The following is a 69,073-nucleotide window of genomic DNA, read 5'->3' on the forward strand; positions in this document are numbered from 1 at the left end:
AACCACCCAGCATTCGCAGACGCCAAGTTGCCGATCCACGTAAGGTATGGGAAGGATGAACACCTTTCGGACCGCTCTTGGTAGAAACATTTTTGTAAATATCACGCATTAGATTTTTCGCGCTGATGAAAATCACCCTGACCTTCCTCCGCTCGAATGGCCTCACCTTTGGTGAAACACAGGGGATTAATGCGACCACATAGGCAAAGTAATTAATTGACGACATCCGTTAATTCATCTGGAAGTGTCGCGCATCGGTCCGAACTAGTCAGCCGTAAACTTCGGGGGTGCGAGGAGCGTGTCGGACGTAGGACAACCAAAGCTACATGCAGAACCAGAAACAGGTTACGAATTGCATGGTCTCCTTCAAGGGTCCCTTTTTTGGAGAGACCGTGTATCGTGGTTTCTCCGTCCGCGCTACGGGAAAACACGATTTCATGATAATTGCCCCAAACTTGGCGATCCAAGTTCTATCGCTGTCGTACACTAATTAACAGACCACCTACCTTAAGTTGATGTACCCAATCCCTGAGAAGGTTTAGTCGCAAACATGTATCTAACCAAGGGGGGCCATGTGTTGACTGGTTCGCTTATCGGCTATGCTTTTCATGGAGAAAAAGAAGACAGACGGCGAGGTAGTCACATCAGGGAGAATGGTCTATCTGGCTCGCTGACGTCGAGTGGTTTTACTTTTCTTACTCGAGGCTGAGGTACCTACACAGGAAAGTCGATGGCCTTAATCCATGAGTGCCACTGGCCACGCAACTTGACGGCGCCTATCGGTGACATCAAGCGTTGTTATGTCCCTTTCCAATGTCCTCATCCAGGAACTCGGTTTTCAAACCAAGATTCTTAATGCAGTCACTTTTACCTTTTATGTACCTTTTCATGGGTGCACGAAAAGGCTCCTCAAGGAAGACGGTCCACTCACATAAAGTCCTCATGAGTTCTTACCCAGCCTGACCTACACACTATGGCCAGATAGTTTCTCCTGGAATTCGTACAAAGTACCAACACGATCGCTTCGTGGCTGCCACCTTTACATGGTGATGGGGCTTGAGTGCTGCAATCAGCTCACGAGCTACACTGGCTGGAACTTCGTTCCACGAGGTGCAGCCATGCCAGAAAGACCCAGGGCGAGGAACCAGACCAAGAGTAACGAGACCCCGTACCACGAGTAACCGTGTTACGCAGCGCTCTGGGGGGCAGATTTATACTGTCCTCTGCAGTGGGAGTATGATGCTGGTGAGTTGTTTCTCCCATGCGAGCAGCAAGTCCATATTTATGGAAGCGGCTATGATGCCTTCTGTCGAGGAATGAAAAGTAAGAAAACGTCGGTCCTAAAAACCGCACACTTCGATCGTTGCTCAACGGTTGACCGTGGCCGCAGGCGAGTTGTCCAATACGGTCGAAAAGCAACGAAATATTACCCTGAGGTCGGTGCGGCTCCAATGCATCTACCTTGTGCGGCAGCTTTAGAAGTAAGACAACCATACCTTACGCCTTGATACCTCGGGTTGGGCCAACCCTCTGCAGCCGAGCAGGTCAGACTAGCGATCCAAAGATCCATGGTGGGATACCTCTACCATACACTATAGTAGCGGGAACCACATCAGTCATGCTTGTAGTGGCGATTTCTCTGATGCTTCACTGTCCATTGGTTCATGATGATGTGAAGAGATTTGGTAATATTCAATAGAGATTTCGTCTTGTCAGCGAAGCCAGTTTATGCTGAAAAGCCGTAAACCACTGTGTAGGTGTTTAATCCTTGTCGTAAATCATCAACAGTGTGAACCTCACGAAAGTCACGGTCAGTGTCCAGGAGTGGTCGATCAGTGGTGCGATTAGCTCTCACCTAGACAGGGCATGGTGGCACTCATCATTCAACAACGGAAATTACGTCACATGGTCAAGTACTGACTAGCTCCTCAGCAGATAGTTTCACACATCCAGTGAAATTACTCCTCTGAGCTGCTTGTTAGTTCATGGTAATGTGGGACTCGAGATAGCTCATCATTCACAAAAAATGGTCCAACTGTAGCACCCTTTCGGTCCCTAACGGTCATGCCACCAGAAGGAAGCACAAGGGCTGGGATACTGCCAGGTTGCCCAAGCCTAGACAGGGGAAGTCGAGAGGTAGAGGTAGCAGCTAGGCACCGAAAGGGTGCTACAGCTGGACGACTTCAACTTGTACTCTACAACAAGCTGCCCTTTTTCTCACATTGGTGTGTGCGGCGTATCTTTAATACGAATTCAGGGTTCAAACATAGTGGTTGAGCTAACTGCCCCAGCATTCTCCATTCTCTCCTAACTGCGCTCCTCTGCCTATCCAGATGCTGCTGCGGTAGGATGTGCAGGAGTGAGCGTCGTCCTAAACGAGCGGTCGGAAGGGTCTTCTCTTGCCTGGATGATCGTTGGTAGTCACCTGTGTGCATTTCAGCAACGTCAATGAAGAAGTCTCACAAGCGGGAATTTGACTGCTGTTTGTCAGCATGCGCCTCAACGTATTGTAGGTCTGACACAATCGAAGATAAGTCTTATGACGCCCTGTTGCGGCGTGATGGTTTCTGGAGATCTGAGTGCACAAGTAGACAGGTTTGGGTCTCTGAGGCTCAATTCGGTCGTGGACTTCGATTGGACTATGTACGTACGGACAATATCGAACAACTTCCTCAGCTGTACATTGACCACAGACCGTTATAATGCAGAGCTAACTTCCGAAGTAGTTAGTCGTGGCTGACGGGAACGTGCTTCCCTTCCTAGAGTAAAGATAACCCTCTGGTGTCTGATAAATTTACTGAAAGTCTTCATCATTATCCAATATCACCGGTAATCTGACTCTTAGCTTAGTCATGCACGGTTTGAAGAAATCTGAGTCCAGCAGGAGCGTGTGACGAAATGCTGTTCTCAGAACTTAATTGTTGTTGTCTGACATTCTGTTACTTTCTTGCGGGTAATCCCTGTGGAAGAAAGTCTGTTTAGCTGTTCACAGCACCTGTGTTTTTAGGGTGCTGCTGTAAGCAAATCGACATTTTTTTTAGCGTCGCGGCTATTTTGTGACCCAGCATCGTTTTTCAAAGAAATCCTAAGGACTCGATAACTGTTGACCGTCTTTTTGCATTTTCCTGCTGTTCGGTATACCAGGTTGGCGGCACAGACTGTTGGAGACGAAAAGCGTTTGAAAATGGAGTACCCCATCGATGTGGATTGTCCAATGGGTGACCACCCACCTGCTAGTTCGCAGGCTGGAGTTCCCGCTCCTATGCGGAACCATGTTAGCCCTTTCTTTCCAAATCTGGCAGTCCCCTCGAATACGGGTTTCTCTCATAGTCCAGTTACTGCTCATGCTCCTGGTGATGGAAATGAGGGACCTGTCTTTGGTGTCAGGAGCGAAGCAACTGTGAGCAAAACACGCCAACATCAAGCCACTGCTGTTCAAGTGGGTCTTTATTGTTCCAACTCTTTGGATTTGGGCTGTTCGACCTGATCTGAGATAGTAGTAAGTAAGAAAACGTCGGTCCTAAAAACCGCACACTTCGATCGTTGCTCAACGGTTGACCGTGGCCGCAGGCGAGTTGTCCAATACGATCGAAAAGCAACGAAACATTACCCTGAGGTCGGTGCGGCCCCAATGCATCTACCTTGTGCGGCAGCTTTAGAAGTAAGACAACCATACCTTACGCCTTGATACCTCGGGTTGGGCCAACCCTCTGCAGCCGAGCAGGTCAGACTAGCGATCCAAAGATCCATGGTGGGATACCTCTACCATACACTATAGTAGCGGGAACCACATCAGTCATACTTGTAGTGGCGATTTCTCTGATGCTTCACTGTCCATTGGTTCATGATGATGTGAAGAGATTTGGTAATATTCAATAGAGATTTCGTCTTGTCAGCGAAGCCAGTTTATGCTGAAAAGCCGTAAACCACTGTGTAGGTGTTTAATCCTTGTCGTAAATCATCGACAGTGTGAACCTCACGAAAGTCACGGTCAGTGTCCAGGAGTGGTCGATCAGTGGTGCGATTAGCTCTCACCTAGACAGGGCATGGTGGCACTCATCATTCAACAACGGAAATTACGTCACATGGTCAAGTACTGACTAGCTCCTCAGCAGATAGTTTCACACATCCAGTGAAATTACTCCTCTGAGCTGCTTGTTAGTTCATGGTAATGTGGGACTCGAGATAGCTCATCATTCACAAAAAATGGTCCAACTGTAGCACCCTTTCGGTCCCTAACTGCCATGCCACCAGAAGGAAGCACAAGGGCTGGGATACTGCCAGGTTGCCCAAGCCTAGACAGGGGAAGTCGAGAGGTAGAGGTAGCAGCTAGGCACCGAAAGGGTGCTACAGCTGGACGACTTCAACTTGTACTCTACAACAAGCTGCCCTTTTTCTCACATTGGTGTGTGCGGCGTATCTTTAATACGAATTCAGGGTTCAAACATAGTGGTTGAGCTAACTGCCCCAGCATTCTCCATTCTCTCCTAACTGCGCTCCTCTGCCTATCCAGATGCTGCTGCGGTAGGATGTGCAGGAGTGAGCGTCGTCCTAAACGAGCGGTCGGAAGGGTCTTCTGGTTAACCTGCGCAACGCGCTTCATATGGTGGTATCCGGCGTGTTTGAAAGTACGTTACGTGTTGGTTGAGTTGGTGAACTTCTTGGAAATAACTGCACTAATTTGATAGCTCACCTGTTCGTCCCACTGCTTGGCTGTCACTTGTAGTGCTTGAGTAGAACGTAACATCATCACCGCTCGGTGAGATGGCGGGCGAGATAGGAGTGGGCGTCGTCCTAAACGAGCGGTCGGAAGGGTCTTCTCTTGCCTGGATGATCGTTGGTAGTCACCTGTGTGCATTTCAGCAACGTCAATGAAGAAGTCTCACAAGCGGGAATTTGACTGCTGTTTGTTTGTCAGCATGCGCCTCAACGGATTGTAGGTCTGACACAATCGAAGATAAGTTTTATCTTTTTCTTTCACCGCTCGGTGTTTGGTTGAATTCAAGCTTGTCATCGTTCTACTCACTCAACTTTCCAAATTTTCACAAACGCATAAGCATCTACGTGGACAAACATGAGGTTGTTATGAAGACAGTCTGTTTTCCTTGTCTGGCGTATAGTTCTTCCTGCTAAGTGCCAAAGCAGGCTTCGAAAAAGTCCTATATTGCTCATTCACGTGTTCACCACGTGTAGGGGTGAGACGGCCCAGTGGTCGGAGCGCGAATATACTGAGCGGAAGGTCCGTGGTTCGAGCCCGACCTCTGCATTTTCTGTCTACACTTGGACAACCTGGAAGTACTTGAGCTAACTGCCCCAGCATTCTCCATTCTCTCCTAACTGCGCTCCTCTGCCTATCCAGATGCTGCTGCGGTAGGATGTGCAGGAGTGAGCGTCGTCCTAAACGAGCGGTCGGAAGGGTCTTCTCTTGCCTGGATGATCGTTGGTAGTCACCTGTGTGCATTTCAGCAACGTCAATGAAGAAGTCTCACAAGCGGGAATTTGACTGCTGTTTGTCAGCATGCGCCTCAACGTATTGTAGGTCTGACACAATCGAAGATAAGTCTTATGACGCCCTGTTGCGGCGTGATGGTTTCTGGAGATCTGAGTGCACAAGTAGACAGGTTTGGGTCTCTGAGGCTCAATTCGGTCGTGGACTTCGATTGGACTATGTACGTACGGACAATATCGAACAACTTCCTCAGCTGTACATTGACCACAGACCGTTATAATGCAGAGCTAACTTCCGAAGTAGTTAGTCGTGGCTGACGGGAACGTTGTGGGCTTCCTAGAGTAAAGATAACCCTCTGGTGTCTGATAAATTTACTGAAAGTCTTCATCATTATCCAATATCACCGGTAATCCGGTGTGACTCTTAGTCATGTTAGCCGCAAATCCGGTTGGCATCCATGTTCTGGTGACGTTTTAGATGGGTGCCTCGGATACTCGAATATCAACACATCCCCACTGGGGGTCTTTGTGGCAATAATGTCCGGGTTTTGCGGCATATACCGAGCTCGATTGACCTCACCCTCATGGTTGATTTTCATTGTAATTTCAAGTTTCCCGTGCGCAAAGTAGAAACCACCGTACTCTCCACGTTCACTATCATAAGCGCTTGCATCAAACTGAGCCTGGTCATTCGGCAAGTGAACCGTCACAATGAGTAAATGGTTTTGCTCGTCTGAAGTGTGCGTCCCAAGAATGAGACGATGAAGAGATACATCTTGATCTGTTCTGAAGGCAGTGAAATAGGTTAGGAAAATAGAACACGGGCCTACAGTTTGACATTGGGTAGCCACTGAGCGGTTAGGCTCGGCCATTCTAAACAGTGAGACATGAGCATATCGTACAAGAACGGCGCATTTCTTTTCCATATCTTGTATTCCTCGTTAATCACCCGTTCTTCCACAATATCTTCTGAGTCAGATTGATGAAGCTTTGGAAAGTTTGATCCGAAGTGCAAGAGTTAAAAACAACTTACCATCATCACGAACCTGTCGAAGTATTATCCAGCTCAATATGCGCTATATACAGTTAGTCAGAAGAAACAAAGTGCGAGAGAATTAGAGTAAATGGCACGTGAAAACGGGTATAGTTTCCATACGCAGAACTAAAACGATGAAATGATCAAACACTTGACACTCATTTGCTAACGAGTGACTAGAGATATTGGGTTAACGAATTTAGCTGGTTTTCTCATCCGAAAACTAGTTCCTGAGGATATGTCGCCGCCAGAAATGATGCGGATGCCCGCGACCGGGAGCGGCGATCAACTGCCATATCAAGACAAATCGCTCCAGTGAACGAATTCACAGACCACATGAAAACCGAGCTGTTTCGTGTCATTCTAGGGCGCAATCACCCATATTTGAAGTTATTCTACGGGGCGAATACAGAGCGGAAATATGTGATTGCTCATTTCGGCATCGACTCCGCGTATTAGATATCAAGACCATTGCGAACGTCGTCACTGGGATTGATAGTCATGAAAAAGTTTCCAGATCTCATCAGTGAACATCTGCACATAGCAAACTTTCCTATAAGCCTGAGACGCTAAAATTCACAAACCTCTAACGTTTGTATATACCCTGATCCCAGAGGTCAAGTTTAGCGGACATAAAAGAGGAGTGGACGGGTGGCTGGGTTAAAGACCCGGGTCATTGCGTTTAAACATTCACAGCAATACCCTCAAGTGAGAACACTGTCAATAGGTTTTTCTGTTTTATTGAACGGCGATCGGACTTCGCTTTATCACCAGAAGAATTACATGGCTAATGTTTGTTCGGTTTCAAATGCGGCTTACGAATTCGTTTCCACGTTCGTTCACTGAGCAGCGTTGCATCGGAGCCCGTAGAGCTGCGAACTGCCACTAAAGCAGCTCCAGCAACTTGTGAAAGGCTTGCTTGTTTCTGACCGGGCTTGATGTCAGATTCCTTTGGGACACTGGAGTTGGTTGCGTGTACACAGTTGCTTGAAGTAACAGGTGGCTGGCCAATCATAGCCGTGTGGTGCTTTAGGCTGAGTCTCTGCAACGTCATTTCAACATCCTGTTTTATGAAGCAGCCGGGCTCTGACGTCTGTATCTTGAGACGCCTGAAGACCGGATACACAATTGAGGTACTTGAACTGATTCTCAGTCTTTGAGCTCAGCTCGAAGCGCTCACAATCCCGATTGACAACACCAGTAAACGTCGTATATTAAGTGCATGTTGCGACAACATTCTGGAAATTCTGACGACTTCTGGATGCGCCATTGGCGACCGTCACTGCCATGATTGGCTGTTGAGTCCAGACTTTCGACCAATCAGAGCTTTCCTTGATGCCGGACATTCCTTGATGGGTCAGGGTTTTAAGGAAAGCCGACTTGTCAATCGAGTTGAATGCACCTTGGAAATCCGGAAATAGTAAAATTGTGAGTCAATTTTATGTATGGGATGTCAGAGTGTGAAGATTTGGTCAGTGCAGCCCCCTCTAGAACAGAATCGCGCTTGTTAGCCTTGAGTCAGTATTTGTCCTGCTACCATAAGGCGATGGAGAAGTAACACCAGGAGTCTCGTTACGTCAAGCTGATCCCTCTGTGATTACCGCACTCATTATGGGAGACTAGTTTTTGGAAATAAGCGATATCAATGATTCTCCCCAGCTTCCCAAATGGAGACAAACGGATCAGACAATCGCTGACTGCGGGATTCATTTATACCTTTGAATAGCAAGATAAAAGATACTAGTTCAGATGTAGCACCCTTTCGGTGCCTAGCCACCACGCCACCCGAAGGAAGCACGAGGGTTGGGATACTTCCAGGTTGTCCAAATCTAAATTGGAGAAGTCGAGATGTGGAGGTCGGGTTCGAACAACGGACTTTCCGGTCAGTAAGTTCGCGACCTAACCACTTGAGCCAACTCGCCCGTTGAAACGTGCACTTTCACCCTGATGATGTCATCATCCTCGTGAATGATACCCGTATGACCATGAGGGAAGAAAGTCAAGAAAACACAGTCTGTAGCGTCTAGATAGAGGGTACTTCATTCCAGTTTCTGAGAAGCAACACCAATCGATGGATTATTAGCTCAATGATCGATCTGCCTAAGAGTTCTCACTCTAAAGCCTGCAATAAAATCATTTAGGCGAAACGCAAACAGGAGGACGGTTAGGGTCCTCGATCGAAGCTTTTGAACCAAAAACTTGATCTCAAGACAGTTGTTGTCGATGCGTAGGGGCGAGATGGCTCAGTTGGTCGGAGCGCGAATATACTGAGCGGAAGGTCCGTGGTTCGAGCCCGACCTCTGCATTTTCTGTCTACCTTTGGACAACTGGAAATACCCTTCTTTCTTAGGACGGCAACACGAAGAGGGGAGGTACCAGTCAGGATATCAGCTTTACTTAAAGGAGATTGTGAGGAGTAATGCGCCACCGTTTCTCACTTCTTAGGACGGCAACACGAAGAGGGGAGGTACCAGTCAGGATATCAGCTTTACTTAAAGGAGATTGTGAGGAGTAATGCGTATCCCACCGTTTCGATCACATGGTCTCAGCGGTGGATTTGCTTTGACTATCTGATGAACAATTACATGAACTTAATTGGCGCTTTCCAGAGGTCTCCTTAGTAGCTAGCAAAGAGATTGGACACGTAAAATGAACTGTTGTGCTCCCAACATCGTGGTCATATGTTTTCATAGGATGTTGACCTCTACTCCAGGCGTTACGTTCACTTCTTAGGACGGCAACACGAAGAGGGAGGGTACCAGTAGGGGTATCAGATTTACTTGAAGGATATTGTGAGGAGCAATGCGTATCCCACCGTTTGTATCACGTGGTCTCAGCGATGGATTTGCTTTGACTATCTGATGAACAATTACATGAACTTAATTGGCGTTTTCCAGAGGTCTCCTTAGTAGCTAGCAAAGAGATTGGACACGTAAAATGAACTGTTGTGCTCCCAACCTCGTGGTCATATGTTTTCATATATGCCTTCGTAGGATGCTGACCTCTGCTCCAGGCGTTACGTAGTAACCGTATGCCAGTCGCCATGTTCTATTTCATATCTACTCACATTCATGTAAAACCTGCTTGTCTTGTTTGGCTGGGTGCACTATTTGGAACGCGGTGGATTGCTCTGTACACCGCGAAGTTAAGGAGCGAGTGCATCCTTGTATGGTGCTACTGAACCTGATGAGTAGGTATGCGTTCGTAGGATGCTGACCTCTGCTCCAGGCGTTACGTAGTAACCGTATGCCAGTCGCCATGTTCTAGTTCATATCTACTCACATGCATGTAAAACCTGCTTGTCTTGTTTGGTTGGGTGCACTATTTGAACACGCGGTGGATTGCTCTGAACACCACGAAGTTAGGGAGCGAGGGCATCCTTGTATGGTGCTACTGAATCTGATGAACTAAAGTGAAAATTTGTCACGTCCACGTGAGTAGGCATACAGAGCCTTCTTGAGGCACGGCCGATGGCTTGATGGTCAATCTGTGTTGTTATATTTTCACCATTACAGCCAAACCGTTTCTTAATGTGTTTTTGCGGAACTTGTTCTCTGTGTTCTTCGTCCACGGATTTTCCTGGCTTGGTTCCATCCAGTTCAACCCGCAATATCGTTTCAGCACTGAATGCCGATCTCTCTTTCAAGGTGATAAACTCAGGTGTTGGGTGCTTAAATACGGGTCGAAACAATAAATCCTGTCGAAGCCTACAATCCAACTCCACTACTTTCCGATTTTCATCTCTGTCTCTGATTTAATGTATTTTAGATTGTAAATTTTATGGTAAAAGTGATGAAAACACTGAAAAAAAAACTCGAAGCAACGCTTATTGTGAGTTCCCTTTTACACCCAAATCCGACGGAGGTGATGTAGAAAGGGCATACCGGGAAGATTCTGATGCCAAGCATGCTACAATTATCTTGGAAGTTGTATCACTTCTGACTGCAGTGTAACAGATAAGGTCAGTTCACAGATCTGCAAGACTCAGGTCGCGCTTGTTAATTTGAAACACTTATGGCGTCAGAGTGGTGTATCTCTGAATCTCAAGGGACGTGTGTATCAGGTCACAGTACGGGCTGTTTTGTTGTGTGGCTGTGAGACTTGCCTGGTCGAGCAGCTGAACTGAGACTTCTTCAGGTGTTCGACAATCGTTGTCTCAGAACCGTAGCTCGGGTGGGCTTGTGTCGGCGAATCCGCAACAAGGCAACTAGAAAGCGAATTTGCGATTGTGCAACGAGTACTTTCAGGAAGAATGTGTCTTGCACAATAAGCTGCGTTGATTGGGACATGTGTTGTGTATGCCGAATCATCGTTTGCCGAAGAGAGTGCTGTTTTCAGTGCCCAACTCAGGTGGAATCAGAGAGGTTGCTAACCCTTGAATTGGCAGAGGGTTATAAAGAAAACTTCGAAACTTTTGGGTGTTGTCGATGCTGCTTTCTTTCCAGGATGATACTGCGGGATCCCTGGAGACACCGCAGGATAAGGCTACCAACCCATGTCAGTGGCGCGTTCTTGTCAGTTTCTATCCAGATTGCCGGAATGAGTGTTTGGAGGTGTAGGCACCTCGGAATGATTGTCGTAAGCTAGGATTAAATCACCTCCCTGTCCACCTTTATTCTTTCCTTCACAATAAGGTTCTACAGCAGTAAACCATCGGTGTTGAACACTGATGTCATGCGCGCGAACTTACTGACCGGAAGATCCGTGGTTCGAATGCGACCTCTGCCACTCGACTTCCCCTGTCTAGGCTTGGGCAACCTGGCAGTATCCCAGCCCTCGTACTTCCTTCGGGTGGCATGGCAGCTAGGAACCAGGAGGGTGCTACAGCTGAACGCTTAGCGCATCTGGCTAGTTGTGATGCCCCCAAATGTGTTGACGTCTCATGACGAGATCGCTGAAATCGTCCACTAGCCTAATTTTTCGTAGGTTGAGAACCTGCCTATTAGATGATGTCGCACTTTAAACAAATCATAGTGTCGTTTGGCGGACGTCTGTGTTTAATCTTTCGCTTGTCAGCTTCAAAATAATTTTGATTATCTTCCCTTGTCATTCATCTGCAGCTTACTTTACTTGTATGTGCATGTATTCTCACCCCATTCTCACCGTCAGATGCTGGCCTGTTTATTGTTGGCTCGTCGATGAACGGTTTCGGCTCGGACGAGAGTGACATGGATATGTGCTTGACAGTGACGTCCCGTGACCTGACACAGAAGAAGGAAGCGTTTGCTGTACTTAGTCAGCTGTTACCTCCCCTCAGGAAATGCAGTGAGTTAGGTAGCGTTGGTTAAAGCTATTGTCATCCTGTTCATCTTTATTTGGTCGCCGACTTACTCGTTCAAAAGTTCGTCTTTGTTCCAAATCATAGGTGCGACGAACGAAACCGACTCCAACTCTTGTTTGCTGGTCTATTCGATTTAATCGGACACGCTCAGGTTACCGATTTGTTTGAACCCCAGCGGAAAATCCTGTTGTCATCGGATCTATCGATACCTTTCTTTAACACCTGCCATACAGAGCGCCTCTGCATCAGGCAGCTCAGCTTGTACGAGATTTCCCACACTTGGTTCACTTATTTTTCCATTATTGATTTGGAACCATACTTTTTTTCCACGTTTCACAGGTTTCATCCGAAATCTTCACCTGATCCGTGCCAAGGTCCCGATTCTCAAATTTCGAGATACTCTGGCCGGGGTCGATTGCGACCTAAATGTGAACAATGTGGTGGGTATATACAATACGCATCTGCTTGCCATGTACACACGAAGTGAGCCACCTATACCTGTGGGAGGTTTAGGTTCGGTTTTCTTTTGTTTCGTGAAATTCTTTGGGTTCCTGTACGTGTTTTTCGTTCGTTCGTTCCCTCCGATTCTTCGTTGAATTTCTGCTCACTATTTGGTTTATGTGGCTAGCGGTCTTCCAGGCAGACAGTGGCCGCTGCCACGATTGGCGTAGAAAATCGACGATGGAGATGTTCTTTTTCGAATATAGCACAATGACGGTGATTGCTATGGGGACTACGCCAACGGATGCGACACTGCGCCAAACTTTTCTGTCCACCTAATTAATTCATTTGACTAAAATGCATAGACATGTGACATGCTCAATTGCTCTTCTCTGTAGGACTTTGAGAGTCTGAAACCTGAGCTACACTAAATGCCGACTTCACCGCGATTAGTAGGGATGCACTGTCTATGTGACCCCCTTACTTGATTGTCTTTTCCCCTGACTGTAGTTGTTTTCTTGGTGTATCTCGTGCTCCACATCTGCTCTGTGAGGCATTGAAACTAGTGTTTTGGCTTTCGGGCTACAACAATATAGCGAGCCAGGCTGTGGTAGTATATGGGTCCTTCTACAGTCTTATACGTAGCATGTGATATTGCATTGCTGTTCTCTCTTCATTCATGATCATCATGACAGTCATTTTCGGTGATGTTTATGAAAAATTATGGATACGCTGTCGCCGAAGTGGATTGATAGAGCCCCGGGGGGTTGTGAATTCACGTAGAGATCTGGATTAACAGACCTGAGGAGGATGATTGAAACGAGAGGAAACGGGCTAGACTTTTTAGAAGATTGTTGGCAGGATTGGAACTGTTAGGCATCGCGACCGGCTTTACCTCAAATTCGACGTCGTCAGTAGTGATCCGTAGACAACCACGATTTGAAGTCATATGGCAGCCAAATCGTTCGAGTTACTTGGCTCACTTCCTTGCTTTCAGGGTTTTGGGACCCACTTATCACCTGACCACATTCCAGAACGGTTATTAGGATACGATTCGGCCGGCATTGATCACATTATCTGATATGAACTCAGCGTCACTCAATTCCGGCAACTAGTTGGGTTTTTGTGTGGTTGCTTCCCCATACTCCCTACCTTATATCACATTGATACTACGCTGCTCAAGACAGATACTTGGGCCAACGATGCTCCAAACTAAAGCTGGAACACCATACAGTCAGAAGTTAGACAGGTAGGCGAAGGCATTATGTTTTTTTCAGGCCTTCCTACAGCAATCACAATTCGACGTTATCAACATTCATGGTGCCACTAAATCCAGTGTTTGTGTGTGTGTGTGTGTGTGTGTGTGTGTGTGTGTGTGTGCGTGGTCCGACCTTGTTTCGGAGTGCACCTGAAGATAATGCTTCTCTATGTTTATTCTTATTCGTCTTCAATTTTCAGTTGACTGGCGTGTCCGACCTCTCGGGATGTTTGTGAAGTACTGGGCCCAACGAATGGACATTCACGATGGAAGTCGTGGACGGTTGTCTACTTACCCTCTCCTTTTGATGCTTATTCACTACTTGCAAGCTGGCTGCACACCGCCAATTCTACCCAATTTGCAAGCCAAATATCCGGTACGCCATCTAGCTGTTGCTGTTATTCCCTGGCATTGTGCTTATCAGGGGGGGAGGCTAGATGGACCAAGTGGTTAGAGCGCGAATCTACTGACCGGAAGGTCCGTGGTTCGAACTTGACCTCTGCCTCATCCTCTGTCTAGAATTGGGCAACCTGGCAGTATCCCAGCCCTCGTGCTTCTTTCGCGTGGCATGTCAGCCAGGCACCGAAAGGGTGCTACAGCTGAACGATTTTTTTTAAATTTTTTACTGCCAGGTTGCCCAAGCCTAGACAGGGGAAGTCGAGAGGCAGAGGTCGGGTTCGAACCACGGACCTTCCGGTCCGCTCTAACCACTTGGGCCATCCCGCCCCCATGTTGTTGAAATCGTATCACAGTTTGTTTTATTTCACGGGGGTGGGGGGCATTTCCGTGACTTCGCACCCTGTTTAACGTGTCTCGTCAGCGGCCGCTGTACAAACTGCTCCATATGCACAAGTAATTCCTCCATCTTCCATCATCATATGTTTAATCGATCTTTCCAACCAGGATACTGTGCGCTTTCTCGTCGTGCCGCACAATTGCATTCAAGGTCATTGTGCGGCTGGACATCTGACTGGTACGATGTAGAGCAAAATCTGTAGCCACTGGCATTATCAACCATGGACGCTGTATTACTTTATCGTGTGTGCAGCTGTTCAAACTGCTACTGAAACAAGTCGATGCGGGATGAGTGCACTAGCTATATGTCATAGATCGATGGTCACACATGCGTCATTGAACAGATGCTCATGCAAACATCCAACCTTTGAAAGGCAACATTCGGGACGGTTGATTTTTTGTCAGGGTACTCTACCCCCATCGACTCGACTCATCAGTGTACCTAGACAGGTTACCCAGGTATCTGAGCTGAGCCTCTAGCATTGATAAATCAATATGATGTCCATTCTCGGCAACGCAGGTGAGTAGAGTCTGCTTTACGCCTTATATTTTAATGTCAGCTAGGTGGTGCGGGGGCAGGAAGGTTGGTTTGTTTGGAACGACCATTCAATGCATCTGATAGATATGGTTTGCTGTACTTCAAGCCCCGGTATTTGGAGGTACAAGGTGCCCGACGGGACTGGGTATATGGGTGCGAGATGGCTCAAGTGGCTAGAGCGGGAATTTACTGACCGGAAGGTCCGTGGTTCGAAGCCGACCTCTACCTCTTGACTTCCCTGTCTAGGCTTGGGCAACCTGGCAGTATCCCAGTCTTCATTCTTCCTTAGGGTGGTATAACAGCTAGGCACCGGAAGGATGTTACAGCTGAACGGTTTATTATTTTTTTTTATGTACTAGATATATGTTGGAGTTCTCGCGGAAACGTGCAGCTCATTTTGATGTGCATACAGCTGGTGAACCAATGTATTCATTTTCTGGCGAATAATGTCTACTCTATGATCCCGGGCATCCAGTATTACTTGTTGTGGTTTTGTACATTCTCTGTTACTTCAGAAGGTATTCAACTACGCCCGACCGTTGTGTGAACTGGACATGCGTTTGGAACTCCCGTGGGGTGAACTACGCTCAAACAACCCGGCCAGTCTCGCTGAACTGTTTGTGGGTTTCATTCAGTACTACACCAATGAGTTTGATTTCACTCGTTGGGCTGTGTCCGTCCGACACGGGGCACCGTTGCCTATTGATGTCGCCATTCGTCGTCTACCTCCACATGAACAGGCGCATACGGCTCGAAGCTTCAAGGTTTTTGTCGAGGGTGAGTTTATAGCTTGCTGCTGCACAAATTCTACGATTCCTTAGGGATTCGTATGTTTGAGCTGCTTTGCGTGGCGAGTGTTCCTATGTGGTCCAGAGGATAAAGCAGGAGCTTCTGGCCTTGAGGCCCGTGGTTTAAATCCTATTTTGGTTTTGTGTTTACCCCTGTTTGGGTTTCGGTGGTATCTAAGTTCTCATTCTTTTGATTTGCAAATCGCCCAGCTCAGCGAACAAACCAATGACCCATTGTCTTACAAAAGAATAACACAGTTGAAGAATCCTTCATTCCGAATTAGTCCATAGGGACTAAAGTTAGTGCGAATTAAATGGTATTAACGAATAGCTTACTTCTGTGGCCAGTTTCGTGGATCCCTCAACCTCATAAGGTGCATGAAGAATTTGCGATTGCGTAGCATCCCCTATAGAGGAGGAGAATGTCAGTAGCTCAGGTAAAGTAGATGGTCGTTGGTTTTTTCCCTAAGCTAGCAATTTGATTTGCAAATCGCCCAGCTCAGCGAACAAACCAATGACCCAAAATTTAACCCAAAAACCAAATCAGTTTGCAAATGAGTGTATATTCGTGAATTTCGTGCAATATGGTTTCAAGTAGAACATAAGGTTGACGGAAACTCGGGGACTACGCCTACCTGATGAGCGCCAAAAAAGGCGAAACCGGTCGTAGGCCGTCGACGAATTTTCAGCAACCTCATGAGTAATACATTACAAACCAATGACCCTTAATCTGTCGGTGCATGTACGTTTGCAAAACAAAGTTCGAACAAAGCGGGCGTCCTGAGTTTTCTCTTCCTTGCTCCATATTTCAAGCTGATACGTTGGTCCTTGTCTAGGACGCGGTTAGACGCGGTCGCTCTAGGATGGATGGTCCGTACAGAAAGAGTAGCCAAATCTGCTCATATTTTAACGCTGAATCACTGCTTGTAGTGTGTTGCACTCATACTAATTTATCAAGTGTCCTATTAATCCCCTGTTTGGTTTCGCTATTAAGACTCAAATTCCCTAGACCTTAGAAAGGTCATGAATTTGTACCCATTTTTGTTAGCTTGAACAACACGTCGGTATTCGGGGCTTCATACTCAGTTTATTCAGCTCCAGAGGCTCCGTGTGTTTGTTGCCACTAACCTTGTATATTAACAACTTTTCGTGGAAACAAGCCACCGGTCTTTCAGACAACTTGTTTTACTATACTGTTCGGTCTTAGCTTGTCGGATTTAATTCAGGGAGATCGAACAATGAATTGACAGCGAAGTGTGAAAGCCATTACCAGCAAACTCAGCTGCGCTGGTCATTGCCGCCGTCTCCATGGATGGGGACCCCGCGCCGAGCCGGGCCACACCAATGGCTCGAGACATTGTCAGACATGGTCCAGTCGAGATTTTTTGTTGGCGATCGTGCATCCAACCCATTGCCCTTAATCTATAGCTCCATTCCCAATACTCCCACTTAAAAATCCACTGACAGACCTGTATTTATCAGCTCCCGTCTCCAATTCTCCGCTTCTTCCCCCAAACCATCGATGGACGAAATTGTGGCGGCTACAACCGCTGCACGACAAGTGCCTGGTTCTTACAGCTGATTCGTCGGTTTGGTTTTTATGGTGCCTAAAACATTCAGCAATCAATCAGTTTTGTCCTGGATATTCTCACACAATCCATCCAGCAAACGAACTGCTTCTCTTCCATTTCCCGGTTTCAATTCACCCCATCAAGGTCTGGCATTTTCTCCAGCGACTTCGGATAGTCTGTCAAAGAGGACAACTGTAGTTTACGTGTTCACCGCAAAACTGTCTCTTCTTCAATTGTTTTTTTCATTACAGAACCGTTTTGTCAAAGTAATGCTGCACGGTCATTGCACGGTGACGATGTACTCAACCGCATACGACAGGCGTTCGTCAAAACCCATCAAGCTGTTCGATCCCAACGCCCGCTCGAGTCCATTTGGGTTAATCCTTCGACCGAAGGAAGCTGATCTCACGTCCACGTGACGTGATTTGGATACGAAAATGTGGTTGTCATACGATATATGATTCCTTTCTGTCTTTCCATGTACAGCATTTTTCCTTAGTCTCTCTCCCCGTAACACAAAAGTGACCCGAAAACCGACCAAAAGAAGTGTTAGTTTTACCGCTGTATGCCTACAAGTCGATACTAGTTAATCTTAACCCTTGCCTGTTTTTATCGCCGCCACTCCCTTCCCTTTTTCCTAACGTATCAGCGCGCGTCAGTTGCCTTCTACAGGTAGGCGCATTTGTTATTTTCGAGGCATCTATTTTCGTGCATAACTTTATTCTCTGATCCACTTGCTTCAGCCTAGTCTCGTATTATTCTCGCGACCTTGTTCTTGGTTTTCTAATATCCCTTGTTTGTCATCATCACACAGCATCTTTGTTGTTTTCTTTTGTTGAACACTTGATTCCGCGTAGTCTGGTCACAGACTACACCCCTTAATTCGTCTTTTTGCCCGAAGGCCATCCATTCCCCTCGCTCAAGCAGCTGTTGTTGAAAAAAATTCACTAACTATTCACCTCAGCTCTTCCCTTTATCAGAGTTACCATCCTTTCCAGCCAACTTTCTTGTGCTTTTTTCCAGCTCAGGTCTAATTTTGTTAAGTGCAACTCGCTAATCGAGTTCTGAGACAAAAAAAACAGATCCACTCTCAGATGTCGAATCGGACGGTCCTATTCAGACTAGCACGTGTATTTACTTGTGTCTCGTCACACACACACACACACACACAAACAAGCACACTGTACATCTCTGTCCTTCATATATTTCGCCTCACTCAGTGGTTCTCGGTAGGCTAATCCACTCGGATGCCAACATCTCTTCCATTCGAAACATGCCGTTTTTTCGTTTCACACCACCGTTCACTACGTGCTCGTTTTCGCACCTGGTTTTTCGGTTGTATGGTGAACTAAATTCCATACCCTCATGTTTTCACACTTATTACAGCAATATCAATTTGGATTGAATCGGACTTCAGGGGTTCTCGTGTCCTATATGGAACGGGGCATGGTAAACTTTGAGGGAGGTGTTAGGGGATCCGTTTTCTGGACGCTGGCCTTTCAGTGGTTTGTATAGTAGGTTGCTACGCGCTAAACTAGAGTATAACGTAACACTACTCATAACGTTGCTGCAAACTCTTCCAGGACTTCCTTGGGGCTCCCAATTTTTGTCCATAATGCTTCTCTGTGGCGACCAGTACACGAGGTATTCGGGAAGCTGTCTTCGAATTTAGCTGCTTGTCGGGCAGCGAAATGACGACCATATAGAAGCCACCATTCCGTATCATTTTGGTGCGCGCATCGCCTTAAATCATGGCGACAGTGTGGGACACTGGTATTTTGTTAACACGCCACATGTCTGGTTGCTTAGCTAACGGCATGTGGTGAAAAACGGAGCAAAAGGTAGGCGACACCCTTAAGTCGGGTTCACGACTCCCTGAGTTCATCCGTACACTAATGGAATTAGCCAGTAGGAAGTTCACCAAATGTATTCAATGCTAACTAGGGTAGGACTGTCCCCTCTTAGAGGCGTGGTTTATTGGATGGGGAACTAAACTTAGCCACATGTGGGAGTTCATCTGCTTGGGATTACTTCGGTGCTTACGAGTGGCCGAAGTTTCATCCATTGATACGAGCTTGCAGATGAATTGAAATGGCCATCAAAACACATCAAGACCGTATTCAATGTCTGAACCACAAGCGTTTTCACAGGAAGTTTGTTTTTATAAAGACTTGGGAAAAACAGTAGAAGGGGTGTTGCCTTGTCGTAGCTTGTCCTTCATCAATTCTAATGGGACAAGAAGGTACGTTGACCCGCTGGATGCGTTAACTGAAAGTTGCCTGCTAAAGAGAGCGGCTGCTGTTGAGGGGTATTTGCCAATCGGATGGTGGATTTTAGGCGTCACACTGGCCTACAGTTGTTGTTTTTTAATTTGTGTCTGGACGTAACAAAACACTTCCTAACCTCGAAAACGTTTTGTTGAGGTGGCGGCTGGAGTGCTCGGGGTCGGGTACCGACCGACCGCCCGACCGAACTTAATTTGTATTCACTGCTCGTCTCTTCTGACACTGTCAGTTTCCTATACAGAAAGACAGTTCCATTTGGAAGGTGAGTGGAGGGTGGTCCAGAATCCACTGTTTGCTTTGTATTGTGATGGTACTGAACTGAACCTAGCTGGAATATAATAAATTGCGTGGAATTTGATGATATCCATATAGAGGTTTCCACGGCGTTTGACAGACAGAAATGGGCAGATGAATGCAACTGTTTCGAACTCAACACCTTATAGGGTTCGGGAAGTCGTTTCGATTATCTTGCTGTACCTCAGCCTGGAAGTAGATGCCACCGTTCATGGACGCATCATCTGATAGCCAGTGTGGCAATCGTGAGAACTGGTAATGTAAGCAACGTATGCATTATACCCAGAGGGTATATCCTAGGAATTTCTCCTGTGTAACATGTCACTACCGTGGAATAATGAAGAGAGAACGCCCAACTAAATAGGGTCTGGCTGTCTACACCTTCAAGCACCTATGAGTTAAATCTGAGTATCATTTTGGGGTAATATACCATCAGCTGGGTCGGCGTGACATCATTTGGGCACCTTAGCCAACACACGTCCGGTGCGCGATACCGACGTTACCTCGTCAGTCGGGCTAGCAGGCGACAGCATTGGGACAACTTGCCTGCTTTGCTCGGTTTGGTTTTCCAGCTGCGTACAAGGAGAATCACGTGAACACCCTTCGGAAAGGTATGAAGATACCAGTTTCGCAAAGCCATGTCGTTACCTGTCTCCTACGAACTTATTTATAATGAGGGTTTGGAATGCGAAGCGGTGGTTCGGCGTGGGTAGTACAACCGCCTTAACACGAAATTCTGTTTGCCTTTGTGACAACTCTGATTTCGCTTATGCATACTCGCTGTAGACATTCTACACCTGGTGATGATGCGTTCCAGGTGGAAGGAAGAAGGCCTTCGCTGCGGAGTTACTAACTAGAAATGCCAACTGAACAGGGAAGCAAAACTCTCATATGCATCTTGTTTACAAAAACTGAATATCCATCCTCTTTTTGAACGCTTTTTACCTGAACGTTTCTGGATATTCATTGACTGTTGCTCAAATCCAAGCAAGTGACACAAAGCGACTCCACAAATGCCGCAATAGATCTCACTTTTCAAGAGACGCAAAGCGGATTTACGAGAAACCATACTACTCGCATTCCCCCCATCAGTAGTATGACCGTTACACAGGTACTTAGGGGGGCTAATTTTCGCAACGCAAGCCATGACGCCCCTTGTAAATGCTATGCATACTCGGTTATTTGTCTCCAATGCCATTCGGTTCTGATGCCATAAATGAAGAAAGTCGGCCAGTATTGTCGCACTTTTGTAAAACATGCGTATACTACCAGTGTCACAGCATGGTTGCTTCTAATGCAGCTGCCGGTTCCGAGAATCAGTGCCTTCCATTGGAAGTCTGAAAATGGGAGGAAGGTGTTGAAAATCCGTCAACAAAACCGTTTTTTGAAGGTGAAAAGACACGTGATCAAACAGAAACCACTATCGAAATTCCATTTACCGTGGGTGGTGCAGACTGTCGCCCGTCGAATAACAAGTAAGCAAGGATGCAATTCACTTGAATTTCAGCAACTGTCATTATGATTTTTATGTTTGTATCCTCTTGTCCTTCATGACTGTATCAAAGAAGAAACTGAACAAAACGGCGGGTAGATCACATGTGAGTACCACTAGTTTTGGGACGGATTTTCTAAACTCTTCCGTAGAAAGAAGTTCTACAATATCGGACGTGAAGTCTACGCACATCCGCATATATTCAGAGTTGCAGAAGTACAGTCATTTAAAAATTAAGCGGGTGTTAACGGTGGACCCAGGTGAGGACCAGCAGAAATTCCTCAGTTTGTGTTATTCTTCAAATAAATGTGTTGTACAGAGGTCACCTCATGTTTCATTTGGGACGATATTCGAGATGTCGCAGGATAATTTCTTTTTGGATGCAATGCATTACTCATCTGGTTGCTGAAAACTTTTCGACGGTACACGACTTCAAAATACATTCACTCACATACCGAATCGGCGTTGGCGAGGGGACGGACTGAAGGATATCAAATACGAGGGGTTCACTTTAATCTCTTAATCGCTCTTATTTCGGCAATCAGCATTCAGCGGATACTCAAACGTGATTGGCTCGTTGGTCTACAATTTTGGCCAGTCGGAGATCGCCTTGATGCCGGAACGGCAAGTGACCTATAGTTCTGGCCAATCACGTGTGAATTAGGCTTGTTGGCAGCATTAGCGCTAAGCGGTAAAGCGGTTTCGATGCAGGATTCAGCCTAACACCAGGGTACCCTTTACCTCATAGAATGTCTTTTTCTCAGCCACGTTTTGAGCAGAATCGACTGACCTATCAACGGAGTATGAAGGCATCATCCAGCAATCGCAATTGGACTGACAACTGCAACCTCCATGGATCGGAACTCAGGATGCCACTGGCAGATAACACTCACGTGGTCGCTGGTGTCCCCGCATCAAAGCGGTCGCCTTCAATGCACAGTTTCCAAGTCTTCTTTCCATTCAAATAACTGTAATAATTTGTTATCTAGTAACTTTCCACACATTCAGTGCCTGTGTATATCCCCAGTTATCCCCGTTTCCGGTGACCGCTACCCTAGAAGCTGGAATCAGCTGGTGCATGATTAATAGCTGATAATCTAAAATGAACTTAGGATAATGGCAATCAAAGTATTACTTTTGGCTGGCTGTCGAAGGATTTTTATCAGCCGTCAGGGTTGTTATTCCATCTTCAGAATCTCTGGTTGGCGATAAAGACGCATTTGGTGTAATATGAGGACTTGATCACGCCCGCTCCTGGTCGAGTTCTGTCTCAGTCTCTTGGAATTACGTTTCATATACTGAGCTTAGGTGTGGCAACATTTGGGTTGCTAGCATCCGTAAGAGGTTATCGCCATGGGCGTCGGAACAACGAATGGATCAATTATTTGTATCAGCAATGGGTGGTCGCACACGCGACAACACACCAACGCCATCTGCTTGAAATTAATTATACACTACTTACTATTTCCACGTAGCTGAATCAGTACGACGAATATCCATCTTTCGCGTGCTGTTTTTCCGATAACAGTGGAGCATTTGCATTAAGGAAACTACTCACAAGGTTGCTGAAAACCATTCGATAGTCAACGACCGGTTTCCCCCTTCTTGGAGCTCATCAAGTAGGCGCAGTTTCCGAGTGTCCGTCAACCTTATGTTCCACTTGAACCCAAATTGGAGTGATTTTGAGAAATACACTCATTTGCAAATCCCTTTGAAGAATATAAACGAGAGATACATTTGAGTCTCTCATGGAAACCTGATTGATTTGCAACTGAGTGTATCTGTCGAAAGTGAAGCACTGAGTTGCATAGCGGTCCTTGGAGTACGAACAACTAAACTTGGAACTCGAGTATGGATGCGGTTGGAGGGTTTTTTGATTAGAGACGACTCTTTCAGCATGCTTATCGTTTCAATCTTTCGGTCCCAGATGCTGTTTTCGGTCCCGTGAATAACACTGCTCCCAAATTAGGTTGTAATCTCAGCAGTCATACTCAACTTCAATTGCTTTTGCTCTACTGCACTAAAAATTACCGGCATATCTCTTCCCTTTTATTTCTGAAGCTGCATTCACTCCAGAAACAACCTGCTATCATTCTTTTACTCTTCTGTACCTGTGTAAGTAGGAGAGCGCTTCGCCGCTTTGACAAACATCAACTAAGCACTTACAAACTATTGAACAGGAAAGTAAACGTCTCATATGTACAGAGTTTTCGTGAACTGAACATCCTCACACGTCTTATTAAAATTCCATGAATAGTCATTGACCATCACACAATTGTAATAGAACGGCGCAAGCAGTTCCACTAGTTCCGTGATAAACTTCGCCTTCCATTATACGTGGAAAGGAGCTTTGAGGAAGCTGAAGACTACTTGTATGTCTCATCAGTAGTATACACCGCTGCACCTGTATAAAGCCAAAAGCTTTGGACGCCCACAAAACACACTGACAGATACTATATGGGCGACGTTCTACTTAAATGCCTCTTTACACCGCTTCTTTTACATTAGTTAGTTTTCTGTTAGGCCGAGTTGGCAAACTGCTGCAGCACCCATATTTTCCATTTCGCCTTTTAAATCTTGCCCTCTGTTAGTGATCGCCAAAGAGCATATCGTTTCGAATTCTTTCTTCAATGTCATATTTGTACAAAACCCTCCGGTGTGAACGGAGAGTTGTGCAGCAAGCTGTTTATTTATTTTCAACTACTTTTCGCTCCACCAGTAGTATATCTCTATTTTCTCCATATTCACACATTCTCCATGGTACCATCAATGTCGTTTTTGATGAGGACATATTTTCAGGTTCTAGCTCACTCCGCGTAGTCTGGTAATATCTCCACCACATTTTTCACTTGTTCCATATTCAAACTTTTGCCCGGTCATACTTCGCTATTCAGGAACAGAAAATTGTGTAAAATATTTGCCTTTTATTGGCTATAGGGCCTAGTTTCGCCCCCTAGAAAAACCGTCTGTTCTGTTTCTTTAAAACTATCGTGCTTTTCTCCTAGCCCATATGGGGTTCAAAGTGCTATAAAAATTCACCTTAGAGACCCATGGTGCCTTTTTTGCAGCTTGACTTGATTTGTCGAACTGCTAACAGTTCCGCACCCCGTCCCTTCACATGGATGAACCCTGTTGAGCGACCAATACTAAAATGGTACCGTATACAACTACCAAGGTAAGCAGGAAGCAACTTCACCAAGCTTGAAACAGCCGAAACAGCACGTTTCCTATAATGCACAACCGGGCTGGCGTTAATTGGTGTTTGGATGGCGGAAAACTTGAGTCACTTGTGCAGAATGTTGTGCTTTTGAGACAAAAGAAAACGATCCCTTGGAGATAGAGAAGGCGTACTTCATAGGCCAAAATTTCCTAATTACTGTAGTCCCTGCAAAGTGGTAGACTTAAGTAGCATTTTTCTAGAAACTAATCTGCAATACGCAGTTTCGGCCCCGCAGCATTTCGAACTTCAGACGCTGACATGAAATAAAAGCATGTGTATTAGCACAGGCAAATCTGTTTGCGCTTCCAGTTTTCTGATAAGATTCACCCAAGGTCATGAACGACCCCGGAGTTGGCAACCCAACGTGAGCTAGTCCCAAGTGGCCCATAAAAGAAGGAGGAAGACCGCCGACAGAATTCGTGAGGCACAGTTGAGGACCCCTTAATTCTTCTAGGCATTTTTGGTCTCTTCCAACACGCATTATTCAAGTTCCGTAGGCAGATGACTCACTTAATAGGATAAAAATCACGGGAACGCGGTTTACTGATTAGCAATTTGAATAGAAAGACCACAAAAGCGCTGTAACACTGAAGTCCGCTTCAAAATGTCCGTGGCGTCAGGACATCCACATCAGGCAACCATGAGTAGTGCATTACAAAAATATATATGTATCGCGATATCTCGAATATGGTAGCTACTGAAACATGAGGCGGCCTGGTGCAGCACATTCAGTTGCCTGGAAACACAAAAACCGAGAGATTCAGCTGGGTTCCAGGTGAGTCTCGGGAAACACCAAATTAGTTTGCGAATGAGCGTATTTCGACAGTAATCATTATTCTGCAGATTGACGAACGAAAGATACATCGCTGTAAAAATGAACCGCTGAGTAGTAGTGGCTATCCTATTTCGCCCATCTCTTCTGGCAAATGTCAGGGCTCCAGAACAATTCCTCTGACCACAGGAAAATGCTGGGAGTCATATTCAGCCGGATACCAATGGCCTCTAAGTTAAATTGACCGAAGAGTCTGCTTAAGAGGTAAATGCTGATTACTGGATTCGATCCTCGATACAGTAGGACAATGAATTTGTTACGGCGGGATAAGATGGATGACTGGTAGGCTCTGAAAGGCACAAAGTATGAGTTCTACTTCGTTGACGTTTAGAGCCCAGTGGATTAAGATGCGTCTGGCGGTACTTTTAACAACGCAAACGTGTTTCATACAGTCGGAACTACAGTGTTGTGAGGTTTTTCGTTGCTTCTATTTAGACATCAACAGGAAAAAGCGGATACAAAAAATGTTGGTGCACTTAGCACCATCCTAGTACACCGTGGGCCTGACAACCAAGCGGAAATCTCTATACCCCAGCAGGGAATACATGTCGACACATTTGGCCGGTTTCCAGAAACGAGTGGACAGTATTCACGATGAGCAGGCCCTACTTTGGTCTGTCCCGTTGTTCTATTCAGAGGTCAGTGTGAACACGTTTCGCCTGTTCAGACGCGATAATTCAGATACGTCCAACGTGAGTTGGTGGAGTAGTGGTCACACGCTCGCCTCGCATGTCAGGATGTCTGGGGTTGAAATCCCGGTACGGCCATTAGATATGCACTGCTGATGAGCTCTAATAAGAGCGAAACTGGAGTCCAGTGCCTCCCGTTGGTGTGGACTCAGCGGAATAATTATGCCAGAACAGGAACACGGCCGTTCAGACGAGAGTGGTGTGGCTATGAACAAACGTGCCTGTCCCGCAAAACCCCTAAATTGCAATCACATTAGATAAATGGCAAAAATCGATTCGTCGCAACCAAGCGGTTTTTCAGGATTTATTCTATCCTTTGTCAACGACAGCAAGAAGTGCACTTAGGAAACTGCTTGTCAGTAGTCTATTAACAAAATGCGTGTGCAGTAAATATGAAGAGAGATTCGTGCGTGCAGTAGACTCGGCAGTGCACAAAAGAGAGCGTTACAGACCGGAGAGGGGAGAGACAATAAACATATGTGAATGACAAGTTGATAACTTAAGGCCTCGGCGTGGTGGTTGTTCGGATTGCGCTAGGCGTGGTTTGTGGACGCTTTGGCTGTTCGCTACCGATTCCTGGTAGATTTCTTGCAAGTGACTGACTTGGTGGGGTCAGATCTCCCGGTTTCCCAGTGAGAGAAAACAGTTTCTCGGTGGACGTAAACGGTGTTTTGGGTTTGGCAGTATGCACCCGCGCAGTTGTTTTCTGGGGCTGGCTGGTGCCGGCCGGCTCAGGTTGTTTGGTTTGGGTTGACTTGCCGGTGGTTTTCTTGACAGGTTTTGGAGTTGGAACTGGTTCCAAAACTGTCTCACGGCTAACACTTTCTGCGGGTTCGCTGGTGCTCAACGGAAATACCATATTGGCATTTGATGGTCGGATAAGGAGCTGCAAATTGAAGATATTGAAGAAATGGAGTATCAGACCCTCACTCTCACCATAGTTTGTTGCTTAGAAACAGCACTTGGTTTTACATGGCTATGATTCATCCCGTTTGTTAATAGTTCCTCGGCCTAACATGAATACTTACACAGCCCTGCCAGCAATACACCAAGAACTGGCGCTTGGAACGCCACCTTATTTTGTGTGATGGGTAGCCGCGTGTTAGGTGGACAACCCTAACCAAGAGTACGCCGGCCAGTTCAGTGAGAGAAGGCTCAGTAGTTGGGGTAAGAAGTTACTGACCAGAAGGTCTGTGGCTCGAGCCCGACCTCTGCCCCTCGATTTCTCCTGTCTAGGCTTGGGCAAGCTCTCGTGCTTCCCTCGGGTGGCACGGCGGCTAGGCACCGAAAGAGTGTTACAGCTGAAAGGGGTTCGGTTCGCTCTGATCAATCCGTATGCGTTAATCGAATTCTTTAATATGTGAAGGGCCGTGCATAGCGGGCAAAGAGGACAGTTCGTCTCAAGCTACCACGGAGGTATCTGGAAGTCTTGTGCAGCATTCCAGTGGGAGGTTCTTCAAGCAGTAAATCTAATTTAATCAAGACTGAACAGATGGAGCATACCATATAGGTATTCACAAGTTGTGAGCAAGTATCTGCATCGGAGACTGTGAACGTATGAGAAATTGTGTGTAGGTAACTGGAAATGGTATCGTGCTGATTAGGCAATTGTAAAGGGATGCAGCGTGTCGAAATCACGATGGATTAGGCCTGGGTTTTTGCAGATTTATACGTAAATGCACTCGAAAGAAGCTTTCATGCTGGTTTAAGCAACTCTATTGAGATGATGGGGATCGCAAATCTTCAGTAGGATTCTTACTCACAACCTCCTAGCTAACAGCTGAAGGCCAAACCATTCGGCCACGTGCCAACCGTTGGCACACACACACTTGAATATTGCATAGCGCCACTCATAATGCAATCAAGCAAATCACACCAAATAGTCACCCTGGCTCCTCGAATTACTTCTCAAACGGAAGGTTCAAAATTAGAGTGAATTATTCTTCCTTCTGAGCTACTTGTGTAACGGTGATGCTACTGATGGGGAGGCATGCGAGTAGTAGGTATTGTTCTTGGAATTTCGATTTGCGTCTATTGAAAAGGGGAGATTTGTTGTGGAATTTGTGGAGTAGCTTTGTAACATTTGCTTGGATTTGAGCAATGAATGATTAGAGTTAACCAATATTCAGGAAAGTTCAAGATGTGTTCAGGAGAAAATGGATGTTCAGTTTTTGTAAATAAGATGCAAGTGAGAGTTTTGCTTCCCTGCCCAATGGTCTGTAACCGGTCAGTTGGCGTTTTCTAATAAACAAATCCGCAGCAAAGGTCGTTCTATTTTCACTTGTACTTCGTACAACAAGAGGGGGAACAATTTACACATGTAATTCAATTCAATTCAAGGTAATTCAAGGTTTAATGGTCTAAAAAGCAGTTAACTTTACAACGACCATAGGGTGAACGTATATATACAAAGGGACGCAAAAATATGCGTAATGTTTGCTGAGTATCACATGGAGTTAAACAGTTCCAGATTCGGTTTGGACATAAGATATGCATCTAAATTGTTCTTGAAAATGGTTAAACTCGGCGAATGTACAACATTGGGAGGTAGGGAGTTCCAAATGAAACATACACGGACCGCAAAAAAGTTCCGTCGACAGTTCACCCTCGAGTGAGGTACCGCGAGCGAAAAGTCATGCCTCCTGCCCGTTCGTGGTCGACGTCGGACAAAAAGATTTTCCAGCGGATGATTAGGTGTCTTCAGTATATTATATGTTAGAATTAGGTCTCCCCTGATGCGCCGATAGTAGAAGTCAAATAGGTTGAGACTGGCAATCCTGTCTTCGTATGGTTTATTATGCAATCCAATTACCAGCTTCGTGGCTCGATGATATATTCGCTGTAGATGAATTATGTCTTTTTGAAGCCATGGTGACCAAGCTTGTATAGCGTACTCCATGGTTGGTCGGATGTAGGTCTTGCTTACTCGGGGCAGTGCCGGTCGAGTGAAACGACCAAAAATCCGGTTTAGGAGCGACAGGACTTGTGAGGTCCTCTTGTAGACGGCTGTGCATTGCAAGGAGTTTTTTAAACAGCTGCTGACCCACACGCCAAGATCTTTTTCTTCACTAGTCCAAGAAAGTGGTTGTGGACCCAGCGTATAGTTATATGCAAAGGGCTTTTGGAGGTTAAACGTTAGTCTGTTTTTCAGTGACCAGTCATAAAGTGTACCGAGATCTTTTTGTAATCGGTGACTGTCTTCAGTGGTGAGCAGCGTTTCATCTGAGAAGTCGTTACTCAAGTAGTCCGTCAACCTCACTTTCTTAGTTTTAGCATGAGTTGTACCATGCACTAACTATGAACGATTTCATCAGATTTCAGAGCAGCTGCTGTTCAACCACTAGCCGGTAGGTCGCGAGTTCGAAACCCCCCACTGAGATTTCGTAAAATACACACTGATTCACAGTGAGGAAAAACAGCTGTTCAGTGCTTCTCAGCTTTTCATGATAGACTGATTTCACACAATAGCTTTACTAAACTAAAGTTGAATACATTGGTCAAACAGACCATAAACATTGTCTAGAGAATGACTTTACTCACCAAAAGGCTTATGTAGGCCCCAATACTCACGGCCTCATCCCAAATACGTATCATTGTTTCCGTGTACGGTTTGTGAGAAAGTTCTACCGTGATAAACGTCCAAAACGGGGTGTTCAGAAACCTGAAAGTCGAACAGACTGAGTGTTAGTTCCATTGGAGATGGTTCGTCTATTCGATGTGAGGCATTCGTCAAAGGTAATAGAGTACAAAAGTTTTCACCTAACTTTCCATGGACTACCTCCTTGCTTTCGCATGTGGCACTGTGCTTTTCCTGACCCACTGGTGCGGTTTTCCACACATACTACTATTTTTATGACTGACAGCAGTATGAAAAGCCACGCAAATTCAATTCATTATTATGAGTTTGAAATTTGTGATCCTCTGATGCCCCCATAATCCGCATACTTGTTTTCAGGAATGATGATTTGAAAAATACAAGTTAAGATACTACTGCTAAGGTCGATTAAAACTCTGGCCAACCCACTTCTACTCCCAAAGCCTCTCAAGTATGCTTAGTTCCCTAGTCTTTAGTTAATCTTCCATAATCAACCGGAAAGTCGAATTTTGCGTATACATTGACACTCATTTGCAAATTGAGTCGGCATATCCGACAAGTCTTGAAAAATCCAAACTCTTCGCTTCTCATGTATGAGAGGGAGGGAGAGTGAATGAATTCTGTAGACAGTTTGAGAGCAGTATGGTTGCTATCCAGTTGTCTTCAGCGTATCTCAAGTTGTCTCAAGTTGTCAAGTTGGACAAATTTTGGCATCGTGTGTTCCATCACCTATCAATCATCTGAATATGCTTTTTGTTGAGGAACAACCGAACGTTGATTCTATCTTACGGCCGTCAGCGTTGAGTTTTGCTGTAAGATGAGGCTAAAGTAAGTTGAGAGTAGCGAATATACACTCATTTGCAAACTAATTTGGTTTTTCGAGAGACTCACCTGGAACCCAGCTGAATCCCCCGTTTGTGATGTGAGAGTAATGCTGAATGTGGACTTTATTTGGTAACATCTACAAACTACTTGTAAGTAGCACTTCTCAAGGAAACTCACCAAGCAGAGTAGAACGCACCAAGCCGAATGAAGAACAAACGCTTTTCGGTCCAGTGGACTATGGTGTAACTGGTGCTTAGCCAGAACCCGATTGCGGCCATGATTTGTAGGGCGACAAAAACGTAGGCTGGTGGCGAGTGGTACCGTGACAAAATGTCCCCGCGATCTTGAACCTGAAATGTTGGAAATGGTAACGGCCTTTTCAGGTAGTTGCGTGTAGTTCACAGAGCTGCTGGTCCCTGTGAGTACTGATTCAGTAGACAGGAAGAAGGCTGAATATTCGTGTGAAGATTGCTTTGTTTGAGGACTAGACGTTCGAAATTTCTTGCCCCTTGGATCCACCTCTTTTTTCGAAAATCTCATCTGAAATGTGTTCACTGGCCCTATTGTACTCACAAGTAGGCACGCTGGGGTGTCTGTTGGCTGCAGTTATTCATCCTTCATCAACTCACTTCTTACTTTCTAGAGGGTCAAGCAAGGACCGTTTGAACGAAATTAGGTCAACCAAGGAAAACATATAAGGACTAGAGCCTTCGTTGACTCCTACATACATCAGCTGTTTTTATACATTATCACGTACATCAAGTAGAGGGAGGAAGGATTTACGGAAGAGGGCCAACCTTTGTAACTCCTAACCAAGCTTCCTGGCAATGATGCATGTAGGATTCTGACGTTGAAAAAAGGATGTACCGCTTTGCGTGATTCCCATATCCAATAATTGATTTTCCACTCAGTAAGGATGAGAAGTGGATAAGAGACTCATATTTAACCGGAATCGAGGGCGTATGGAATAAGCCAGATGAAACTGCATAATTCAATCTTCCGGTTGCCCAATGGCTGCAGTTTCCTACTCAGTACCAAAAGGAACCGACCTTGGATCCAGCCAGATTCTATTGGTTGCACCCAATCTGTTGTTTTGGTATGAGACAGTGAACGCTAGTTTTCGTCAGGAGCCTGGCCTCAATGTGAAACAATTCTTTTCAACTCAGCTCAGAAGGTCTTAAAATACCTTTGTGTTTGATGCGTAGTAGTCACAGCAACTGTCCTCCCAAAATCTTTGAGTAGTCGAACGACTGTCAAGCAGGGACATTGATATCCGTAGAAGAACATCTCTGATTTGCCAAACCATAAATACTTGGGCATATCAGCAATGAAAGCTAGAACGGTGTCATCAAATAACCGTTAACAATATACCAAAAGTTACACTAGAATATACTCCTAAGTGATGTTATAGCCAAAATACAACAAGAATACCAAGTCACGCACGCACAATAAGACGTCGCACGAATCGGTTGATGATCATTACTGATCATTACCACACGAAGACTTAAGCAACAAACAGATTTTTCTGAATATCTTTGCAATGTACTACTCATAAGGTTGCTGAAAACCCGTCGATAGCCCACCACCAGATTTTTCTGAAGTTCAAGTTTTGAATAGAAAGAGGGGCCTTAGAAATGAGCAAGTAGGGTGAATCGCTTTCTGTGAAAGTGACACTTTTCTCGAGGGAAAATCAAAGGCCTTCCGTTTTCTTTTGCCTCCAAGTTTATGCGCAGTGTCTTTGAGCAATCACACTGGTCACCGTTTATAAAATGGACAGTAAAATGCTGGAGAATAGAAAGTCCCGTACAGTTCAGCCTTTTGCAAAGTTATTTTTCGAACAAGCATGTCGCTGATTACCTTGACGGCTCGCCCACAAATTGTGCCTTAGAGATACTAATGTTGATCAGTCCAATGCCACTCGGTATCCATGGCGCGTCACCATAGTGCTGATCTAAAAAAGCCCACGAATGGTTTGAAGGACGTGAAAATAAATGCTAATGAGGACCACAGATCCAACCATGGCAGACGACCCGACATCGAATCTTGTTCACACCACTGATCAGATATGTATACTGATGAATCATCATGCATGCGGAGCGGCATTCATTTTTCCTCGGTAACCTTGACTTGTCCCCAAAGGATTCAGTTGACTTGCCGAACCAGAATTGCAGACTGGAATTTATGCACTATATATGCGAATAAGATTTTACCGATGGTGAAAGCAGCAACCTGGAACCGAGGTAGTGAAGGGAGAACTAACCACAGCAAAGCTATGAACGCATTCTACCACTGAAAGGAAGAAGGTCTTCGCTGCGTAGTCGTTTATTAGGAAACGCCAGCTGACCAGTTACAGACTATTGAACAGGAAGCAAAACTCTCATTTGCATCCAAAAGCTAAACATCCATTTCTCTTGAACGCTTCTTCCCAAACTTTCATGGCTATTCATTGACTATTTCTCAAATCCAAGAAAACGCTACAAAGCGGCTCCACAAATTCCGCAATAGATCTCACTTTTCCAAGAGACGCAAAGTGAATTTACAAGAAAAAACCATACTACTCGCATTCTTCCCATCAGTAGTATCACCCTTACACCACTGTGTTTACTTATCACGCACTCATTTAGTCCTCTCTCTACTGTTCTATTGGCTCTCAGGTTGGAAAAGTTTGCTACCAAGAAGCAATAAACGTGAAGTCATTCAATGGATAACCATGACTTACCAGCTCAATGGCCACCTGACAACAGGCGTTGGTCAGGGTGTAACAGATGAGAAGCAGGAGAAGCACGATGGCCACGACTCTGGTGAACACGTGATGTACAACTGTGTATCCACTACTCAGAAGCAGCAGACTGGCAAACAGCGTACTCATCGAGGTGCTGTAAAGCAGTTGAGCTAAAGAGAGGGGAAGAGGTTTTGGGAGTGAAGAGATTTAACGGAAAATCAAAGGCTGTCAGCCCACGTCCGCCGGAATTTGTGGCGTCAATTCCCATCTATATTTAGTGTTTTTTTAAACCATTGTTTCATGGCTATGCCTTCGAAATATGTTATTTCTGCGGTATGGATGGTTCAATCAGCTGAAGTACTATTTCCAAACTAATTGTTCTTTGTGGAACTCCCAAGTGATCCCTTCTCAGGGGTGTAAAACACAAAAAAACTGGCAGAAGGAATAGAATCTATTTCGAACGTAACACTCAGTTGACTTACACCCAAAAATAGTTAACACAGACTTTGCTGAGGCTTACTCAACTCCAGTGGATTTTAGCTGCAATGGTACGCTTGCCCATGTGTGGTCATCTACTTCCTGATAACCCTTTTATGGGTTATCGGAACCAAACTGAGCTAGAAAGTCAGTCCGTTTAGACCAGGGCTTTTGATTTTTTCTTCCAAAAACATCAACACATGCGACGTTACCATTAATTCCGTGGAAAAAAGTCAGCAAGCTTGACTTTCAAGCGAAATGACTGTGGAACACTAAGAGAAACACTTCAATATCAGCTGACTGACGAGTGAACTCGTTCCCGTCCTCTAGCAGTACTTTAAAAAATCAGTCTGTCCAGATCTTTTGTAAGCGAATATCACCACAGATTTAGCCGCTGAAGTACACCATAGGTTTCGGAGTGTGACGCGTTCTTCCTCAGGTCCACACGTGATTGTGTATGGATGGCATCTGCTTGGAATGAGAAGCTGTTAGTGGTATTCAGCTGGTTAAGCAGGACATTTATAATGCTATAACGCTGGAATTGTACCTAAAAATCAGGGCTAGAAGCATGTTACAACCAAAAGTACACTGTGGATTACTTCTAAAGTGAGTCCAAAGTACCTGGAATAGCTCAGGTCACTTGTGTAAACGCTGATGGACAGCGATTAGACTAGTTGAAGCTGTCCAACGCGTCGACAGCTTCGACAGAGTGACCTTCAACACGATTGTTAAAATTATTGCGTTCGCTGTTGTTTTTGTGTGTTAGTCACGCCGAAATTGAAACCTAGTGGGATTTGCCCCCAACACCTCCACAAATTTGAAACAGAAGCGCAAAGTGGCGGTGCCGCATGAGTTAAGCCAAGTGCACACGCGTCAGCTGATTCTAGACGGAAGCTGAGACACAAGTGGACTGTGCTCACTGGACGTTTAGACCACAATGCAAGAGCGAAGCCGATGACGTACAAAAAACACAACCTGTTTCAAAATAAACGGAACTCAGTCAAAACGAGTGAGCAACACAAAAGTCATGGATAAGTTGCGTTAGATGGGCACCGAGCACTCCAAGTAGCACGCTGCTAACGTAGCAAGTCGAGGACGTGTAGCCACCCAGTCACCCACACAGTTAGCTGTTCAGCTCACTGGATCATCGGATATGTCTTTTTTCATACTCGCAAACGCGTCACATTAAGGTGACCCATCGGACATCAATTGGCGGTAGCAACTACGCATGTGCTGACGCGCCCACGTGCGCGCAAACGGACTTGTATATAGGGCAACCGAGCACAGTCAACACACACAGACTCGCGCGCGCGCAGGGAGCAAAGAGTAAGCCAAACACTCCAAGTCCACGGACAACTATGGAACACGTGTAGCAGCCAAACTGCGGAGAAAACACGTTCCCACCATCCGGTCTTTCACCAAGGCACTCTCACATTAGATAAATTGCCTTTTACTTGCTCCCCATTTCGCAACCCACCACTGCCATCCGGTCTTTCACCAAGGCACTCTCACATTAGATAAATTGCCTTTTGACTTGCTCCCATTTCGCAACCCACCACTGTCAACCATAGTAAAAACTTTTATTAGCGCACACACCTTCTGCTCTGTATTAAGGAAATCATCAACAGCAGTGCACTAATAGACTTAGATTGCGGAGGTAATATCAGAGCTTTTGACAACAAAGGATATCAAAGATCCAAAGTTCTTTAACGATTTTTCGAGATTTACTACCAAAAACTCGGCTTCGTGGCCAGATAGTTCACTCACAATTGCTGCTACACGTGACTTCAAGGATAACATCGTGTAGTGTTTTACCTGATGTATACCGGGAACGGCAACTCTGAATGCAGAGCAACAGTGTGTGGACAAGTCCCGGTGGTCTCCTTTCAGATTGATGGATCGAGCTAGAAATACTTACATATGACCGCCAAAGCTTGACTGTAGATGCCCGTGACCGCGAATTGAAAAGTACAGATCAGCCGGATTATTTGAGCAAAAGACCTTGATCCGATAGAGCAAAGCCACAGATAAACGGTTGGGTGTAGCCGATGAAGTCGAAAAAGATGATCTGTAGGGGAGAAGGGGAGCATTGTTTAATAGTTGAAGTAAGCAGGCATAGGGACACAGCACAGGTTTAGGTTTTCCAGAAATACACTCATTTGCAAATCAATTTGGTTTTTACGACAGGCGCAACTGAATATCTCGTTTATGATATTCTACAACTGAAACATGAGGCGGCCTGTGTGCAGCACCTTCGTGAACGAGGGATTCAGTTGAGTCTCTCGTGAAATCAAATTGATTTGCAAATTAGTGTATTTCTCGAAAGCAGTCCAATTTGGGTTCAAGTAGAACATACGGCTGACGGAAACTCGAGGATTGCGCCTACCTGATGAATCCCAAGAAGGAAGAAACCGGTAGTGGGCTGTCGAAGAGTTTTCAGCGACCATGTGAGTAGTTTCCTTTATGAAATTTAGATTTTATTCACCAGCGTCAAGTTTGCTATGCCGAGAAGATCGCAGTTTAAACCCACTAACAGTGCTGGCTTCTGTGCGTTACTATGAATAAAACTAGAAACGAGTATCAGCCGAGGCCTACCTGGTAACAGGCAGCCTCCTCTGTTCCTACCCGTTCCCCGACTGAAGTGAAAGATCAAACAGAAACTCTCTGAATAAGGGCCACCACACACTGTGCCAGCTTTTTACACGACAGAGAACAATGAACTTAGAAACATAATAAACGAGAAATTCAGCTTGGTTCCAAAATGAATGAGTGTGTTTCGCTAATTCCAGTACATTTTGATTTGAAGTAGAACATAATTTTGTCGGAAACTCGGGGCCTGCGCCTACCTGACGAGTTCCAAGAAGGGTAAAACCGGTTGTGGGCTGTCGAAGAATTTTCACCGACCATATGAGCAGTATATTACGTCTAAACAGCGAACCTTGTCAACATACTGGCTGGATGGTGTTACAGACAACATAATAGAGACTGGAAAAATTGCTTTAATAATGTTTGGCTCTATGGCCGTCAGTGCCGCTGTACCGGAAAGCACAATGTGTCCTCTCCCTTTAGAGAAAGAATACAGATCACAAGGCTGAATAAGAAAGGTATCTCGCCGTGGGATACTGTAGCACTCAAATTAGGACAACGAAAGAGTTTGACTCCACTACCAACATAGATGTCTTCCAATGGGCAGAGGGCCACTTAGAAAGGACTTCTTCAAAACGACCCGTATAGTCTAATACACCCTCTCATAGATGAGGCCATCTGTCTGAATCACACCGTTGGGGTGTGGTCAAAACTAAGCTAAGCGTAACCACAAGAAATCCATATAAGTGTTTAAGACATATTCGTAGCACACGATGCTTGCTTTTTGAGTCTCATGCAAACCACTTTTGGCATGAAACCAATATTGCAGCACCTCTTACTGCACAAATGTTTCTAGTAAGACCTCAATTATTAGTCTTTTATTTTTGAAGGGCATAGTCACAAATATAATAAGTGAATACAAGCGACGAATGCGACGAAAGGGTAACAGGAGAATATGGCAGAAAAGAGAGAAACGTCTTATTCGAATTCATGCCACCAACAGTTCCAGTCAGATGAGATGAATCCTAACGTATGTAAAAACTTTGGTTTGGAAGCACACGTCTAAAGATGAACAACCGGAGAAAGGACAAACAATGTTGTATGCTCTTTAAGGCGCTAGCACAATGAAGACTTGCACATTAGGCACAAAGTGCCCGTCATACTGGGTCTGATGTGAGATTAAATGGCAAAAATGTACATTCAACGCCATGTGCCACGCAGAGAGCCCACAATGGCAAGCAAACACAAGTCACTGACTGTGGCCCTAGGTTTGCCATCATTCGACAGTGATATTTTCTTCAAAAGTTACCATTGATGAACGGAGACAAATGTAGACAAACCACTCACAGCTGACATGGACTGCCAGTCCAGCAAGTATTGCCAAAAAAATGCCAAAAACGATATCCATTTCCAGTGAACCTGGTGAAGAGGAACAGAAAAAAAACTGTGAAGGTTGTGCGCGTGGGTCACTGTCGAGCTTCGTGTTTAGTAATGTACAAACACCGATATATCGGTTCGAATGTAAACTGTTTATGTTCCCTGTACACTCTGATTTCATGTATATGGTTAGCATGTGCAAGCGCTATCTTTGTCTTATTACTACTTTGAGATGTACCACAGCATCGAATGGCTGCGAAAGTTGAAAAATTCGATGGTTTTTACCCGAGACCGAAAGAACTTTAGGCCCAAGGTCGAACATTCGTGAGTTATGATCCTTCGCCGACATCTTGAATACCAATGAGTCAATGATGAACGCTTCGGCATCCACGCTCATTTTGTGCATGAAGGCCGCTCATCGAATCAGAACGCACAGCGGAGCAAGTTGGTTGGTTTGACTCCGTTTGACCTGCCGGTGGAACCGGAGTTGGGTAAAACCTTGTTTTCTTATATTTATTAAATGTATTTTTTAAAAAAAACCCACCAAGTGATGTTGTGAATCTATTCTGGCTTTAAATTTACATATCAAGGATTTCTTATAGCCATCGGGTCTTGGGTTTGAGGAAACAGCAGTATCGCCAATATTACTGTCCTCAGGTGTGGCACGTTGCAACTTCTGGGAATCGTCTTCGGCTTTCTGCTGGCCCACCGACTCAGAAGCTCCGGTCAGAAGGTTCAAGAGGCCGGATGATTCCGGGCGGAAAGGTTGTTGTCGTCCCCTGTGATTCGATAACTATCGCCATTTCACCATCAAGATGTTATCCCTTTTCGGTTGACTGTCCCATGGGAAATATCATCAAGATGCTATCCCTTTTCGGTTGACTGTTCCATGGGAAATAAACAAGTTCCGCCGTAGGGCCGCCTGTTACTGCGGACACATTCCGGGGTTCTTTCAACTCTGTTACCAACATCTTGCGGCTGCAGAACATCCTGGAGAATGAGCAAAAACTCTTTGTGGCAAATATCACCCACTTATTTGGAAAAGTTTTATTGTGCCATGATTCTGAGATGAAATTCCCCCACCCCCTGATTCCCATGGGCGAAAAATCCTTGTGTTCTTGTAGCCCTAACTAGTTTTTTTTACCTGATATCGTTAAAGTTACTAGGATCCTTAATCTGATTTCTAGTGTGACCGATTGCAAAGACCTATTGACTTAAGCTGTAGACGGAGCCTAACCGTCCCTCTAAAAGCTTCAAAAGCATCTTCAAAACTCGAGGAGTAGACGTTTTAAAACCCTAGAAGTGGGAAGAATTTGCATTGTACTCTGGAAGAGTACTTCCCCGTAAGTATAGTGTATGCTCTACCCATAAGGTTGCTGAAAATTCTTCGACAGCCCACAATCGGTTTTGCCCTTCTTGGGGCTCATCAGGTAGGCGCAGTATCCGAGTTTCCCCCAACCCTATGTTCTACTTGAACCCCTAATTGCACGAAATCAGCAAAGTAAGCTCATTTGGAAACAAATCTGGCTTCGCAAAGGACTAACCTGGAACTCTGGAACCGGTAGTAGGCTGTCAAAGAATTTGCAGCAACCTTATGAGTAGTGTATTACGTCTGTGGCAATATCTCAAATATCGTAGCGAATGAAACATGAGGTGCCCTGGTGTTGCTACTTGCCTGGAAACATCACAAACGAGAGATTCAGCTAGGTCCAGGTGAGTTCAGCTAGGTTCCAGGTGAGTCTCTCGCAAAACCAAACTAGTTCGCAGATGAGTGTAGTTTGCTAATTTGGTGCGATTTGGGTTCATGTAGAACATAAGGTTGATGGAAACTCGGGGACTCTGCCTACCTGATGAGCCCCGAGAAGGGTAAAACCAGTCGTAGACTGTCAACGAATTTTCAGCAACCTTATGGGTAGTGCACTTGTTTTCCTATGTTTATTTAATGTATTTAAAAAATCATACCAAGTGATGTCGTGAATTTATTCTGATTTTAAATCTGCATATCAACTATCATCCCAAGTGTTTTGAACAAATTTGTTTAAAGCGCATAATTTCATAACGTCGGCAATCCATTCAACCTGAGTGATCTAGTCAGCACTACAAGACTGAAAGTTGGTTGACGCCCTTTGGCAATGTCTTTGAGTGGTCGGCCATCTGAAGGGTTGTGCATTCAACTGGTTCTTGATACCATCTACTGATCAAAACAGCCGTAGAAACTGCTCATCTACTCCACACAAAATAATCTTATCTGCAATGTATGATAGTATTTCATTAGTTTACAAGGGTTTCTGATAATAGTTTCAGAAAGACTGAACTGACGCCGTTCCCCCACTTGAAATTATTGGCCAACATATTGCCCGTATTCATTGAATTCCTTGAGAATGACTGACCATCATACTATGGCCAATCCTGAAAAAATATAGCCTGGATTTGATTGGACAAGCGGCTGACCTTGCGGCCAAGGTCAAGGTAGCCGACAAGCGCGAAATCACTTCCAGAGAGTGCTTCCCTCCATTGGTTCAACTGCTTCCGCGTTTGAAAATATCATTCAAGTGAATTATTTACAGAAACCTAATTTTCATCATGTTAACCTTAACCACAAGTGACCACAAGATGAGTATAAGAGAAAACCTCTGAAACGAATTGCTTTGGATAACTGCTGAGTACTTCCACACTCGCTATCACAACAAGAAAACACAGCTAGTGGGTTGTGTACAATTCGTTTTTAATCCATCAACCGCGTAATGGAAACAGTTGGCTTACGGAAGGAAGTGATGAATGGAATGAACCAGTAAGCAGACCAGCTGGGTTCAAGAAAACCAATCACGAGAAAACTAATTCCAGACATACCAAGGACTTCTGCGCGCGTAGACTCTGTTGGTGTTGAGTGACCAGTATGATCTTGCTGAAAACTGACAGTTTCGAATCAACACCTCTGAACAATGTTCTTGGGTCATTCTCTTGGTCGGTGTCTTGGATATACATCATTCTCAGTTAGTCTATCTGTACCATATATTTACGTCGCCATGGGGATAAAATCCTGGACCACGATTTCAAAAACCGGTGTTTCAAACTCACAAAGTCCCTGGCCCCCGGGCCCCCTAATACATACACATGCTTTTTCAGAAATAGGGACGTCAAATTAATCTCATTCGTTTGATACCTCAAACACCTTTTACTAGGTGTTGAATACCCACCGGTTCAAGTAGAACATGAAGCTGGCGGAACCTCGAGGGCTGAGCCTACCTAATGAGCATCAAGAATGGGAAACCGGTTATGGGCTGACGAAAAGTTTTCAGCAATTTTATGAGTAGTATTTTGCTAATAGACAACAATCTATGTGTTTCCGTGTACGTGTTGTCCTGTTGAACACTGAGCAACGCTGAAACAATTAGTTTATTTTTCTCCACATTCATTGATCCAAACGAATTTCTGTGGCAATACGGAAAATTTATAACCGGGTGAGCAAACTGCAATAAGAAAAGCTGCTTTGTCCATTTTCAGGGAAATTATAGAACATGTTTGGTGCATTAACTTGAAAGTTGATGTTCGGTAACCGTTCATAAAAAATTAAAACCTTAAATTCTTGGTTTCGGGATCCTTTTATCCTGTTTACATCCTGTTTTGGGGAAGTTCATTGCTAAACTTTTGTACTTGAATCGTTGGCAAATTGGTAACTGATGTATTCAGTGGCGTTTCTTATAGTAAATACATCTAATCAGTATGAAAAGGGAGTATGAAATTGTCGAAAGCTGTTCAGTAGATCTGGGACAGGGCACTGTCTGGTTAGACTTGTTTGTTACGGTCTCAAGGCCCTTGTGTGTACTTTATGGTGACGGAGGGTAGGGTGAATTGAAGGCATAGTGATCTCCACGGCTGTTTTCAGTGCTGGTTGGAACATAGCCTCAGAAAGATCCAGTGACACCCAGTAGATCAGTGAACGGTTTGGCTGGGTTGATCTTTTGTTGGGTATTGACCAGGTCACATGATGGTCAGTCTAGTTCAAACGTGGTAAGTTTTGTGCTCACGAATATTCTCAGATCCGGGCGAAATGGTATGTATGACTCGGCTATTGATTTCTGGGCGCTGATAAACAAACAAGGAGATGGACACTGATGAGACACAGAAAAACATCGTATCCTTGCAAGTGACTTTGAGTATTGAATCACTGCTGAATTTGACCCTTCCGTTTTAAGGAATCGGTTTAACAATAGATAAGCATTTGATAGACCGTGTCGTGGATGGGCTGTCACGTGATCTTTGCTTTCCTCAGTTTAGGTTTTCCATCTAGAGTTTGCGGGTAAGCTGCAGGTCAGCCTCACGACCATCATTGTGGGATATTCTACAGACTGTTTGAGTTTTTAATCACAAATTAATTACATTTTTTGGGATTTGGTGCATTACCCTACTACTTATATTACTGGGATATACTCCTCTTACGTGAACCGTTATATCCTTCTACCAATGGAGGACCGGCAACGTGTTATGTGTTTTCTAATCCCCAATAAAACTGAGTGAAGCGTGACAGGAGAGTCATTGCCGGGTCCGTAAAAGAGAAGCCTTGGTCCCGTTTACAAAGGACTGGTTGCACAAACTTTGGCTAAAAAAACAATGTGGTGAAGCTTGCTCGGAAAAAAACAGTAGCTAAAACTGGGATGTGGGAGCAGTTTATCGAAAATGTGTCGATAGATAGTGCCAACGCCGGGTTTCTGGTAATATAAACACCCATGAGACTATTCAGTATATTGTGCACACCGTCGTGTGGCGAAGATTTGGATAGTCTTGCTGTGATCTAGACACTCTTACTAGACGAAAAATTTATTTTTTGGATGCTGTGTTTAAGAGGTACGATATAGAAAACTAGGCGACGAAGAGGCTGGGAAGAACGACGCAACTATGGCCAACACGGCTGGAGGCAAAAAAAATCTGTAGAGTCTTCTCATCCTGAGGGACCATGAAACGTTGGGAGCATTGTATCCGGGGTTAATTATCCCAAGTAAACAATGTTCATCATTGGGTTTCGGTAGATCTCCTTGCGGGAACCAGGTAACAACTCCAGAGTGGTTTTGAACAAAACATGAAAAATAAGATCGTTTGCGCCAGGCGTTCTACAAAGTACTCGGCACTGGGATTTACCTACCGAATTTCTGAGCTGAAAAATGTCCGTGGAATAAATCCCCCTCCAGGCCGTTCCGTGAGGTGAGTCGGTAACGTGCTTGCAATCCAGACTGCTTCAGCCTCGAATCCTGAGCGTAAAAAGACTGCGTGGAGAGGAAGGACAAAAGGACAGAAAGACATTTACCCGGGAACCAAAGAGGCATCCTTAAATATGAATTGGAAAGGTTTTCTAAGGATAATCACCGTGAACGAGAAACTTTACCTCTGTAATACTGTAAAGTAGGTTAAATTGATAAAGAAAACTACTTACAAGGTTGCTGAAAACTCTTCGACAGCCCACGACCGGTTTCGCCCTTCAACTTCGGGCTCATCAGGTAGGCGCAGTCCCCGAGTTTCCGTCAACCTTATGTTCTACTTGAAATTTAATTTAAATTAACTTGAAATTAATTGAAATTAATTTCTATCGACCGATGAATTCTCCGTTTCTACCGCCTTGGAGTCGGGTAAGTATACGTGAAAATGTGTGTGGATTCTGATCACGGAAGATAGAGGAACATCCTAGTTCCTTTTTTCATTTTACAGATAGGACAAATGAGTTTCTGTTTATTACAAATTTTGTTTGAGCACGCTTCATCAATCAACGTAACCGGCATGACGGCTAGCCATTTTGCTAGCTGAGCTCTTGCCAGCCGATGGCGCTGTAGTACATAGGCTGGTGATCTCAGCAACCTGTCGCGAAAGCAGTACAAAGAATGGACGGAAAAGATACCACATTTTCAGCGTGAAACCCTATTTTCTGCTTGTGGACGGTGCTGAGAAACCCCCTCTAGGACCAAGCACCTACCCATCCGGCGTAAATGCTTTAATTTAGATGTTGACAACAACGGTGTGTTCCTTTTTAGGTTGGGGAAGTCGAAACCGTTAGAACAGACTGAGTGAACAGACTGGTTAATTATTGACAAAAGTTATTGCTTGATTCAAAAGACAAGTTATTCCTTTTTCATGGCAGACTCAATCGAATCTCTTGTTTATGATGTCCTCCAGCTGAACGTGCTGCACACAGGCCGCCTCATGATTCAGTCAAAAATTTTCAGCAACCTTGTGAGTAGTTTCCTCTATGACAAGTTATTCCTGTATAAAAAAAGAATAAGTTAAATGATTTTGAGCGAGAATCTAAGGCTATGTTATTCAAATGAAATGACTTGTGTCCTTGAGGGGACCTAGAATAAATGTCCTGTAGACTACCAGACGAGTGCTGTACCAGGATGGAAAGACCACTGTTTTGTTGGACAGCAGTAAAACGTTCGGCAACGTGCGCAGCAGCTCAGGTCATAAGAGAGTTGGTTGGCAATCGATGGGATATCAGATACAGTCTTGTACAGGAATATCTGTCTTTCTATCTGAGTTATGTGTTCCCAGATTCCTATTCATAATTTTTCTGCGTTTCATCTGGTTGTACTACACTAGAATCGGATATGCAACAATAAAGAGTTTCTGAAAAATAGTGCGGAAAGTGTTTGCTTCAGAGAGTTAGACTGTAAGACCAACTCGACATATCGATCGACTTCTCCAGATGACGGTTGATCTCAGCAATGAATTTCAGTTTGCCTCAGATCTATGGTCAAAACCTCTGCTTTTCTCAGATTCTGGTCGCCGACCCATGATATTCTGGGTGTGGTTGCCCGACCACACTTTTGGCTAGTGGAAAATATTGACAACAAATCGACCTTTCGGTTCGTGAGGCGAACTGTGAAAATGGTAGAGGAAGGGCGCATGTACCCAATTCCGGTACACATGTTCAAGAAGGCCGAGAACGATCATCGAAAAATATGAACTCCAGTTGTTTCAGTTTGGACTGAGAAGCACCTCTAGTGACCTCGAAGCGCAAAGTTCATTTGACTGATTCATGGATGAAACTCTCGCTCATAGTCGTGTGCTTCGATGCCCGGAATATCGCACCAACTGAAAAATGAGAGGCCTCCATGAGCCATATTCAGCTGGAGTATATCAAGAGCAATCATTTCATTTAAGGCTTACTTAAGCAGCCCGTTACTATCAACTTTATTTGCACGTCACTGTGTTCTGACGGTTGCGTTCAGTTTACTTTACGACTGGAAAATACCGCTGATAAAGACTTGGAAACTGCCTGACAAGTCTGAAAAAGACGGAATTCACAGCACAGCGTCGACGGATCTTCAGCAATGTTATGAATAGTGTGTTTCGTCAGGAAATGTGCCATGATTAAGCCAGAATTTCAGGCAAGGGTGGGGTGGTAAGTACACAGTATTCACTCGACTATCCTAAATCAATATGCTGTCGCTGACCTTGAGTCTTTGGGAGCCTTGGCTGTCAGGGGAACATTTTATTCCAGAAATTGCTGCGGGAGTAAATTAGTACCCGGATGGGGGGAAATAGGCTCTAAGTTGTCAGCTTTCGGGTGGCTGAGCTGCTAAAATTATGTACGTGCACGTACAACAGAATGTTTTCGGGCCACAGCACGCAAAGCACGTTGTTAAGGGGTTATCCTCTGTAAATCCTGAAGCTCACCTAATGGTAAGCACAGGTTCATCAGCTCCTTTGTTCTTCTCTTCCCCACTGGTCACTACCAACTCTGCAACGGTTAGTAGAAGTGAATAAAACTGGTTGAATGAGATCGCAACCATCTACATAGATTGTATCGTTTCTTTGGATCGCTAACTCTTGAGGTAGTGTTCACCGTGCTTGCTAGTGTGCGCGTGTATCCTGAAGTCGACCGATGAGCCCAGTTGAAGGCATTACCTGCAACTAAATTCACGGTCATCCAATGGTCAATCTGATATCTTGAAAGTTTTCATAGGCCTCTAGATCCAACAAACCCTGTAAAAACCTATCAAGTCATTTGAAAATATATTTTCCTACAAGTCTGACTTTTATTCCTTGCACTATCTGAAGTTGCGAAGGTATGCCGTCACCTTGACTATGGTTCACCTGTCAATACGAGTGAATTTTTTGACCACCCTACCGTGGCAAACGAAAAATGCCATGAGAAGACGAACGTCTGTTCAGGAGAACCTTACTTACTTCTTCGGATTCTGCTGGACATCTCTCAAGTGAGAAAAACCACCAAACGGGCCGAGTAAATTGAAATTGCATCTCGGGCGATTTGCAGTAGACCCAGTTGTGCATTTCTTCAGCTCGGCTTGGTCCGACAGCCACCAGATGCGACTCATAGACCGTAAGGAGAAGATCTGGAACTCTTGGCGGTTGTCCCGGACCAGACCAAGACTGATTCGCTGCGTGCATTGTTTCTACAAGGCGGATAAATTACCGGACGATGAGTTTAGGTCTGTCAGAGGTTACAACAAGCACTTTTCAGAGTGTTTTCCCGTTTTCCAGCAAGGTTCTATTTTAAGCGTCTATTCGAAGTTTTACACACTTCTGGTAGCAAGAAAGATGTATTGTTTGATGTAGAAGCCAGTTAATCACTTAAAAATGTGGAAACAAAAGAACCAAGAAATAGTCGTAGAAAGAACAATTTCGAAAGTCAAAACTAAGCTTTCAAAGCTTCAGTTCGCTCTCCATATGTTGAAATTTGTGAAGTAGGACCACAAACCAATCTGAGAAGCTGGGAGAAGCAACTATTCAAAGTGACGCCAGATTAGCAACGAATATAGCTGTTTATTTTCCGCACGATAGTTTTCATTTGAGCCTGGGTGATGTGACCAGAGGAAAGAAACTGTTTTGGACTCAGATATTCACCACTTACCTGAACTGATACTGTCATAGAAAGTGCCAAAGGGATTCAGCCATTCAAGTGATGTAGCCACGGCCCCACTTAACTTGAGCAGAATTGAGGATAAGACTGTGGACCAGTCCCTATTGGCCGATTGGTTGGGATCCATTAAAGACAATTCACGCATGATACTTGGAGACAAAGTCATTGTACTACACCAGCTGTTCAGTCGAGGATCCAAGTGGATGAGTTGCCCCGGTGAGAGACGCTGAAGTATTTCCTGGCGTTTTTGACATGTCTGTGATAAAGATTGAACAGGTGAAGTTTGTGGAAGTGTGTAACGTGGGAATTATGCTCTGTTATTTCACGCTGCACTCTCTTCCTCCAGTTTCGTCTTGCGAGTCACAACCTCAGAATATATAGCGTTGTTATTAATATCAGTATATTAAATAGAGACACGTGGTAAAATTTGCCTGTATCCGGCTGACCACAACTTCAAAGGAGCAATCAGAAACCAATTTGTTCCACACGGTCAGGTTGGGTAGGTAGGACACTGTCCTACGCCAGGAAACATGTCACACCTATGAACAGTCACCCTTTGATGGGTAGAGGGGCCTGGAAATGAAAGAGTTTAAACCAGTGCATTACATCGCTTCGCTTCACGATGGAGCTCTATCCCTATCAAGTTTTATGACTGCCCAGCAAACAAGCCGAGCAGTTCAGATCTTCAGCTGATGGCCAATTAATTGGTCCTCTTTGTGACTCGTCACTTTTTTTCGTTAGGACGTCAATAGTAAACGCACCATCAAAATCCATTCTGCCGTTAGACTCATAATCAGGGGGGTCTCGTTTCCTTGTACTCGCAGGCGCATCAAGGCTTCGGTCTAACCCTGTCGGTCAGCCCAACTTCATCCAACTGTGAATGCATCCACTCTAAATTCATGCGATTCTCCCTTTTGGCAGTCAATTTTCTCGTGGAAGACGGAAATTAGACCTTTTCATAAAGGAACTACTCACAAAGTTCGCTGAAAACTCTTTGACAGGCCACGACCGGTTTCGCCCTTACGCTTGGGGCCTATCAGGTAGGCGCAGTCCCCGAGTTTCCATCAACCTTATGATCTACTTGAAGCCAAATCGGACTGTTTTCGAGAAATACACTCATTTGCAAATCAATATTGTTTTCACGGGCGACTCAATTGAACCTCCCGTTTATGATGTCCTCCAAATCTCGAATATCGTGCCAGATGAATCATGAGGCGGCCTGTGTGCAGCACATTCAGTTTAAGGACATCATAAATGCGAGATTCAATTGAGTCTCCCGTGAAAACCAAATTGGTTTGGAAATGAGTGTATTTCTCGAAATTAGACCTTGTTCATTAGACCTTGTTGTTCTTTCAACGTCGAAAGGAGAACCTTCGGCACAAATGTTTCCCCACATAATGTGGGAAAGTCTGATCGGAATTTATTTTAAAAATGTCTGAAGCGCCTTCGATAATACTCGTCTAGGAACTCTTGTATGTGGTTCATTGAGGGAGAAAGAAAGACGGTAGCTGTGTTGTCGTTTGTGACAACGGGAGATCAACACGATAATGCTATTTGGAGCAGATATTTGAATAACATACTGATGAAGCATACCAAGAGGCAAATTGCTCTACACGGTTTATTCAAACCAGAAACAACCCTTTCACATTTCTCTATAGAGAATATATCAGAACTCGCAACCAGTTGATTGGCTTGAAAAGAAATCTTCGCGGCCCACAAACCGAATGCCACCCTAAGGAAATTGATCTGTAGACCGAAGGACAACCAAGACAAAAGCAAGAAGAAAAATGTGATATGCCAGCTCAACTGCAACAACTACAACAAATTCTACGTCGGAAAAACCAGGAGGGAATTATCTACACGAACAAGGGGTCACAACGCAGCTGTCAGGAGGCAGGACCCCCTATCCTTGATATCTATACACGAGGACCAAGAAGGTCACAAATTCAATCTGAAAAAGCAAAATTTTTGACATACGGAGACACGAGATTCGGAAGAGAATTTCTGGAGGCGTGGTACTCCTTGGCAGATTCGACCGACCGGTGCATCGAACTGGATCCAATTTACGCACTTCTACGTCCAAAAAACCAACTTCTTAACCGGGACACTCAAGGAGGAACTAATATTGAATTCACAATCACAGAAACAAGGAACTCCTTAGAGGCAAATCAATAAAGGTCACGAGCCGGGACTCGAAAGGACAAAGCTCACTCAAGCACCGTCCAGATTACAACGGCAGGGGGTACCAAGCGCAAAGTTCACGTGGGCATCGGCAAATTGGGACACAGGACAGTGGTGCAACAAATGGAACCGCCCGACCGAACAACTGATCGCGGTCAAAGGTCATCCCCAGCTAACAGCACGTATATTAACACACACGTAACACTACTCAACGTACAACCACTAGCCCACTGCTACACACTACTACGCTCTCCAATAACGCACTGATGATGTCACCTCGATTGGTGGCAATCAAATTGCCCAGCTCAACGAACAAGCCAACGATCATTTGGAGTCAACAGAAAACGGTTGAAACAAAAAAGCTTCTTGTTGGTGGCCCCAAAAGATGCAGATAGGGGCAAATGCCTTAGGCCGCGTTGAAAAATCAAGCTCTTGGACTCCCTTGTGAACTTATTTTTTATAGATGGATTGAATTTTGATCAAGACTTGTCTGTAAAGTTTCTTTTTGTAACTCACCTTGGTACTCTTTAGTTCGGGTAGTGTGTCACACCCCAGAACCGAACTAAAATGTAAGAGGGCCTCTGCGACGCATTTTTACCATTTATCCATCGGAATTTTTGGTCGTCTCAAAGAAGCAGACATTTGTTCGGTTCGTGTAAAACCGGACCAGAAGGCTAGATACCCGTCTTTATTTTTGGAACAAGTGAAAAAATAGGCCTTAAGTCTACTGAAGCTGGGAATCAGGTCCAGCCATGAGCTCATTATTTTTTTATCCCTAACTTGATTACTTTCAAACGGGATCAGCATATATCCAAATCAACATGCGTGTGTTTTATTTTGTAAGAATGAGGTGGACCAGAAAAGGCGCGCAGCTTTTTCTCAACCTGATTCATTTTAAGCGCAGGTTTTACTTGAAACCTCAGCATTTGAAAATTGTCGGGTGGGTGGGTCATACTTCCACAAACAATAGCCGCTCTCCTGAAATACTTCCAAAAGAAAGGCTGCCACAGTAGTTAAAGTTTTCAAGTTATCTATACAAAAGTACTGCGGAGTACCTGAGGACGCCGAGCAATATTGGAAACAGGTTCGCTCAGCTCCAAAAACACGTAGACTTCTGGTCAAGTTTCACATCCTACTGAAGTTTCGTGGAGCCAGTTACAGTTAAGGAAGTCAGTTGCATGATCCATTTAATGGGCGATTAGTCCCAAGGTCTGGATAAGCACGAGCCAGGGCTGCTTTGACGGTCCACTATCAATGTCACTGCAGGGTATTTCAGCTTACTATTATTACTGGAGTTCGTCTACCCAATTTGTCTTGTGCTCTCTAGTTTCACTCTAGTTTCAAACGTCTCACACCTGACTTTACCGGACTAACTGAGACTCGACCCCGTGTCACTCATTCATGTTTGCTTCTTTCTCTGGGTGGTTGCTAATCGGTGGAGCCATAGACTGTAACTGCTCTCATTTCAATTTGAATTTTTTCATTGAAACGGTTGTTTGGAAGCCATATAGCTGTTCTGCACCCTTCGTCAACACACTCTGTCGATTGATTATAACCTCAAATTAGCGTTTGTTGATATCCCGAAAGCGTTGGATTTTCCTTTGCGTAAGGCAGACGACAGATATACCGGAACGCTTGGAACACCGTCACTCCCTAATCAATACATTGCGCAGTCTCATGAAAATGCTGCAGCAGTTTTCTTCACTCCCTATGTTCATTGCCGCTAAGGTCTTAGGCATGGAGGTTCACTCCTCTCAACATTGTGTTTCGTGTCAATGAATGGGTTTCCTGGATCGTTGGTGCCACAATTGGGTTACCGGTTTTGTGCATCATAGGAAATAGTCTTGCCTTAGGCGAGGACTGATTATTGTGGGCAGCCTTTTCGTATTGGGAAGCCCAAAGGTTCTCAGGTTGAGTTTGAATAAGCGCCAAGAATGCATAAGAATAGTGATCTGTTTAGATAAAAAACATCGTGGTCTCAGTCAAACACCTTTGCTTTGTCCATGAACTCAACACTTCTCCGGGTACAACAAACAGTGTGACATATTTAGGTGTCCCTCTTACTTTCCAGGGAGAGAATTCGGTGTACATCAAGGGCATTTGCTGAACTGTTCAATGCGGTGAGGCGTGCTCAGATAAAATGGCATCAAACAATGGAAATTCCAAGAAATTTGAGGATATCATATTCCATTGTGCTCGGCATTCCTCCACAATACCCCAAAAAGTTGAATAAACGCATCAGATAGTTTGGTTGTGACTCGCTAAGCCTACCAAAGGGCAACCTAATCAGATAGATCCACGCTGGTAGATGACCTGAACGACTGGAGATCCGTAGACTGAGTTCAACGATCCCGATAATGTGGGAAGTCCTCATTGAAACCTGTCTAAGTGATGTGAGGTGCAACACAGATTACCTGATGATCTTGAATTTAACAAGATCGTTCGGGATCTCAGCTATTCGATCCGGATCCACGAGAGGTACCCGCACACCATGTTAGTACTTGTGGCTGCTTTGGAAATTGGTCTACGGAACAGAGTTGATAAAGTTCTACAAGAGTCTATTGCCTATGATTATAAACGCGTGTTTTATAGGGTATTTATCGGTGGTGTTTAGTGCAATCCACTAACGACGAGGGTCGGGAAAACCTGGCCTGGTCTTGGTGATCTTTGTCTTGGAATTTATAGACAGACTGCATATTCCGCTGTAATTTTGAATCCCACATGATGTCTAATGAGCTCATCATAACCGGGTTGCAAGAGAAAACTAAAAACGTCTTCTTAGTCTGGGTTGCACTGTGTGCAACGTCTTTCACTAAGTCGGACCTGATAGCTCTCCGAAAGCGTCACTCAACGGTGACAGACATGGTCATATTCTCGTATGGGCTCGTAACGGCCCCGTAGAACGAGAGGAAACGCAAATGCGTTGCTGACTTGCCACAATCTTGTCACAATCGTGTCATTGATTGTGACGTTGTCTTTTGCTCATAAATTGATGATCGTTTCATATTGATGTATCTGCTTTCTTCAGCTCACCAACGCAACTATTAGACCGCGCCTTCTTAAGTTCATCATTAAGGACTTAGTTTTGTTAAGCTTTTTGAGCTCTACACATACAACATTTTTGCGCATGGAACATGTTACTGAGTGTATTTCACAACTTACAAATATTGACTGTCCATTGAAGAGTGATGACTACTATCTGTCCATTGTTCATCTGAGGTCCTAACACGCGCGTTTCCATGAGAAGCATTCTTACACACGTAGGAATTTATTTTGCCTGGCTACAAAATTAATAACACCGCGCATTTCAGTGGAACGTTTTTCTATCTATTTCCACAGTTTTCCTGTACATCCTTCCACGTCCGTTTCTCGCATGCCTTGTGCATTTGATCATATCTTTCAAAAACACTCGAAGATAGTAAAATTTGTTTAAGACTCTGTTTTGCTTTCTTTAGACAGCCAAATTACTAGTTTTTCCCTCCTCAAATCTCGGAAATAACAGCCTGAATGTAGTTGTAAATAAATGCATAATTTATTGCATGAAAAGGTCAGGCCAGCCTGTTAGCTCAGAACATAATGTTGAGCAACAAACAACGCAACACGGTTTTAACTACTGAAATAAAAAAACTAAACATTCAAATAAAGGAGGCTTAAGTAACGTCAGATGATGTTTAAACTATTCCACCAATTTTTCAAATGGCCTCACTCAGATAAATGCCTAGAAATATTTGGCTGCTGGTTGGCGAGTGCATACGTGTTTGGCGAGTAAAATATACTCCGCCCGTGCGCCACTAACCAAAACAAGGAAGGACTACTCCAAATCTCATTCAGTTTCTGGCAACTGCTATGAGGAGTTCCAGGTTCTTACTACTGAACCACCGAAGACGGGCCCAAGACAAATCTGACAACGTTGGTACGTCACAAACAAATGTAGAGCAGGAAAGCAGGTTTATTCATATCTTCAGAACTCAGTTCTTTGAAACATTTTAACCCTAACTGATGCTATAAATGTGGTTAAACATTTAGTACAATCATCATTTGAGTTTCCAAAGTAGTGTCGTTACGCGCTGTTAGCTTTTATCGAATGTGTGGCTGTTCTAGTAGCGCTTTCCATGTAAATGTTTGTTACAAACTAGTTTTGAATGTTGTACTCGTCAAAAGACGTAAAGATGATTCAGTCGATTAACAGAAGTGATAATGATGTATTGAATTATTAACTGCCTTTATCTCTAGAATGACCATACTATGTGGAACACACCAGTGCTTTCTACGAATCCAACAGGTTTCACGAGTAACATTGCATAAAAACGTACACCTAGTTTTATTGAGGCTTGCTCACATTTAATTTTCCAAAAGCGAAATAGTTGCGGTTCAAAGCAGCAATGGTTTTCTGTATTAAATAAATGCATAATTAAAAAGCTTGATTTTGTTTCAGGATGTTAGCACGTAGCTTTAATTTATCTAATTAGGTCCAACTATTCTCACAACTACAGTGCTAGCTACAATTGTCTGACTGCCGTTCATAACGTTGACAGGCTTTTAGTATCTAGACTGCCCTCTTTCATTCCAGAAATGTACTGCTGTAAAACTGTATGGCTCATTTGTGATAGAATCTGGAAAACGGTTTATACTGTCCAAAATGGAATGATCTACCCACCATTTGAGGTGTTAGACATGTGTCAGAAACCAAAACACATAGCTAATTATACAAGCACGCTTTTGGGGGTGATTACTGAAACAGAAAACAAAAAATGCGTACGTAACAGCTAAAGATAAGAAAACGTTCCATTATTAGCCATTTTTAAACATTTTAAAAGCACAGCTGTGGTGTTTTGGAATGGTTGTTAGATAATGACAGAATGATACCAGTAGTTAGTTCAGTATGGTACAGGCGATAAGCTTGCTAGAAAGATTTTCTAAAACTCCACTGAGAGTTCGGAGACAAGGATAAGTGTACAGGAGTTCATCTGCAGAGTCCAGTGTATGTTTGGATGTTAAAACTGAGCATATACGCTATTGGAAATCTTCTTGGAATTAAAATGGGACCTGTTTTCTTGATAATACTAAAGACAAAGCGGGCCATACCACCATAGTTTGGGATCATCAGCATATTGTAAAACCGGGCAAATATATATGTGGAGATAAAATAACCAATTTGGAGCTAATAAAAGTCCTTGTTGGATATTTTTTAGCCTGAAATTTCCACGGACGAACTCTACACTTACTTTTGGAGTGCTGCTGAACTTATAACAACCCAGCCAATGAGAGAAGAAGTCACTAACTTCAAGAGTATATCATATCTCGGTGTGTCCCCTACAAAATCATATCAAGCGTATAGGAAAGGTCAGGAAAAATGCAGTCGGTCCCATGTTTGGGTTGAGTAGTTAAGCGCAACAAGACAGATGTTTTCTCCTGTTGAAAGAAGTAAAAACTCTTCGACCGTGTTTGCAATTTTTACAAGAGTGCGAATGGAAAAACGTCATTGTAGTAGTCAATGATAACATATGGCTTACTGCAATACTATGGCCGACGTACTTTAGATAGTTCGACGGCCAGTTTAGGACACTACTTGTTTAGTTATCATTTGGAGGATCTGCTGGATTGCAATCGAAGAAAGTTACGAAAATGGAAGTTAACACCTATGCCAAATAAGGTGCTTTGTCATAATTTTTCTTGAATGACATGCAAACCTTTAAGAACAGTACTTCTTGATAAATCAGGTCTCGACAAAATCCACAATGAGGTTACGTTCGTCTAAATCAGCCTACGGTAAAGAATTCGGCAACGTCCGGTGTAAGTTAAGACCTATGTCAGGACCTTGTTTCATGGCCGTAGTGGGCAACTTGACCTGCAAGTCCGCGGTGTTCGCGTCACTACGTAAATACATTGACGAGAGTTTTCATTCGCAGGGGTCTAGCGACATTTCGCCCCCTCCACACGTCAGTATTGTTTTAGGCATTATTGTCCAGTGCACTCTTTGAATGCGTCAACCAAGTAGATGTGAACATCCTCCCCAGAAAACCGTTCACCAATTGTACGAACCCAAAGGCATGCCGTAACTATGGCTGTTCCTTTTTCTAAACGGATCACGTTGTGGGTCATCTTTACCAAGAAGATAAGCAACTACTGCTTAGAATATGGCTTCATGCAGTCGATTCTGAGTAGTGGACTCAATTTTGTGTGTGTATGTCTCTTTATTATGGGATATATATTTGATCCCAGTCAACCACAATTTAGACGACATTGCCTGGTTTTAGCATCACAGTGATTAGACACTGCGTGCTTTCTAGTAGAGTGCTTTCACTTCCGATTGCCGATGCACCCTATTAAAATATTTCGCGCATGTTTATTATTAGCCCTGTGGTGCTCCAAAATCCATTTCGTAAAATCGATTCCCGCTGCCCATGTTATACACTATGCCATGGTTTTGCCAACGCTAGAAAATACTGTATTGCTTTATTGATGATATACTTCAAAACATCAACGTGAATCTGGTTGGCTGACTGTCAAGCATTGTGGTATGGGTCGGAATGAATCGTCGGACTTTGCGCTATGTTTATTTAAATAGTACCACTCGAAATAAAACAAATGCACTTACTAGGCGCATGTTATAACTGTCGACCCATGCTATTGGCTTGTCCCAGAACATTCGTAGCCTCAGGGGATGAAAAGTCTGAAGTTGGTTACGTAAAAACAGTTTTCTTACCTCCATATAAACGAGTTCAAAAGAAAAAGAGCTATTTTTTGATGAGAACAGGAAGTTTTTTATGTAACTGTCATCCTGTAAAATAAAATGTTATTCGTTAGTACATTGGTTCAACGGGGGACGTGCTGCATGATGTTGCCAAATGGATTACCTTGTCACTGTTGATTGTCCTTTCGAAGATCTCGGCAGAACAAACTGCCACAAGAGAAACGAGCAGATAGGCGCTAGCCATTTATCGGTAAGCCAGTGCCGTTTATTGATGTCACACGATAACGCCTATTTTATTCAAACTGTCGCCAATTCTTGTAGGTCACTTGGCGCACCAATAGAAAGACAATAAGTAGTGGACTGGTTTCAGCTGACTGTCGAATGTTGTCACCGAAAAGTGAGGGAAGAATAATGGAGCTCCACAACTTGTGGTGCTAGGACTGAACCTGGACTTGAGGGATTCATTTCCCAGTAGGGCGATCCATGGGAGCACTTTAATTCACGAATTCATGGATTGGTAAACTGGGTCGAATCATTTGCCCAAGTTTCCCGCCTCGGTTGTGTCTTGTCGTTCAAGAGCCGTCATTTACCTGAAAGGCACAAGTTAAAAGAGGGCATAGCACTGCTCTTTATGTTCTCAGCTTTGGACAGAGTGCTTGCCAGCGCGAGGATTCGCATAATTTTCTAATGGTGCTTTGAACTGGCTACTAGAAGGAGCGTGGACAGGCGTGCGGGGAAGATTATTCTACGCACCGAGCTTGAGAATCTTCCTAACATGTCCCCCTAGTGTTTGCTGGGTCAATCGTGAAAAAAGGTCAGCGAAGATTTGTCCAAACAGGGCATAAGTAAAAATCAGGCCCCCTCAGAGGCGATGGTACTCCAGGGAAAAGAAGTCAGGCTCCGTCAGACGCGTTTCGTGGTCCATGGATTTGAGCCCGGTAACCACTTTCGTAGCAGCTCGATGAACACACTCAACGAGGGTGACGTCTTTCACGCGTCCTGTTTGGTGTATTCAAGCAGTGTTCTGATGTGGACCCCACTGTATTAGGAAGTTCATGCGAGTAATACGTGGGAAGCGTCACTGAAATATCTGTAGAGCGACGAATGCTTTTTGGGCTGATTTTTCTTGGTGCAGTGAGAAGGAAAAGTTTGAGGAGAGCCAGATACCCAAATCCGTTTTGGTGTCTATCCTCATGATGCCTTTTGGTCCTTTATCACCACGCATGAAGAGGTACTCGCTGAGTCTCCTCCAAATGATATATGGACGCAACTTCGTCGTTCAGAGGAACGCGTCAGTCCAGTGACTATTTCTTTGCGACGTTTACGTCCATTTTGAAGGCACTGGCGTCGGAACTCCAGGATTTCAGGTCGTCCACAAACAGTTAACATGGATTTGCAAGAATATCTGGAAGATTTTTGACGCAGATCAGAAACGGCAGTGGTCCAAGGACGGAGGTTTGGGGAACCCCAATGGAGATCGGCGCTGGAGAAGAGTAGGTAGGGCCTATTCTCACTTGGAGTGATCTGTCCGAAAGGAATGCCTTGATCCAGGATTTTCCCGTGAGTCACATAAAACTCGAGTTTGTGGAGCAGCGGGACTGTGGGACCCGACCAAATGCTTTTGACAAGTCGAAAACTATGGCATCCGAAAAGAGTCCTCCGTCATTGGCTTGGGTTAAGCTCTTCGTACACACGAGCATGTTTGTCACGCAAGAACGGTTTGGTAGGAAACCGTGTTGAGCTGGAGATATCATGCTGTTGGAAGTAAGTGATCTTGGGTAGCTTGCTTCAGAATGCGTTCCATCACCTTGCACGGCACACCGGTGAGGATTATAAGCCTGTCGGTAACCAGTTTGTAGATCGGTGTGAAAATCGTTTTCTTCCAAGCGGAGAAAAGGCTGCTTTCGTCAAGCGACTGACGGAACACCAAGTTAAAACCACTTGCCAGTGTAGGCGATGTTTCTTTCAGGCCCCACGGATGGACCTCGTCAGGCCCCAACGCGCAGAATGAACTGATCTTGTGCGAGAGTCAACGGTTGTACTCCACCGTGTAGACAAAGACGGTTAGTGACCGTTCGTAGTGACCGTTTGACAGGATTGGATGTGAGGAGGACGCTAAGGCTGAATATAGACTTGCGTAGAGTTCTCTGAAAACCTCACAAACCACTGTTGGGTCACTCATGGGTTCATCGTTCCTGTTCCTCAAAGAGAACCCGGATGACTTGTTTCTGTGGCGATGTCCCATATATTTGAACAGCACGTTTCAGTTTTTCCGGGCGAGGTCAATAATGGTAGCTTGTTTTCGTAAGTTCCATTGGCGGATTTCTGATTCACAGCGGTTCTTCCTTTTACGAGCAAGCTACTCTTTTGTGTCTCATGTGGTCAACATTTTGAAGGACACTATTCCAGAAGACACCAAATCCCTTTAGTTAGATTGTGGTTAATCCAAATGCGTGCTGGTGCTTTTGGGACGAACATCGCATCAGCCCCGTGAACTTTCTGGACAGTGTTCCTTTATAAGTCTTCCAGTTAAACTGTTCCCAGTTTAACTTGTTTCAAGAAAGATGCGCATTCCTGAGAAGTATGCTCTGCTGAAGTTTCGAATCGACGTTTGAGGTTCGGGCTTTCTGGCTAAATAGCAGTTGAAATCACAGGTTACACACCGTGGTCGCCATGTCCCAGTGGAGTGGTAATTAATACCTGACCAACGAAGTGACTTTCGTTGGTGATGACAAATCCGGGAGGAAGGTGTTTGGCCTGCTCGGAATCTGGTGGGTGGAACGACAGTTTTAGTCCAAGCGCCCTGCTGAGCGGCTTTGGTCAGCGCTGCTCCATAACGTCCACTTGATCCTACACGCTGGAGCCCCACTCAGGTGGCCTCTGTAGCTTTGAAGACGCCTACCAGCAGGAAGTGGGCGAGGTGGTAGTTAAATGAGAGTTGCATAGGGGTTCGTATGAGGAATTGGTCATCTTAAGGGGGGTCGAGAGGCGACGGAAGACCACATCGAGAAGGAGAGAATCGAACCCGCGCAGCGGGATTTGGATCCACAGTGCAGCGCAAAAAGGTTCAGGAGTGGTATCAAAGAGGACAATCGGGATGGGCGGGGCCGCATGCAAGTACAAATTATCCCCACCTGTCCTCTATCGTTTTAGGCCATCTGGAAAACGGAAAACACGTTTATTGAGATCTCCGCGCCAGAGGTGTCCGGTGTGGGCCAGCTCTCTGTCAGTGCGATTGCGGACGGCTGTTCAAGGCAAACTGTCTGTTCAATATCGCAAAGTTTGTTGAGAAGATTGAAGCAATTTAAGGACACGCATTTCAACATTGCCTATGCTACCTCCGAAGTTGAAGTTCCGAGATTCTTGTGACCAGAGAGGTTAGCAGATTTAATATCTGCATGTCGGGTTTGAGTTCAACGCTCCAGACGGGCCTCTGAGGCACACTCGTCTACTTCCTGTCTTCATGGTTTCGGGAGATGCTTGTCGTTTGCGCCGTTTTTCGCCCCGTGGTAGCCCGGTTTGCTCTATTTTTTTGGGGGGGGGGGAGCAAATTTTTTCTCCATGGGCGGAACTTTCTACCACTACTGCCTGTAGCCCTTGCAGTGCCACCTTCTGGACGACCAGATTTGCTGTTGGGCAAAGCTTCGGGGCAAACTTTCGGCTTCCTGGTTTCTCTGGCTTTTTGGCATGGTTTGATAGGACAGGTGTCTCTGTGAGGACCTGAGCGCTGAGTGGTGGCAGAAGGAAGTATTACTTTTTGTGGCACTCCCATGAGACTCGTTTTCGCAGGGGATCACACCTTGAAGCCAACAAGCGATTTTCTGATTTGGCGGAACTTATGTAGCTTGTTTGGCTGCATTCGCTTTTCTTTCGTGTTTGTGTGGACACCCGATCCGCCACCGTAACCAACTGGGCGTACACTGGCCTTTTCGTTTCGCTGTGTTTAGGTTTGTGGCTTTGGCTGTCGGGGTCCTGGGCGGTGGCCGTGTCCACAAGCAGAGGCCACTTTTGACGGAGCGGAGCTGGAGTTTGACAGTTTCATATTTCAGTGGTTGTACAGTTGTCTCAGCATTCCACAATGTCGAGTTTAACTTATTTGTTTGATTTCTCTGTAGGATTCGCCGCTTGTCTCAGTCCACCTCAGAAGTTGTGACTTTGGTGAGGGGTTCACTTCTGCACCCTTGTTCCTGTTTCGGAAAGAAGCGTCGGTAGCTCTACCAACTTTGGTCGCTGTCTTCACGTGGGAGCTCCTCCAGAACGTCGCTTCCTTTGGTGGATAGGGATCTGCGGTGGTTGAATAGAAACTGCTTTCGGGAGACACGTCCGGTTGCGACGATATGCTTTTGGCAGCACAGAGGTCTATGACTATAAACAATTTAGCCATGGATTTGAAGTCGGCTGAACTGGCGCAAAATGGAAGCGTGTTTTGCGGCTCTCCCTCAGAAGTGCTGTTTACGCCTCTTGAGGGCGATCTTTAGATTGACGCGTGATCGTTGGATGATTCTTTTGAATTCTGACAGCCCACTTCAAGATCTCTGTACGGCAGATGGGGAGGAAATCGTGACTTGAAGCTCAAGTGTACGCTTGCTTCTCTTCTGGCGTAACCATACTGCATGAAGTAATTGGGGATCATGCTTATTGAGGACACCATCAAAGAGAGATTGTGCCAGCTTTGTTAGCGTGATTATTTTGGAGGATGACCCCTGAGATGATCTTTCCACTCCCCTTAACGCGTCTATTCACTAGAGATGCCGTGGCGGTCTTTATTGTTGCGTTAGTGCGTTGGACAACATTCCTCGCAGCCAGCGGCCCCGAATGTAAAGCGCGGGCTATTCGTTCAGCGAAGAAATTTATTCAGCAGCTTTCGTCCAGGTCATTGCGTTCTTTGCGTTTGCATCCTCCTGCGCTCTAGAACGAAGCTCCTGTTCCGCGTCGAATATTGCGATCAAAGCGGGATGCCCACACCAGCAACAGGGACTAGGCTTCGTTTTTGGTAGCTCTCTTCTTGACGGCGGTATGCATTGCACACCTAATGTAGAGGCAGGTGGCGTAGACAAACAGGTCAGGAGATTCAGCTAACTGGCTTACCTGTTCGTTCTGTGAACCCGTGCATTTAAATTGCCACCAGGTCTTGCAGGTGTGGCATTGCATGCTGCGTCTTACGTTTGACGGACAGCCATTTTGCCAACATCTGTTGTGATCTATCAATGGATGCAGAGATCAGTCTGTATTCATTAGTGTCATGACTGAAACTGGGTGCAAAATAGGAACTGAGTGCAAAATAACTAATGTTATCACGTAAATGTTATGATAGAGTGAGAAAATTCAACAAATAACTCGTTTGTACTATATGAATAGATTGAACAGTGGGAGAATTCTTTCACAGGTTTGCACGAGAGCCAAACGTAGCCAATTTCGGATGTACCACGTTCGACGAACGATGAGTCGCACCTGAATGGTTGAGGGACAAGTTTGGGGTGAAAGTGCTAGTGTATCACCTGAGAGCGGTGAGATAGGAGAGCGGTCTTGGCTTGAGTGTGTGTTTCAGAGTGGAACGCCCATGCAAAAGAAAATTTTTCCCGTGGTCGGCAGGTCGGCTCGGAGAAATTGAGGTTGTATATAAGGCGTTTCCATGGTATAAATTAAGCCTAAGGAGTCAGTCAGACTTTTGAAATTCTATGAGTCCAGCAAAAGATTTGCGGGTTTACGTTAAACATTTGCGCGCTTATCAAGGTCCTGTCCACGATTAATTCCTGTGAGATCAGTGAATTAGCAGTTGTTGGGGTCCTTACGTTTAGCACCTATATAGACAGAGTTAGTGATCACGCTGCCTCGTTGGTATAGAACCATCGCCTGAGAAGGATGACAGCTGTTGATATGTGGGCTGGACGCTTATGGATAAATGGATGTTCTCCGGGCTACAATGATCGTTTTCGCGACAGCAAGAGGTGTTTATTATTTTGAAAGGAAAGGAGTGCAGCCACTTCACTGCTATTTGGAGTCTGTTGAGCAGTTGCTGGAGAGTATCCGGTGTCCATCCCAGCTTTTTGCAACCACTGTACTATGTTGCTAATGGCTTGAGCTGCGTATTTTTGTATGATATTGAAGGACCCGCCCAAACGCGATAAAGGAAGGTGTGAGTCGTCCTTTAAAGACAAAATATGCCATAACTGGTCCCGGTTTGTTTTGCACCCTGGAGAGTCGTTGTGCCCTCTTTTGCCGAAATAGTTGGTTTCCGCTTCGACGGTCTGCAGACACCGCTCGTCTTCCGGAACAGAGCGTAGGTTAGGGTAAATATTAGCACGATTTGCAGAGGTAGAGGAATGTTCCATTTTATTGTGACGGGCTTTTAGAGGCCTACAAGTGCGATGAATAAAGTGATTTCTAGCGCTAACCTAGACATCAATATGGCACGCAAAATTTTGGGTACAGAGGGCTACAGATAGATCGGCTGCAGCACGTGGGACCCCGGAGAGGGTCTGAAGATCTCTCCTGCGCAACTTAAAAATGGTGAGTAAATATACGGTATAGGGCTGGTGCGCACACGCTACTCGAAAATTTTCTAAGATGGAGGGATTTTTGGATCATCCCTTTGACCTATTTGTGTCCAAAAGTGTAAGGGCGAAACCGTTGTTTCGAGGTTAGCGAGGTGGCCCATTTGACTGTGGGACAATTCATGCCTAGTTTTGTTAGGTGATATGACTGATTTAGCTTCTGCAATAATTGAATAAGTTCAGATAATATAGCTTTGTTTTTGTCTGGTAACGATGCGGAGCGTTAAATGAAATGAATTAGCGGACGATTCTATCCCGTGAGGTGTTTTGAAGTGCGGGGTCTCCTGTAAATGTTGGGCGAGCGGCAGCCGTGGAATTGCTAAGAAGAGCAGTGAGTTAGCTCAAAGTAGGCAGTCCTAACCAGTCCGGCCACCGTAGAGGTTACAGCAATGAATATTGGGTTTCGGGAGGCCTACTACATTTTCGTCGGGTTTGAGGATGCGCCAAACTTTTTTATGAAGGTCTTGGACAGATACCCCAGTTAGGCCAGTACTCGGGTTCTTAACGCTGTTGATTTTGAGCACCCCAGAGTTTTCCACCTATGGACTCCGTGGAAATCGAGTGTAGTAAAAGTGACTCATGTTGGGGGTCTTGTTCGGGCATTTAGCTGGTGATTCTGGATGCTGAAGGTTGTTGATTAACATAGAGACTTGGGAAGCGGGGTTTCAGGTGTGGTTATCAATGGTAAGCAAACACTATAGGGGCATAGTTGCGAAGCTGGCTCTGGAAAACTCGATGCGGTAGGAATCGTGTGGCTGGTGTTATGATGGGGCCAGTCACAGTAAAGCAATAATATTGGGAGTGGTTTCGGGGAGGAAAGGGCTTTTTGGCTTTCCTCCCCAGCCGCGATGACGACAAAAGGCTGGGCAGTTGTCTTGTTTTTTGGATCCAAAGAAATTCACTGGTGATCGAGAGGTCGCCTAGAGTCTCCCTGAAGAGCACCACCGTTTGCCTGTGTTGCGAAAGCTCAAAGGTGACTGTCGGGACTATTCCAGTATAATAGTTGCAGCCGAAACGCCTGTGGCAGGATTTTGGCTTTGGACAATTTGGGCGGCCAACATGTGCCGCTTGGGTTGTGTTGGTACATCAAGAGGCCAAAGAACGACGCCTAATCTAAGTATGCACAAGAGTATATTTGAGAGACTGTATTCGTGCCGCGAAAATACACTCCCGTGCGCACAGTCTCGTCGATTTTTGGGGTGATTTGGGGGATTGTGAGGGGGGATTCTGCGTAGCTGGACTGGGTAGTTAGGGGGTTGACCGGTATTCGCCGGTGTTGTTGTTTGCTCGGGGGAGAACCTCGGAGGATGGTGAAAGTTAAATTGAGGGCCTTTTGAACTTGAAATGGACTATTCAGACTGGATGCCAAAATCGGGGAACTGTTTCAGCAGTGACGGGTTGAGTTACAGAATTGTCGTATCCTGGGTTGAAGATTCAAGTTTGACAAGCAATAACTGAGGAGCAGTGGGCCTCAAAAAAGGAGGCATTTCATTGATAGGATAAAGAAAGGTGACGATAGAGGTTAAGTGGCAGCTTGCGGCAGAGTCGTGGTAACACAGATCATAGACTGAATGGGATAGTTACGTCAGTTCATTATACTTATCAACAAAGATGGCCATGAAGTTTCCATTAAACTGCTCAAAACGGTCGTCGCATTAGCCATTGGATACGCATTGGCAAAAACCACCGTGGATGCTGTCTTCAGGAGTAGGGTCCACGTTCTGCGAAGAATTAGTCCAGATTTTATGTGGAAAGTTTAAAAATGTTTGAAGACTTTGTAAGGGGAAAACAGTGCAACGGACTGAAGAAAACAGAAGAACCTGGTAAAGTTCAGTACGCAACACCTAGCTCAAACTTCGTATCACACGATGAAACATGTTAAGCGGACATCGCGATCAAGGACGGATGTAATATGAAAGAAAGCGGACCCTGTTGGCCCCTTGTCCATGTACCTTGTCACGGAGTCACCAGTCATCAACGATCGTCCCTTGAAGAGGAAAAAACTGGGGTCAGCTATCAAAGTTGTCTTGGCAGTATTCGTAAGATGAGCTAGGTCCGTTTAGCTGTCCGGTATAACTGAAGTATGCTGCATTTTGCAAGATGACTTACACTGCACATCGATAATGTCGAATCCAGTGCCAGCTCCCCAGTGCTTACCGCTGTAATCCCAGACTTCAACGCCATTTGTAACTTAAAAGCTTGCTGCCTGAGAACTTCCATGAGGATATCACCAAATTATCAAGGGAAAATTAGTATAGTGGTATATATGGTGTATATATATATGATTTACGGCAACATTTGGGGTCTTCATGACATTTTCTCGGAATAAAGCCACCGATACAGTCTGGCTTCTTTGCCGCAGTGATTCTGCGAAGCACAGCGATTGAAGCTTGGTTCGTGAAAGTATGCTTGTAGCACTTGTAAACTGCTCTTTTTCATGCTCAGTATCATCTCCTTTTTTCCCATCATTATCAGTCACATCGCTGTACAAAAGTTTGTTTTACTGAAATACAACCGCTACCGCCCGCGCGTTGGCTCCAACGTGACTTTGAGACTTCTGCTGAGTGACTGTTGTTGTGACCGCCGGTTAGCTATATCTGACCGCTGCCAATACTAAACGTGAACAAACATTTCAGCTACAAACGGCTGTCGAAGAGTCGGTAGGTTGCTCACTGAAGCATACGCCTAAATATTTACTTGTTATAGCCAAAAGATGCTTTTCACCCGTTGCAGGCAGTCTGTGTGTTTGTGTGGGTGACCTTAAATGACCCGCTGTGAGTTTACTGTCCATCTGGTGAGCTAAAAGTATATTGCCAAGGCAACATTACTGGATTAATAAATGAGCGAATAGATGAAAAATAACTTAATGTGTATTTGGTTGCATGCCGTCTGAACGTGAATGAAGTTGCATTCTTGGAACCAGGGTTGGTGACGTCTAAAACAACCAGTTCATTGTGTTCCATGTTATATGTCAATGTTTGGTGCTAACACTGTGGAAATAGACCCCCATGGTCAACACTGTACGGGATTCAGCTGGGTACTGACTAGCCGCAGTTAGACATATGTGTTTGCCCTTGAATACCTCTCGTGAGTTGTGCGGGGCATCAGGATTGCTTTATCATACATTGGTCAACGGCGACTATCATGAGTTACCAGCTGGACACGCATTCCCCCGCTCTTCGCCTTCCGCTATTCCCCGGGGATACAGGGAATTCATTCGTTTGTACAACACCAAATTGTGTCTGGCATTGGCTACTGGCTTACATCGAACCCATCCAATCAGTAGTGCATCCAACGTAGTCAGTTGACTTTGGAAGTTAGCGTTTGACGGCAAACAATAGAGACGTGTGCGTCCATATTTTTGCCAGGTACTTTGTCCGACTCTCATGTCTTGGTTTTTAGATCCATATGCTCTTCTGCCTGCTTCTACAGCGGTCATTTTTGAATGTTCACTGTTTTTTTTGAGGGGACTTGAGGATTTTCATTTCGGGTTTCATCCTGCCACACAAGTCAATCTAACCTTAAAATCCGTCGGGCTCTGTAAAACTCTCTCATCTTTATGGGAAATCATCAGTAGTGCACATCCCACCGAACTCCGGAAGGTTTCGGATTCTCCAACTCCGCGCTCGGTAGTTTGAACACTTGGTTTTTCGGCAAGGAGCGGTTGTCTACCAGTGTGATTACATTAAACCACTCATTTCTCAGTAGCGAAATCCAAATCACGTGATCTCAAGTGTTGACTGTCTCCTCGAGTGATGACTTCTCCGATAATATCTTCACTCGTCGCGTGAATCATTCTCCCAGCTGAATTGCGTATTGATCGTTGATAGTCCCACTGAGTAAGTCACAGCCTTCCAGCTGTAGCAAAACTGAAAAGTTGAATTTTTCGGTTCACCGGTCCTCCGACCAACCTCCGATCACTGATCGGTGTATAAGTTTTGTGCGGACCCACGACCAGACTGAAAAATGGAGCCCAGTTACATTGTGACGGTTACATCGTTACAGTCGTGAGCTTGTCTTTCAAGGGTGTACAAACGTCAGCTGTTATCGGTACATATCACAAGCCTATCTCTTTATTTGCACACAAACCTCGGACGACAAATGGCGTCATTAGTACGATTCGGTTAGGAGATTTTTAAAGCTTTCTCTGTTGACACCCTCGAATATTTCATCCCAGAGGATTTTGAGACCATGGCACACGTTTCTTCTTTTCCTCGAGGCAATTTCGGGAACTGTGCGTAAATTCACGCAGTATTCGGATGGAAAAGTCTTCAGCAGGATTTCCGAAGGACATGTGGGCACCTGAGACTCCTAATCAACAGCAGTTTTTCAGGAAAGAACAGATCCACCAAATACACTCATCGGCATCATGATTTGTTCTTTCGTTTCATTTATGACCATTTCACAATTTCATTTTTACTATTTTGTGTAAAAATTCACGATATCTTTATAAAGGTTAACATGAACTTGTACAAAAAAAGTCTAGCGAGAAAGATGCTTTAATAATGTTTCAGGTTAATGCGACGCAAGATAGAATACTTGACTCTATTCATCCAAGTTCCTTTTCGTTTTACGTTTTCCTGTCTTTTATTACGGAATTTTATGCCCCAATATGTTTGCAATGGCGAGATGGGCAATGGCCCAAGTCGTTAGAGCGCGAATTTACTGACCGCAGGGTCTTTGGTTCGAACCCGACCTCTGACTCGATTCCCCCTATCTAGGCTTGGGCAACCTGGCGTTATCCCAGCCCTCGTGTCTCCTTCGCGTGGCATGGCAGCTAGGAACCAGAAGGGTGCTACGGCTGAACGATTTATTTATTATTTCTTTCATTCCGTGTTGGATTAAAACCGTGTCTCCTCAAACAAGCACGCTGTGAAACATTTTGATGCACGAAATCTGAGAGTAAAATCGGCCAGAATATAAATTCAAGGAAGGCAGAGAAATGCTTGTTTAAAATAGCGGCGCAATTAGTCAGTCAAATGGAATTTCTTGCCTCTAAGAAAGGATAATTTTTGAAGTTATCATAACTTTGGAATCGATATATGAATTACCACAATCGAGGACTATTTGGTCCACATTTGAATGGCTCATCAGACCTTTTCTATTAATGTATCGAAGCGGGAATGAAGAAACCTTTTCGGATTCATCATCATCATCGACAACACTGGTACGGTACTTAAATATGGTGCTTCGCTAACGTACAAACATGATTTATTTGAAAGCCTTATTGTATAGAAAAGAGTAAAGGTGGGGAGGGACTTCCAACCAGTCACAGTGAGGACCACGCGGTCTCCATCTTAGAAGGCGAGTAGCACCGAGTAGCTTCGTGGTCTCCTTCATACCCCTCTGCCAGGCCAACGGTTGTCCACTTCTCTGCTTCCGACACTCTGAATTGGGCACGAAAAACAGTACTCTCTACGGCAAACGAAGATTCGGTATACTTAAAGTCAGCTTACGTCCGAAAAATCGACTTCTTGAGGGATTGTGGAATTCCTTATTTGGACTTATTCCCCATTCACCGAGACAGTCTTTCACTAGAGACTCCATAGGGCCGTTAACCACTACATGCTGATACAAAGAAAGGCAACCGGCGGAAGCTCCACGAAGAAAAACGAACCATGTACTGCACGTGACGATAATACGAGGTGGTCTGGTCTCACTGTCCTCTGTCATAGGAGTGTAAAGACAGCAAATCAGTTACCAAGGCAATCAGCATCTCAATATTTACGGGGGCAGCGTTGCTGTCTTTTCCGGAGAATGGATGTGCTGAAAAAGTTTGACCCTAACTCTGCATCCTTTGATTGCCCAACGGTGACCGTTACCACCGGCGTATTTTTCAATACTATCGAAATAATTTTAAAACATAAAGAGCGTGGGGCTCCTCAAAAGCCGCCTGCTGCACGCAGTCGTAATAAGAGTGGAACAACAATAATTTGCTCTCAATGGACTTCCACAGCACCATGTTCCCACACATCAGATGATGTAGTACAATCAACTAATTCCCCAGCTCTCCAGCCATTCATCCGTATCTTGGCTCTTTCCCAGAATAAATAATTACCTACCAACCTGGAGAAATCTGATTCACATTGAGGCCTTTAATGTCAGGTTTGCCTCATTTGGCAACAGACAGCTCCATGTTTTACCTTGGTTCCCCTCTCTGTCCATCTATGTTATATCTTTGAAGCACGTACAGAAGAACCCTCTTTGGTGATACACATCAAGCCACCTAAGACGAGCTCAAATATTCAATGTACCAATATTCGGCCATGTGGTTACCTCGAACCAAGTGGCTCAAGGCAACTTTGGTGCGGCAGTTGCGTTCGGCCTCATGGCTGTTGTTTCAAAAAAATTTTCTTTAGCAATATATTTGTATTTAGTGTGTCAATTAAGTTTCGTACGTATATCGGTATAACCCGACAAACTAGAAATCCAGAATTCAGCGAAGAGTGGCAACCGGCAATGGCGGACCCAAAGCAGGTAAGCGCTCCGCGACGTTCAAACCTGTTTACTCACTCAAGCGTTTTCAGCTACTTGCACAAGGATCAAAATGTAGCAAAGTGTGGTGGGCTTTTTTGATATGATCACCTGTTATTTGAATGAAATGCGAATGAAACATATCCGGTTGTTTTTTAGAACCCAATTCGGTGTCCCTGAGTTGTCATCATCGTGTTCACCTGTGAAGACGGCATGCATGCACAGTGGTTGTGACTACCACAGTTTCGTACGCTGATGATCTGGGGAGGTAGCTGTATATAGCTGCCTTTTAGAGACGGTGACTGATAACAGGTTGTCAGTGGACTTTTAATTGTGAAGGCCAGGGGAGGAAGCTGTGCATTAAAGATAACGGATTGGATGCGTGCGCGCCATTGGGCGTGCGACTAGGTCAGGGGGACGGCAATGACCAAGGCGGTTTATTTTTCTGATAATGGCTTCGTTCTCAAATCACCGCTTGACCTCTCCTTGCTCGTTTCCATCCTCGGTGTGTTTGCGAGAAAAGAGCCCCTTGAGGAAGCCGGTCCCCTGCCATAAAGAGCACGCTACCATGTCAGTTCGTTCATTGTGGGTGTGAGAATTAAGTTTCGTACGTATATCGGTATAACCCGACAAACTAGAAATCCAGAATTCAGCGAAGAGTGGCAACCAGCACGTATGTATTCGAATTGGCGAATATGTACAGCATATGGAATATTAAAACAAGAGAATAATGAATAGAGCAATGAAT

The 69,073-nt window shown here is 44.9% G+C and overlaps 3 protein-coding genes across 3 annotated transcripts in view; 1 reads left to right on the top strand and 2 right to left on the bottom strand.

Annotated features, from left to right (window-relative positions):
- T265_13546 (hypothetical protein) overlaps positions 1–18,568 on the top strand; it is a gene marked incomplete at both ends in the record, with an annotated part of 25,526 nt that extends 6,958 nt beyond the window's left edge. The window contains 6 exons of the mRNA XM_009169429.1: positions 3,145–3,439; positions 11,545–11,749; positions 12,105–12,248; positions 13,665–13,840; positions 15,313–15,574; positions 17,408–18,568. Of these exons, the coding sequence (XP_009167693.1) occupies positions 3,145–3,439; positions 11,545–11,749; positions 12,105–12,248; positions 13,665–13,840; positions 15,313–15,574; positions 17,408–17,559 (1,234 nt within the window). The remainder of the gene's footprint in view (positions 1–3,144; positions 3,440–11,544; positions 11,750–12,104; positions 12,249–13,664; positions 13,841–15,312; positions 15,575–17,407) is intronic.
- Positions 5,877–6,374, bottom strand: T265_04606 (hypothetical protein; the record flags this gene model as incomplete). The annotated part of the gene is made up of 1 exon (XM_009169388.1): positions 5,877–6,374. The coding sequence occupies one exon, from the start codon at positions 6,372–6,374 to the stop codon at positions 5,877–5,879; it is 498 nt and encodes a 165-aa protein (XP_009167652.1).
- A 7,899-nt stretch (positions 18,569–26,467) lies between the features above and the next one.
- Positions 26,468–55,252, bottom strand: T265_04607 (hypothetical protein; the record flags this gene model as incomplete). The annotated part of the gene is made up of 11 exons (XM_009169389.1): positions 26,468–26,854; positions 28,505–29,086; positions 29,509–29,629; positions 30,566–30,738; positions 33,108–33,280; positions 35,506–35,655; positions 37,521–37,592; positions 42,691–42,811; positions 45,729–45,955; positions 46,414–46,678; positions 55,202–55,252. The coding sequence occupies 11 exons, from the start codon at positions 55,250–55,252 to the stop codon at positions 26,468–26,470; spliced, it is 2,322 nt and encodes a 773-aa protein (XP_009167653.1).
- Positions 55,253–69,073: the final 13,821 nt, after the last annotated feature.

The sequence above is a fragment of the Opisthorchis viverrini genome, assembly GCF_000715545.1.
Source record: "Opisthorchis viverrini unplaced genomic scaffold opera_v5_78, whole genome shotgun sequence".
NCBI classification, from domain to species: Eukaryota; Metazoa; Platyhelminthes; class Trematoda; order Opisthorchiida; family Opisthorchiidae; genus Opisthorchis; species Opisthorchis viverrini.